At 41.5% G+C, this 72089-nt stretch overlaps 1 protein-coding gene across 2 annotated transcripts; it reads right to left on the bottom strand.

Annotated features, from left to right (window-relative positions):
* Positions 1–43835: 43835 nt before the first annotated feature.
* Positions 43836–61395, bottom strand: LPL (lipoprotein lipase). 2 transcript variants are annotated; one of them, XM_031054213.2, is made up of 11 exons: positions 61099–61395; positions 59245–59337; positions 54043–54206; positions 53727–53906; positions 53014–53125; positions 50874–51107; positions 50392–50634; positions 49172–49292; positions 48160–48342; positions 47042–47146; positions 43836–46005 (listed from the first exon to the last, which is right to left on the bottom strand). In XM_031054213.2, the coding sequence occupies exons 1-11, from the start codon at positions 61169–61171 to the stop codon at positions 45960–45962; spliced, it is 1554 nt and encodes a 517-aa protein (XP_030910073.1). In that variant the 5' UTR covers positions 61172–61395; the 3' UTR covers positions 43836–45959. The 2 variants fall into 2 exon arrangements, with proteins under 2 accessions (XP_030910073.1, XP_030910074.1); XM_031054214.2 differs by lacking the exon at positions 59245–59337.
* Positions 61396–72089: the final 10694 nt, after the last annotated feature.

Raw genomic sequence — 72089 nt, 5'->3', positions numbered from 1 at the left:
GATGATGTTTCTTCTTCTTGAGTGCATAGGGATCTGAGGGTTTTTTTGTTTGGTTTTTTTTTATTTTATTTTTTTAGTAAATAATTTAAGTGGAATTTGTTTGGTTGATTGGTTTGTTCTTATTTATTTATTTATTTTTGTTTGGTTTGGGGGATTTTTGTTTGTTTGTTTTGTTTTGGGGGGTTTTTTGTTTGTTTGGTTTTTTTGGGTGGGTGTTTGTTTCAGCATCTTTCTGTCCTGAATGAGTAGTTGTAAATAGAAACATCTGTCTGTCACATCTTTTTTTTAATCCATAGGCTCTCTCAGTATACTTTTATTTCTTTACTGTTTTGTACCCTGCAGGATGCAGATGGCAAGGTAGAGAGATACGGCTTTAGTAATTCTTCTGCTCTTTTACTTACATAGCTGAAAAGTTAAAGACTAGTCTTGTGAAATAACATGAAGTTTCCAGAAGTCTTGTACTGTCCCATTTACATATGTGAGTGAAAGACCATGATAAACACGCAGCACTAAGATTAGTCACTCTGAGAGTCTAACACTCTTAGCTCACCAGATGATGTTGGTATTGTAATAGGGCAAGGTTGTCAGCAGGATTGAGCATTGCTATGAAATTCTGCAGTCTGGAAGTCCTCTGAAGGAGTGTCTGTTCTGCATAACAAAGCTGTCAATGAAAATTGGTTCTAATGTTACACTCAGAAAACAATTTTTTTCCAGACTCAAAAGATAGCCTAATCACTAGATTTTTTATGCATTGTTCAAGCCAATAATTTCTAAGAGTAAAAGAGGATTTTCCTCAGCCACAGAAGGAATCTTCTAATGTTTCTGGTCTCATCAGAGGATCATATGAAAAACAAGCCCATATCTATTGTTATCATCTGTTTGGAAGCTACAGTAGTTGAAAACAGCCTCTCAGTTCTCCTTAATTTTAGATAGAAGTGAAATACAAGAGGGACATGTCTAAGAATGAAGCGCATTCCATCATTTCTCTTTCTGCCCCAGCTAAAGAAGGAATTGAAACATTCATGAATTTGAAATTAATAAATAGATATCAGGCAAACAATCACAAATGTAAGGCAACCTCTCATTCAGGAGGAAACTTAGCCCTGAGATACTCCATATCTCATCAGATACCATTCACTCTTTTCTCCACTTTTACAAGAGAAAAATATATCAGTCATGTGAAAGATGAGTTGGAAAACCCAGGTGGACCTTGGAATACCTAGATAATTTCATGTGATATGTCTTTCACCTGGAAAAAAAAGAACATTTGCTTAATACCCGCCCATTCCCCATCCCACCACCTCCCAGACCTCCTAAGAAAAGGGAGCAGGGGGTGAATTTTTTGAAATTTAGACTTAATTAAAGGAAAATTAAACCTGGTGTATGGGTTCCAGCTGAAGCCATATACTGTAGCTGCTTTAGCTTGCAAACATTACAAATGCAACAAAAAGACAGCAGCAATATTTCCTTGTTCTACCCAGGATGTAACATCCAGAAAGACACTGTACCTTGATTCCATATCAGCAACAGCTCAACATAGAAACGTAGGATTTGGTATTCCATATCATCCTGCTCCCTCTGGGAAAAAAAAAAACAAACAAACACCAACACAAAACAAAACAAACAAAAAACTCACAAAAACCTTACAGCTGGGATGGAAAGAAACAGAGAGCGGTGTGAAACTGCTTCTAATTGACGGCAAGCATCTTGCTGAAACAAACAAGCCTGATTAAGATGAGCAGAAGAAGAAAACTCTGTGTCTGAAATGCAGTTGCCCAGGTAAAGCCCAGGAAATAAGTAGAGGAAATACAAAAGTTCTGTGTTATCTGCAGTCAGCAGCAATGGAGATGTTTTTACTCCTTTCTGTGCAGATCCTGGGTGACAGAAGGGCAGCATGGGGAGCATAAAGGAAAAACGTATGTCTTGAAATGTGAGTGATCTTGTTGCCTACAATGGAGAGAGGGGAGAAACAGCAATTTTCTGAATTTGTTCTGGGTAAAGAATGATATTTCTATTATTACCGTGTAGGCACAAACAATGATATCTTAAATCTCAATCTCTTGTGCCCAGCTACAGTACTGGCACTGCCTTTTGAACTGGAGACATTTACTGGAACTTTCTCTGTACTTCAGGAAGTTTAGCAACCAGAATTTTGAAACAGAACTGAAATAGTAACACCAGACTTATGTTACCAAATGCCCTCATTTACACTGAAATAAAAACTTTCTCCTGGACTCCCTCTCTTGAATAAAAATAAAAGCTGCAGAAAACAGTATTTACGTCTTGTGGAGAAGAGGTTAAAGCATAGGTATGAGCACACCAAATAGGCATTTTGGCACAGCTTGCAAAAAATTTATTTCCCTATGCTCATGCTCCTCTTGAAGAGTTTCATCCAAAGATGTCTTAACATGTCAGTGCTGCTGTCCTACTCCAGCCTCAAAGAGAATCCTTCTTGAAGGTGCCATAGCTCAGTGGGAAAATCATACCATGCTCTCAAGCTTTCCATGCGAGAGCTACAATTTCAGATGGCAAATACAGAGGAGACAAGAAGAAGATAGAAATAGAATCAGAGAAACAGACCAAACGTTCTTTATGTAAAGGACTCTCCTCTTCTGAAATATTCCACTTTTCCAACACGGAAATCCAAGCCTTTGGATGACTTTTCATCACAGAGAAAGTAATTTAGATTTTCTGGTTTATCTTTCATATTGGCATTTTACACAAATCCCTTAACTATGTGATGAAAATCACTAATTTTTTTTTTTTTCGCTAGAGGCAGCACCGAATTTTATTTTGCAGCTTTTGATCTAACTTGAACATACCTTCAAGGAAATTGAAGTCTTGTTACACTTGCTGACAGAGAAAGGAGCATTTATCCTAAGGAGAGAATGAAATGCCAGCAACATTTCTCCAATTTATATGAAATTTGTTCAGACTTTCACCCCACTACTATTAAAATGGAAATTTCAGATATGATATCTGACATGTAAAAAAACATAAGTGGAGATTGGTGGGATTGGTTTTCTTTCTGCTATTCTGTATTTGCCTGCACAGGGCTGTGTATGGATTTATGTGTGCGCGGATTTACCTTTCCACTAGACAGAATTCAAAAATACAAACAACAGTTCCTAAAGATATTTATGTTGGAATAAAAGAGCTTGTGGTGCAGTTTCTGTTCATGTAACTCAGCAGCTGTCAGCTTTCAGCAAAAAAGATGAATTCCCAGCTCTCTTGAAAACACCTGCTTTTTCAGGCAAAGTGCCTTAGGAGAATCAGGCTTCAATTAAATAACCACAGCATATGGATATGATGTCAAGGTCTGATAATGATCAGATGCACATGAAGACTATACTGTTTGGCCCCGGATCCCAAAGGTCTTTGCTGTACCTAGATCTCATGAATGTGAATGGGAACTATGTATTTAGATATATTTGAGTATCTGGACCTTGAACATGAGGTTTCAAACATACTGTTGTTGAAAGTATTCAGTTAGAGAGACATGGCTGCATTTCTGTGAAGCTTACAGGGCCTGTTGCATCAATTTCATAGTCAATTACAGTGAACTCTTTTTCCTTTGATAAGCTTCATGGTCTATTTAATTCCCATAAATCAAAAAATACTCATTTGAAGCATGGGACTGCTGAACATGATTTGCCATCATTTGCAGTCCTTAGAAGTGACAGTTTGGCTTTTTTTATTGTGAACAGGAGAAAGATAGAACTACAACAGTTCTCTGGCAGCACCTTAGCACAAACAGTCCATCTCTTAGGCATCTCAACAAGCCCTAAGAATTGCATAACCATCAACCCTTTGGATGAGGTAGAGGTAGTAATAGGGCTTTTCGTTATGCTCTCCAAGGACTGAACAACCATTTCTTAAAGTGAGAAAGTACTGAGATCTCTCAAAGAGAGATGTGTCAAGATTGAGCTCCATTTCAGGGGGACCTGAAACAGTTTACCATTCCTTCTCACCTGGACAGAGGGTAAATAGAAGGAGCCAGGACTGCTCCACAGACAGCTTCAGTGACACTATCCTCATTCTGCCAACCCCTCTTGGTGCTGGCAGGAAGGGTTGGACCAAGTCTATCAATAGACTCATCAGGGTTTGGTAGCCTGCCTGCTGGTAGTAGGGCCCATGAGGGGCCCAGCCTGACTGTGCAAGAACAGTATTCATGGCTAGCCAGGGTTAACTGCTTCCATAAAGATATGTGAAACCAGTTGCTAGAAACAGAAACACAATTGCTAAGTGGAAGGCCTGGGATTTAGGCAAAGCTGTACTGCTGCAGTTCAGCAAGTTATATGCTACCCAAGCTGCTGAAAAGGGACTGCTGGCATACCTGGTGTGCACAAAAGGGGGTTAAAATAAGCCAAATGCTAAGAGGACATTGCTCACCCCTTCACTAGTCATGGCCTAGGGCTTGTTGCACTCTTGTTTGTTATCTACAGTTGCATCACTCTAGACCTGAGTTCTTAAGAACACAGATGCTTTCAGGATTTGTCTGAGGGATTCTGGGAAGGGCTTGTGTCACTTCTCCTGGGTGGACAGTACCTCCTATGATGCGGGATAGCAGTGGATAACCTGAAAAGAGCAGGGAAGCTTCTGCAATCTGTGCCCCTGAAAGGATGAAAGACGTGTAAGAGACCCACTGGACTTTAGGGCAGGTACATAGCAAAACAAAAGCAAGCCAACTAAATCACACAAGGTAAAACTTTTGTATGAGTAAACAAAAGAAAACTACTGGACTCAAGAGCAAAAGGAATATTGCAGACTCCAGTGACTGTAATGCCGTAACCAAAAACAACACTGACAGGAAATGCAGTCATGTTTTGACTGTCTATCACATACTAATTCATAAGTTGTCAGTATAGAAGGAGCTACTCTGAACAAAAGGGCTACTTGCAAGCAAAAGCTGACAGCAGAAAGGACAGGCTAGCAGTAAGCAATAGATTTACAGCTGCAAAAGGGCAAGTTATGATATTCTCTTGTTTGCCCTATTTCAACAGACAGAAGCTGGAATACTCTCAACAAGGAAGAAAGCAATTTATCTAACAGTGAAGGGAAAGAAATGTCTCCTCATGCTGCACTTCATTAACCTGTGGATCTGGCTGTTGCAACATATCCCTAAAACAGATTGAAGATTATAAAAGATACAAAATATTCCCAACATGATTACGTGAGAGAGAACAGAGATTATTTATGGAAAAAATAATCCTACTTCTGCCTTGTCATACAAACTGACACCCTAAGAGACAGAAATTTCTTCTCAAATTTAATCATTGTTTATTGTGAAGTTCCTTCCAACTTTGCCTGGAGCAACAGATTTGGTCACAGTCAGAGATGAGACTTCAGGCTAGAGATAATACTAATGCCAGTAATTCAAGGAATGGAATGGGATCTTCATCAGTTTCATTGAGTTTGGTTTCAAGGAGAAGATTTTAAAAAGTAAAAATATTGCTCACAATTTCCTCAGAGCTGAGCATTCCTCCCTAAGAGAACAAACAAAGAAAGTTATCTCAAGTTGGCATTAAGGCAGGCTAGCTTGGGGGTTCGGTTTTTCCTATTAACAGTCATTTTAATTTTGTGGAGGAAAGTAAGAGGATGGGACCCTAATGTTTCCTTAAAAGGCCAAAACACTTAGCTGGTGTTAAAATAAAGATCTTATCTCAGAGTCTACATAAAAAGTTGAAGTAATTTAACTGAGCAAATTTAACCTTCCTAAGCAAGTACCAGTTTTTAATACACTTGCAATGGCTTTCAATCAGCCAAATTCAGTTCACTACATAAAGAAGTTAAATAAACATGATCACAAACCCAACCATGAATTATTTTGGTTTATCTATTATATTAACAACCACAGAATTGAATCCCATCAGATGAATGGAGTCAGCCAAGAGCATATATGTTTGTTGCCTCTCACAGTCTGAAGTAACATATCAGTTTAAACTGCAGTCATGAGCCATTTTAACCACAAAGTCAAAACACATGATTCAGCAAAAAACTTCCTTCAGCATTTCAGAGCTTCTTTTCACTTATCCAGAACTGTGTTTAACAGGTGAATAAAGTGCTCCTATGATATCTTGAGAAACATTGCAAGAATAAGATGGTTATGAATGTTTTCTTCTTCAGAATTACAGGATCATGGAAAAGATGCATCTCTTCGTCTGCTAGCTGTTTTCTTGCTGAGACAGCCTGGGGCAACTTTACTTGCTTTGCTGCAAGGGCAACCAGCTGTCTCACGTCTTGCTGTCCATCAGAGCCCTGCTTGTGGTAATTCCATTGAATCAGCACACAGCTGTATTGCTGAACAAACTGCTAGGGATACACATTCTTACCCATAGCCTTGTTTGGGCAATTAAAACGGGAAGCATCTGTGTTATAACAACAAAAAAAAACAAAAACAAAAAAACAACAACACCCCTGCCCCCACCAAAAAAAAAAAAAAGTACCCTAAAAAAAAAAAACAGCAAACAAACAAAAATGGATAGGGGAAAAGAAAAGGTGACATATGGAGACAGCTGGTAAGTTCATTCAGTAATTCTACAACATGAAATTCAGACAGACCAATGACACTTTGGGTGGAATTAAGTTTAGGCATCTGCTATATAAATTCCTGTCCCTGGACAAATTGTACAGATTTCCATCTTATTCTGGAAAGCAGAACAGATATGTGGGAGGATGCCTTTCATTTCAGCCCAATTGCAAGAGAACTACAGAAAGATATGGGAGCATCCTAGGAAATACAGTCTTCTAGCCTTGGATCTCATGTTGCAGAATAGCTACATCGGTCAGATCAGATAAAGCGTGTCCTATTTTTCCCTGTCTGGAAAGGAAGTCTTGACAAACAGCTCCAGGCAGCCTTTTTGTTTCCCTTGCCTCATCTTTCTTAGGATTCTTCGAACATAACCGCACAAGGAAGATCTGCTGGCCCAGCCTAACCAAGAAGCCTCAGAAACAGCCCTGAGAACCTCTTGGTAGCTCTTTCAGAACCCTTTAGGTAGCTCTGAAGTGCTTCCCCTTCCCTCCTCTGCTCCAGCTCACCTGCAGCTGCAGCAGCAGTTGTGTGGTCAGCTCACTGCCTGCTGCTTGCAGTATCAGTACCCCTGGGCCTTCTGCAGCAGCACTGAGCTGCTAGGGAAAAGGGAGAAAAGAAAGTTCTAATATTTAGAAACAAAACTGCATAGGAGTGAATGACTGTGTGCCACATTTGAGTTATCTTTCATGTGGTAGTAAATATCCATGGGGGAAAAACAACAGTTCTCTGCTTTCTTTGCTCCACCGCTGAGGATTAAAAAGCTATGAAAACATCCTTTCACAGACCAGCATGCAAAGGTTCACTGCTTAAAAGATAAGCTATCATCATTTCTCTGTGCAAGACAATCAGCATCACTGTCATAATGTATCAGCAGGACCTGTACAGATGTTCAGGTCAGGAGCTATGTCCTGCTTTTGTTATTCACTGTTGTCAAACAAATCTCTTTCCTGGAGAAGAAGATATTCGCATGGTGCCACAGTGCCTTTGGGAAACTAATATACTGATATATTAGTATTGTATTACTCTAATAATGAGTAATGGTTTACGCTTCTTGTAATTATAATTAGTAGCAATAACTAACAATAATTGTCACTAATAGCTACTTACCAAGTTGGTTCACCTTGCATTTACATGGAAGGGGTAATTGAACCCACACCTAATCCTGAATTATAAATGTCTAGACCATGGCACAATAAGCCACCGTTTGCTATGTGGAAACTTCTTGGCTGACAAGTGATAAATTGAACCAGAGTTTACAGGGTTAGAAGAATAAGATACACTTGTGGAAGGAATATACAGGTTGCTCATGTGAGGGTAACTAAAACCTTTGGAGCACAGAAGGAATAAGTGGTCTTCAAGAGGTGACTATCTCTGTTCTGTATGGGGAGTTTTTGTTTCTTGTTCCCAAACTACAGTTAACTAAGGATTCCCACAACCCAAAATTACATCCCAGAGTAAAGAAACCTGTGCATAGTACCTCTGTCTGATGGGCAATGCAAAGCACCATACATCAGCAGCTGCACAACCTGGAGTGTGAAAGCAGGCATTTTCAAACTCCGTTGCTTTATGTGCTCCTTATATATGGAGAACAGTACAAACCATTTTCAACAGCTTAAATATTCAACGGTTTAAAATCAAGTTTTCCCTTCAAGCTTTGATGAAGGTTCTTCTGTGTACCATTAGAACAGCTTTTTTATTCTTTCTGCTAAACCCCAAAGACAGTTCCTATGCAAGTGTACTTTCAGCTTCTGAGTTATAGGCATTTTCTCCACAAAGTAGAGCAATGAATCAAAAGTATTTAAACGGAGATGTCTGTAATGCTTCACAGTCCTAATGTGGAGCATTACAGAAGAAGAGATGGAGGAGACAGAAACACGTTCACCAGACTACAAGTAGCTCTGTTTCCTCGCAGTCCCGTCAAAGGCCACGCCCATAAAGCATACCATGAATCTAAATCTAAACTGTACTTTAGCATTTGCACCACAGGAACATGGAGATTTATCTTCAGCAAGTGCAGCAGTTCTAGGTGAGTTTTGACCATCATGGTGAAGCAAACAAAATATTGAAAACTTTCTGGTTATCACTCAGAAATTATCTTTGAGTTTGCAGTTCTTGAGGAGGAAAAGTATAATTTCAATTCACTGACACTTTCATCCACTTTTTTGTTTTGTTTTGTTTTGTTTTTTACATTTACCCACAGGAACCGTAGTAACACCAGACTATTTTGACTAGGAAAGGGAACCTTATTAGACATCTTAGATGCTTTCTGAATTGCAATTCTTCACTATTTTTCCCCTCACTTCTTTAATTAAATGAGCTGCCCTAGACAGTTAGCCAAACTGGAATCTTTACAAGTTGCTTTCAAATATTCTCAAGAGTACAAATAACATCATGTAAGATTTTTATCCTGGAAGTGAAATCAAATACAAATTGATTGCACTTCACTGTAACAGAACTTATAGAAGCAACATGGCAGAAAACTTTGATAAATTAAATTGCAAGCTTTCTTTGAGAATAAAATGGTTTTTATAGCACCTGGCTCAAGTTTTGATGCTGCTTACAGAAAGGACTCCTCCAGTTTGCCTCACCCACAGATAGAAACATATCTCTGTGTAACCTAATATGGTTTGATTTAACTCAGCTAACCTGTGGCTGAGTACAACCAGCAGACTAGCTAAATATTTGCTGTCATTAAAGAGCAAGATTTGGTTTTCTGTAGACACACAGTTCTATGTCAATGTATTCAAGATCACCTTCAAAAGTACCATCTTGCACATGGTTGTCTTGCTGAAACATTGCCCAGATGATCCCTGAAGTCTTGCCTTGTACTACCAATCCATGAAATCGTAATCAGTGAGTCTTATTCACAAGACAGCAGGGACCACTGTCAAGCACATCTGCCTAGCAGTGCCTTCTACTAATGAGAAAGTAAGGAATATGTAACTACAGCACAGCCCTCAGCTATGTTCATTTCAGGACACCATTTCCCATTTACTAAGTGTCCAACTTGCTAGAAGTAAAAAAAATACTTTCTACCTGAAATAGATTTGTGCCTATGACTAGATCACTGAGTTGCCATTTTTAAGCCTGTGAACTACTGGAGATCCAACCGCTGCCTCTGGGACCATCCTTCAGAATTTGTTATTTGTCTTGGAGGCACTCAAAAAGCAGAAATTAAAATACAGTTAGTCTCAAGATTTTCTTTGATAGTTCAGCTAAGTTAGCACATAAACCCTGCCAAACAAGAAGTGGGACTGAACATACTGGCAGAGAAAAAGTTCTCAGGTTGCAAAGAAGCAGAATTACGGTCTTCATGGCCTACCTGCATGAAAAAAAAAAAACCAAAAAAACAACATTCTTTCTCTCCTATGTGCTTTCAGAAAAGCATAGACAGTTATTACTTTCAACCCTATCTATCCCTGCAGCAAGTGACTACACTCCAACCTCAGGCAGCACACAGTTATGCCTGAATCACATATATTTACTCACAAGGAGTTTCAGGTGTTTACAGTGCCATGAGCATTCTCCCTAGTTTGAACTCTGCACAGCAGACCAGCTGGACATCTGGGTTTTGCCCATGTGCTTAATCATTTGCATTATCCGTCACACACATCACTGTCTCAGAAACTTCTCCCACTCAAAACCAAAACTCATCTAAAACACACCCAGGAAAGCAAGCATGACATAACCAAATCTGAACAAGTATCAGTCTGCATTTATTAGGGGAAGACCATGTAGAAAAAATATGTTCACTTTCATGTGAAAGCTGAGTAAAACATGTTCTAAGAAAACTGCTACCACAGTTTCACAGTATATGCTAGGGATCAATTTTATCTCAACAAAATAGGTTGATTTTGCAGGTAACGTTTTCAGCTGACAATTTTCAGACTCAATATGTAAAAAGAGTCTTCAAGAAAGGTTTCATTTGTTTGCTACAGTGGCCATCAACATCAGATCTTCCCATTTTTGTTTTGAATTTGGCTAAAGGGTTTTTAATGCTTCTAACTAGTAACAGTGCAGGCCCCTGTTTTTCTTGAGTGAGAATCTGACCTTCATAATTCTTGAAACAGACCTTCCCAAGGAATTTTGCAGTGTTATCACAAGAATGACAAACAGTACCAGAACAGGGTAAGCAACCATGCTTTCTCCCGCATAACTCCTTGTGAGAGATATCTATTTCTTCCAAGTTCAAACTGATTACTACAATTGGCCCTGAACAACGTGTAGGTTTACCCTGAAGTCTTGGCCAGGACATTTGATCTATTTGGGAAATAGACTTTTTTTTTTTTTTTTCTCTGTCTTTGAGCAGATGAGCAGCATTCTCTCTGTAAACGTTCAATTTCTGGAGCTAGGATTTGTTCCCCTCCCTGTGGACAGTGTTGGGTACTGCACCTATTTTTGAGGGCAGTAATGTGTCTTTTAGTGAGCGACAATCACGAAAGGAAACTCACTTGTTCATCTGTTAGTAAAACCCATCGCTCTGTTAATAGCTTTAAAGGAAACATCTTTTGGTGGTCACAGAAAGGAATTTAAAACTTGGCAGGGAATACAAAATAAGTATATTTAATTTCCAGAAAATAAAATGCATTAAAATTTTTAAGTTCACTGTGTTTTCCACTCATCTCTTTCCTGCTCTTTGTGCCTGCATGCATTGGCATGGACAGCACAATGTTCCATCTTTCCCTGTTTGTCCTTCCTGCATGTCAGGAGCTGTCTGGAGCCAGAAAATGGGGTTCAAGAATGTCACCTGGTCCTTTGGTGCTACCTCAGCTCTTAAAAATTGGAAGAAGGCCCTGATCCAAGCATCTTAGTCTGTACAGCATATATATTGCTAAGGAAACAGTCCTATAATCCTATAAGAATAACTATGGCAAGAAGAACAGAGTTTGGCCCAGTTTCTGTGTCAGTTCGTACATGAATGCTTTGCTCCAGGGAAAAGAGCAAGATGGCAAATCTCTTGACCAGTTATGCCAATTCCCTGCAGTTATCTTAAGGTCAGAATGCTGTGGTTACAATACAAAGTCCCAACAGCAAACTGCTAGACACACTCCCAACCCCCATTAATGGTGCAGGCTCTTCTGATGACTACAGATCTCTCTGGGGAAAGATAAGGAGAGACAGATCACTTTGAATTGACCTGATCAACTAGTCCTCTGTAAGCAGGAAAGGGTACTATCACAGGCAAAAGACACCCTGCAAACAGAGGATGAAGAAGTATAGATGCTGTATGCTGCTGCAGGGATAAAGGGTATAAGCACAACTTCTACTTGCAGTATCTGAAAAAGGAACAAGACCCACCTGAAGTCAGGCCTGGCAAGGATTCTCTTTCCTGAAAAATCTTGCATGTGGTGAAGGAAGGAGCAGAAAAAGAGAATCTCAAGCAGTTTATTTATCTTGTTAAATAAAATTTGTGCTGTTCCTTCATGGTAGTGCCTGTTCAAAAGGGTTAGGGTTAGGGTTAGGGTTAGGGGTTAGGGTTAGGGTTCAAAAGGTTGTTACACAGTCACTTCAACCCCATGGAAATCCTTATCACCACTGAAAGAGATAGCCCCATCACACACTGCAACCCATTGCAATTCAGTTATGCTTTCCTTGTGCTAGCTGAAGTATATATATAACTTTATAACAGCTCAAGTCTGACAGTTTTAAAATATTTTTTAAGGATATTTTCCAGCCAACCTGTTCTTAAATTTGTCTGACTGTTGAGTTGCGTGAACATTTATGCCAATGCAAGCAGAGGATTTGGCACTGGAAAGTTAGGCTGGGATGAGAATTAGACCTTTTATGTATGTAGGCATACAAAAGTTCAAGGTGACCAGAAAAACACTATTTTTTAATTTTTTTTTATTTCAGAAAGTTATAGAATAGATTCCTAAAATCAAGTATATTGGAAAAGACCTTTAAGATCACCAAGTTTGATCATAGCCCCAGGACTGCCAAGTCCACCACTAAATCATATCACTGAGAGCCTTATCTGCATGGGTTTTGAACACTTTCAGGGGTGGCAATTCCACCGCTTCCTTGGAAAGCCTGTTCCATTGCCTGACTAGAAAAGAAAAGATCTTGTTAATATGCAGTCTTGAAACCAGATCATGTCCCAGAGGTCCTAGATGTAAGTTAAGTTCTTCACAAAACCATTTCCCTGTTCTTTATAAAACCACTTCCTTTTTATTTCCCTTTCTCTTCCCTCTAGTGAGCATAATAACACAACAACTTAAAATACAAGTTGAGTCTTCAACAGTTAGATGGTGTTACAACACAAAACTGAGTAATACAACTTAGAGCTTTGTAGTCTTTAGGACTGTGATTCTAGAAGCTTAAGCATCTGGATGCCAGATTTCTGCAACTTTAAAGATAAACACTGAACTACAGAGAAGAGGTAAAATTGCAGTAAAGAGAGCTATTATGAATGTAAGCTTAGTGGAAGAGATTATCAGGAATTAACATAATTCAGAAAACTTACTTCTACCCCTCCTGGCAGTATGTTTATGTAAGTAGACAATCAGTCTGCACTGCTATCTGTCAAACTGCCAGGATAAGGCAGCTGAAAATGGCTGCTAAGAGAAATAAAATTTACTGGAAATCCTTCTTTCTCCCTTGGTTAATTGCAGACACTGGTTCTCTTCTTCAATATGATAACAAGACTTTGAAAACTGATTCTCCCAAACTCTTAAGCAAAAATTTGAACACATGATTCCAAGTTTCCTTATTCAACAGAGTTTGTGAGCAGATGTTGCTGGCAGTGGGAGCCTCTGTATGTTCTCAGTGAAAAGCCCATGAAGTGTTTTTAAGGATAGGTACGGATTAACAGACTGTGACTCCAGAGTACAGATAAAAGAGTCTCTGCATTTGGTAAAATCCTTCTTTTAAATATGTTCTGTCCCACAGTTTTCTCTTTGGTCCTGTCCTATTTTCAGCTGGGATAGAGTTAATTTTCTTCCCAGTAGCTGGTACAGCACTGTGTTTTGGCTTTAGTCTAAGAATTAAACCATGACAGGGTCACCTCTATGTTTTAGGTGCAGCAGAAAGTGATCATACATATTTATGTCTGTCATTCATCACTTGCCCCAAAACTTCAGCTTAACCCTTTGCTAAAGTACTAGTCTAGCTTAGACTTTCGAGAAAGCTTCACCTATCAGTGCATCCCAAAGCAGACATCTGCAGATCCTTGACTCCTCAAAGACAACCAGCTCTCAATCCACTTACCAATAGAGTGTTACACTCAGTTTCTTAATAGAAGAGTATTTGATACAGTCAGAAAACACTACAAATGCCAAAAAAACATTAGCTTCTCAAATATAGAGAGTATCTGTCAATGAATCTATGGATCTTCCTTCCCTTTTCATTGATGGCATATGTTCTGTATAAAACCTGCAGGACTATGCTTTGCCACATGGATATAAGCACACTGGACTTTGCAGGTTTTGGGTAGACTATTTCGTGGACTTCACAGTATAACTATCATATCTAATAAACAGGCTCTGGACTCCTTATAGCTACGGGAGAATACCAGGTTTAATTCACCTCAAAATATTTCCAAACCCTACCAGCAGACAGCTTGGGATCATCAGACTCAGTAATGTCATTAAATTAAGGCTTGGCTATCTAAATTGCTGGTGACACAGAAAGGTGCAGATCAATGACAGCCTTAGCCATCGTAATGCAGGTATCAATTACTTACTAGGTCCATAGGGTTTTCTTGACCCATCCTGGAGAGTGATTCAGCAATTCAGGGAAGCTGAGATTCACCAAGAGATTTTTTTTTTTGTTATGAAACAGACACATCCAAAGATTGCCCACTAATTTTCCAGATATTTCTAGATGCATGCAATTGAGTTATTCTGGGCTGCCCTTGTGTACACATATGAGGAAATAATGAGGTTTACAGCACCTTTAATTGCCAAAATTTGTTTAGGTATTCTATAATCCCATTATGAGAAGCTGACATGCTCTGAATGCTACCAGACTTATGTTGAGAGCAACAACTGCTTCTATACAGGTTTCCCCCCCAGTGCTCATGTCTCTTTCTGGAAAACAGTTCAAGGACTGTAATATAAAGCACATAAGAACTGACAAGCTGGATCACACCAGAAGCCCCACTTAGTCTTGAATCTCAGCAATATACAAAACCGAAGAAGGCGTGTTACACCAGAACAGACCTACAATGATACTACACAGAATATTATCATAGACATTAAGAGATTTGTGGCTCTGGAAACTTCATAAGCCATGAGCATTTTTCTACATGTTAGCCACCCTCCACCTGGACAGGACAAATTTTCTTCCATGAATTTGTCTCCTCTTGAATTCATGCAAAATCAACCACATAATAACATCTCAGAGCAAGGACTCCCACAGCTTACCTACATATTATGTGAGGAGCCATGTCCTTTCCTTTGTTTTGAACTTGTTGTCTTTTCTCATTTGGGGTTCCCTATTTCTTTTACTGTGACAAGCAGTAATTTCTTTATATACTTTCCCCATTTCTTTCAGGATAGGCCTCTATCCTATTCTTGTCAGCCAACTCTTTCCCAGCTTAGAGCATCCTTGTCTGCTTAAGCATTCCTGCTTTCCTTCATGCCTTCAAAACTCCTGCATTATGTACATACTAAGTGCCAAGGGGACCTTGGTACCAGTCGGAGACCCTGAAAGCTGCTGCTCACAAATAGTAACAGATCAGAAAACTATAAAACCAAATCTAGCATTGTACAAAAATGCTTAACAAAATAACCAGAGGAAACAAACTCTATACACTCCTATAACCTTTTTCAGGTTTCCTTTGCATTTCAACCAGGCTTACTTTCAGAGAAATCTGTGGGCTGGGCTGCAAATCAGAAAAGACACTAATGTTCTGCTGCTTTATGTAAAATTCTGGTCATTGTAGTAAAATATCACCTGTGTACAGCTGAGCAGCAGTAGAATTTGCTGTCAGAAGCCTGAGCCATCCCACATTTCTCTCTTGTAAACTATGTCTGTGGGATTTGAAGCACCTCAGAAAAAGCAAAATAATTATTTCATTATCTCATTAATCATAAAATGCCCTTATGACTGGACTGACAGTTACTATGAGAAATGTCAGCCTCAAATGACAGACACAGAGAAGAAGCTTGTAATGGAAAAGCTGCCTCATCTGTAACTAGAACATCATGAATTATAGGCAATAATTGGCCCTACAAGCAGAGAATAATGTCATTGTTATTCTTCCTATGTGTCACTTTAGATCTTGGCATTAGATGATGGCTTGCTAAGATGCTCGCATCTACAATTTTCTGGCTTCTGTCCATGTGACCACATTATCCTCTGGCTATCTGAAATGGAGGCTGCAAATAGCCTCTTCTTTTGACCACTATCTGGAGTGCAATTTCCGTGTACAAAACTGGCATGCTTTGAATATGACTAGGCTTACTATGAAGTCAACAATAATTTCTGTGCTCTATGGTTTCCGAGCTTTAAAAGGATGATGACCTTAATTTTCAGGGTAGATTTTTATCTACTGAGAACAGTAGACTAGAAGAAAAGAAAATGTGATCCATTTATACAAAATTTTCCTAGTATAAAAGCAACATAGAAACAGTTCAGATTACGAAGATGAAGAAAGTGAAAGTGAATAAGTGTTTCAATTAAAGTTGTATGTACATGATATACAACATAAAGGATTTCTGTTACGTGAAGCCTTCTCAATCTATTGTTCCAACCCTGACCTTGCTCCAAACTCTGTAAACTTGAACAACTCAGATATAAGTTACAAGTTCTTACAGGGAATCAGTTAGCTACTGGAAGACGGATAAAGCATGACATGGCAGCATATTATGTTTTCGATAATAAGTTTTTGTTTGATTAAAAGATGCAGATGCGATACAGGAACTGCTGAGTGAACTCACAAGGTCTGTTTACACTGGCATTTGCATTACATGAGTGTATATTTCCTCTTGCCTTAAACTCTACACTCTGATAGGTGCTACAGTGACTTCAGTGTAGATAAGAAACACCAGAAAATGTCTGCTTCTGGCAGATTTAGAGAGCAAATGGCAAGACCAGCAGTGTCAGCATCAATCAGTTCTGCAGAAATTGCTATACACTCCTGATAATAATCAAGAATTTGCCTACAGAAGTCACAGAGACGTTGCTCTGCTGTCCAATACTGGACTTTGAGCTGATGTCGTCCTCACTTTGAAACAAACTTTTCTAACTCTTTGTGCATGCCTCTCAAATTAGTATAATTTCTCTTTGGTGGAGCTCCTCATTAAACTGGATCAGGACAACCTATTCAAATACAATTGTTCTTCCTGAGAAGAATCTGTAAGCACAGATGGTAGCAGGATCCATTTGGATTTGTCTGCAAAAAGTATGGGACTTAAAAGTGTAATCTGACCAGGATAACTGAAAGGTAATTTAGCGTAAACTCTAAAACTTGGGACTCAGATATTACTTACAAAATATTTTCTGTGATGCTTACTTGCTCAGTGGGTAGCAACTTCATACCTCTGTCCCTCTCACCACCTCTTGTTTGGCCTGGCCTGAATCACTTTAATTCTAGGTTGCCTGTTTAATTCTAGGTAGTCTGTTCCAGTTCTGCTAGTTTGGAAGCACTTTGGAAATGGACATTATCCCTTACTGAAGTAGGGTATGTCTATCATCTTCCTTAAGCATCTAATGAAAGTGATCTGAGTCATGATGCTTTCCCCAGAAGTGCCAGGTACAGAGTAGTTAGTGTGAACCAAAATTCTTTCCTTGAACCTCCTGCAGGAAATTTAATTTTCCCTCCCAACATGATGGGGAACATTTTCACACTCTCTAGTCTCATCAGACCACAGATAATAAATTAAGATAATATACGAAGCCATCTTCCCCACTCATCTGATAGTGTAACTCCTTTTTCCTGACAGGCAATAATACCCATTTTCACAAAATGTAGTCAATATTTCTTGACAACCCAAGTAAGCACAGCCAAGGTTTTCCTATCTCCTGAACTAGTCCACATGGTATATGTCTTCAGACTGAGTAGTGCTTTTGTCAGAAGTGAAGCAGCTGAAATCCAAGGAGGTCTGCACACAGAGAACTGAGATTGTAATGTTAAAGTAGATGAGGCAATTCAAAAGCAGTACCACAGTTAGGAAAGACTGACTTCCTTTAACATCCAATACATCACATGAAAGGTGGGGAATCAAAACTGCATTTGTCTAACTTCCTTTATTTTTTATTTTAATGCTTTTCCCCACAGGAAAACAAAACAAAAAACCAACCAACCCACCAAACAAAAATAGAGACTAAATCTGATGAAAAGTAATAAATCACAAGAAAAATGTGCTGGTTCAAAGTCCATAGATTTATGACTTAATTAAGAAGTACTAAATGAAAGCAAAGATTTCTGACTACCATTAAGTGAATTTCATTAAAACCAAAGCAAGAGAGAGCTGAATTGCACTGTGCAAGAGACATCATTTCCAAGGTCTCTGGGCTAGCTGAAAGCTAAGGCAGTTAATAGGTCTTTGCTGGGAGAAAGAGAAAATTTCATCAGCCAAGTGGGGTAGTTAAAGCAATCTAACAAGAGAGCATGGCAGGACAAGCATTATTATGGTACCTCATCTGCTCCACATCGCGACTTGTCTCACGCAGCTTACAAAACAGTGGCTTAAATCCACAGCACATCTTGCAATTTTCATAATTTGGGAAGGTATGGTTAAGATTACAGTAATTTATTAAGCTTTGGATACTGAATTTAGCACTGAGATGTAAGTACAAGAGAAACTCCTCAGTTTTTAAGCAATAAATATGATTGGTGTGCAGTCCTAGAAAAGAGAGAAAAAGATATTAAACTTGTGATTGTATTGCCTCATATCTGAACAGTGTCTGAAGTGTTACAGACACTGTCTAAATTAGGTCTGCAACAATTTAATATTTTTTCATTCTGGGAGAATTTGTGGTATGCTAAGAAGGTGGGAGTTGAACGATCTAATTCCCTTAGGCTCCTTTGGAAGCTAAGACTGTCAAATCTGAATGCTGAAGAAACTCCCATGATAGCACCGATATCTATATAGTTAAAAGAAGAATAATTCCTCCCATCTCTGAAGTTCTTGAAATTTGAGATTACATAGATGTAAACTGGCAAAATTAATCCATTTCACAAATAAAAAAGGCATTCTTTAAATTCTTCGCTGGTACAACCAAGTTATAAACATGATCTGAATCAGAGAAGGAGGTTGTCCTGCCCCAGAATGAACAGTCTTCAAAGTAAAGAACCAAGAAAAATGCCAAATACAAGCCTGCTTCTGAATATTAATGAAAAAGTCCACTTGGAGAAAAATTATTCATGAGGGGCTTGGGCATGATATGAAGAAACTGGAACACATACTCACCCCATGAGTTAAATGTAGCCAATGAAGGGCGAATTGTCCAAATTCAGCATCAGAGGGGTTTCCCTGTCTGACCTTTTTATCCCTGTTTTTCCCACCTAAAAGCATCCCTCCTAGGGCAACAGACTAGCAGATAAAAGATGTGTCTTTTACAATGACTATCTTCCCATTATCCTGCTTTGCCACTGATACTGGAAAAGGCTAAGAGTATGCTGCTTCAGTGTCCTTTTTCGCAAGTGCTGTGGTAAACTAACCATGGACACAAGCCTTCTTTAAAGAACACACACACATTACTGACACTGGTAATAGTCTACCTTTTTTTGAAAGAACACACACACATTACTGACACTGGTAATAGTCTACCTTTTTTTAACACCTTCCTGCGGGCTCTCATCTCTTTGTAAAGCTGGCTGGCTTCTCTTGCTCAGTGTAAGCTGCTTGGCTTCTCTTTTGATGATCTCTCAGAGCCTGCTCATACCCTACTGTTCACCTTGTGGAATACATCAGAAGTCATTGCAGGCTTTCAGAACCTCTGCAAACTTTACTACAGCACGACTGAGGATAGTCAGATGAGAACATTTGTCCTGTCTGCAATGATTAACATCTGCAATAACTGCCACATTTTTCTTCTCAGCACTCCTAAGCACTCCCTTTTGATGAGATGCCTCCCAAACTAGGTTGTAGGAATAACACAACAATGTTTTCCATGCTAATCAGTGTTGTCTCCTTGTATATGGAATTCTGGCCCTGTCCAGCTGTCCCTTTGTGCCTAACACTCAAACTGGCTGTCTTCTGGAGAGGGAAATGGCCTTTGTTTTGGACTGCCTATAGAAAACCATGCAGCAGCAACATGGGCAAGGTTCTTAAACACATCAGTCAACATTATAACAACAACTCTAAATTTAAAAATGTGGTTGGTGATAACTCTGATTCCCTTCAATCCTGAGAACCTTTGTTCCAGATGGGATCTGGAAATATGTATAAAGAGGTGTCAAAAATGCGCACACAGACATACATATACGTATTGATGACATGCCAAAGGGAGCTGCCTAAAAACCTTAAATGTGCTGTGGATCTGTTTCAGCCTTTCATAATCCAACACAGCTATCCCTGCAAAGCTCTGGATTCACATTTATAATCCAACTCTCCTTCTCTCCTATCCTTTCCTTTGAACTTGTCTAGTGCTGTCAACCACTATGCCCAAATGCTGCCAGAGCAGACGTCTGCTTGCAGCCTAAGTGAAGGCAGCAGGCATGGCTTGCCAGGGGCAGAAAATCCTGCTTTCTCCTCTCTCACCCTGCAGCAGAGTATCTGTCCAGCTGTTTTCAAGAACAGAAGTGATAGCAGGTAAAGAAGTGTCCTGTGGTCTATTTCTGTGCTGCACAAATGGGGCAGAGAGGAGGCTATTCTGTGGGCTATGGTTTTCCATTGATGTAAAATTCTGTTTGTGACAAACGGGCACAACATGGGCAGGGATTCATTGTAACTCAAAAGAACCATTTTGCTGTGGGTACGCCAGCTCTGAGAACCAAGTAGTCACCAAGGAAGAAATAACCCCTTGAGGCTGCCCACAGCTTCAGGAATAGCTGGAACTACATGCTGTAGGCAGGTAGCACAAATGTCCAGTACCAGTCACCCTGTGGAGAGTTTGTGTGAACAACAATAAGGAGGTCAGGTCTGTAAGCTGGAAGTGCTTGCTAATACAGATGAGTAGTCTGGGGGGGGGGGGGGGCGGAAACCAAGTCCTTCATTGGTGCCAAGTCTCCCTGCTCTTGGGAGTCAGATAGCAGGCTTCACTCAGGCTTTCAATGCAGAGACCACTGGATGTTTTTTAAAATGTCCTTTTAACTCTCCTTTCTATTTGTGAAGACAAAAAGTCAAGGAAAAGTCTAAATCAGATTCATGTGACACATTGGGGTAGTTTAAACAGTCACTTGGGAAAAAAAACTAAGACATACGGATTAGTTTTTTCTAATTTGGACAAAATACTCAACAACCTAGCACCGGTTTTTGACAGTCTGTGGAAATGAATCAAGCTCTCTGAAGTTCTGGGAAAAATTGGAGCTAGTTAATATGTGCTCATAATTGTTTTGGTTTGTGGATTGACTTGCCTTTTTTTCTGTTACTAATTTTGTTTTCTGCAAACATTCAGAAGGTAGTGTGCCCTGCCTGCTCTTCTGAAAGCTGTCTTATACAGTAAGGATTGCCCATAGAAAGCCATCTAGTGAGTCTTTCTTATGTACAGCCTAAGACATAGACTCCTGTCTTCTGAAAAGCTCCTTAGAATTTTTGTGTCTATATTTTTAAACTGCAGACTCTGAGTGTTCTCCAGAAGCACAATTGAGTTCTCGCTTCTGATTATTAAGACTTCCGAAGTTCTCACACAGGCAAAACATATGAGAACTGTAATAATTCCTATTAATGAATGGAAGTGTTTGAATTAGCACAGAGTCAAACTGACCTTTTTAACATGTGAGGAAATCTGCAACCAAGGAGAAACCTCCTGCTTTGTCTTTGCTAATTTTCATATAGAAAGTCATAGCTGTGGGTACAATTAATAAAGCCAAGTTGTACAAGAGAAATCACAGTTTCTGCTGCAGATAGAGAACAGTCAGTACACTATAATCAAAAGTACAAAAGGTGAACAGAAATTCTGTTACGGAAAGTAATGATGGTAATGCAACGGCTGCATTTAAAAGATCAAAGATACAATTTTATATAAAAATTTTTATATAAAATAATTTTTGGAAGTTGTTTACAAAAAAGTGGTGAGTTGCATGAAAGAAACCAAGCTATTTCTCTCACAGAGATAAATTATAAATATTCTGTATTTTTCCATATTCGACTTACTAATCAAGCAACAGTTATTTTCTAATCTCACTGGCATTATTTCTCATAATTAAAGAGATTTTTCATAACTCTGTCAGGACACAACTGAACTGATAAAAAATATTTACTCCATGATTCTCTACACCCATCACCTAGCAGTAGCTCAGAGAGGTCCTTGGGCCAGGAAGATCCAACAGCCTGGAAGATGCTCTCCTCATCATCAATTTCATCCCACCTCCACCCAACAGAGAGGATGGCATGATTCTGCCTTAGAGGATATCTGGCCATGGAAGACTTTCAGGGGTGCTCTGGGACCAAGGTCTCACAGCCAGAGCAACAGCCTTCAGCCACCTGTTCCTCGTGACTGCTGAGAGCTCTGCTCCTGTCTACACGGAAAGGTGCAGCAGAGATAACTACTTTTATCTAACTTTGTAGGTTTGTCAGCATTATGAATTACTCTTTCACAGAGGCAACACCCAAACTCCTTCTCATGGATCCAATTGTGACATAGTAATTCATATATGCGCATAATCTGTCCTGACCTAAGCCACTACATTAATAAAAGTGGTGTCAGAAATGGCAACTAAAGGACTGTATGGCTGCAGTGCAGTCTCACAAATGTCTGTGGGGCCAAGATCAACTACAGTTGCTTGTGTGTAGTCTTGCATAGCTGGGGCAGGGAGGGAAGGATTGCTTGGGTTAGGTGTCAAGCAAGAAGAGCATATAGTAATTCTACTCAAATGGGCATATATAAAATAGCACTAACCCTTACTATGGGCAGTGTGCCTCGTCTCTGCTGATCTCCCCACAAAGAGGGCTAGCTTTTTTGCAGTGGTCTTCTGCCAGGCTGGGAATGGGGCAAACGCGCACAAGAACAATCAAACATGCAAACAAGCACATCACCAGGTATGTCAGAAACTGGAACCACATGTCCCTTTTAAACAGCAAGTTACATAAAGACTGCTGTAGACTGGGAGTAGAGGAAAACCTACTAACTTGGTTATTACAATACTGCAAAGCAGGGGGCAGGAAGTTTCTTGGTCCCTGATATTAGAAGGATGTGGACCTGTTGGAGCAAGTCCAAAGAAAGGCCATGAGGATGCTTCAGCCCTAGTGAAGGGCTACAGCACTTCTCCTAGGATCAGCATAATTACTTTAAACTAGAAAAGGGTAGATTTAGATTAGATATTTGGAAGAAATTCTTTGCTGGGAGGTGGTGAGGCACCGGCACAGATTGTCCAGAGTTGTTGCTGTCCCATTCCTCTAAGTGTTCAAAGCCAGGTTGGACAGGGCTTTGAGCACCCTGGTCTAGTGGAAAGTGTCCCTGCCCATGAGAGGGCAGTTGGAATTAGATGAAATTTTAAGGTTACTTCTAACCCAAATCATTCTATGATTCTGTGAAAAGGTTTTGGAAGAGTGTGGTGCTCCAGGTCACCTGCAGAACATAAGCAACATTGTGCTGTGGACAAACACTGCACAAGACATGGACAGCAAAGACAAATGGATCATCAGAATTTTATTAATTGCAAGATCTGTCATCAAGTGGAATCAGTTTTAGGAATCTGCATAAGAAATACATTTTCATTCTTACTGAAGTGACTGACCAAATTGCGGCAATGGCACTGTTGACAAACAGATAAGAAACATAAGCTTTTTCTTCAAATGATGGGATCTGGGAAACACAAATCGTAAGGCATGACCAGTTCATGATACCAGTGTACTGAGCCATCATGAAAAAAAGCTTATGTGTGGAGACCTGGGCAATAACAAGTCTTTGACCAAGTAAGAAAGGAATTAGCACATGCATCAGACTGGACTCCATTAGAAACAGTCCAAATGTCTTAAACATACCATAACATACTTAGAGGTCCAGTGGAGTTTGTGGAGGAAAGCACCAGGAGACATTAGAGGTAGATCTCTTGGAAAACCTGAACTGACGCTACCACAGATCTGTGGAAACAAACAGCATTGCAACAGGAAGGAAATATTACTCACACATGAAGGTATCAGGGCTTTTTCTGAAGTGGTGGGCTTAAAGTCCCAACTGCTACTGGCTCTTGTATTGCCATTGGACCCTGAAAAGAGAAAGGCCCTCTACTTATAGTGTGGCAAGCACTATCTGTAGTAAACGGACAGCCCTGATTACCCAGCTGGCATAAATAAGCAACAGGGATACCTGAGCCTGGCAGAAGAGCTGATTGCATAGTCCAAAGAAGCCCCAAATAATGGCAAACTGTCCACAAAAGATAGCTTGTTGGATGTCCTAGAATCATAGAATAGTTAGGGTTGAAAAGGACCTTAAGATCATCCAGTTCCAACCCCCCTGCCATGGGCAGGGACACCTCACACTAAACCATATCACACAAGGCTTCATCCAGCCTGGCCTTGAACACTGCCAGGGATGGAGCATTCACAACCCATTCCAGCACCTCACCACCGTAACAGGAAAGAATTTCTTCCTTATATCCAGTCTAAACCTCTGCTGTTTAAGTTTCAACCCGTTACCCCTTGTCCTATCACTACAGTCCCTGATGAAGAGTCCCTCACCAGCATCCCTGTAGGCCCCCTTCAGATACTGGAAGGCTGCTATGAGGTCTCCATGCAGCCTTCTCTTCTCCAGGCTGAACAGCCCCAACTTTCTCAGCCTGTCTTCACACAGGAGGTGCTCCAGTCCCTGATCATCCTTGTGGCCTCCTCTGGACTTGTTCCAACAGTTCCATGTCCTTTTTATGTTGAGGACACCAGAACTGCACACAATACTCCAAGTGAGGTCTCACAAGAGCAGAATAGAGGGGCAGGATCACCTCCTTTGACCTGCTGGTCAAACTCCTTTTGGTGCAGCCCAGGATATGGTTGGCTTTCTGGGCTGTAAGCGCACACTGAAGCCAGCTCATGTTCATTTCCTCATCGACCAACACCCCCAAGTCCTTCTCTGCAGGGCTGTTCTGAATCTCTTCTCTGCCCAACCTGTAGCTGTGCCTGGGATTGCTCTGACCCAGGTGTAGGACCTTGCACTTGGCATGGTTAAACTTCATGAGGTTGGCATCAGCCCACCTCACAAGTGTGTCAAGGTCCCTCTGGATGGCATTCCTTCCCTCCAGGGTATCAACAGAACCACATAGCTTGGTGTCATCGGCAAACTTGCTGAGGGCACACTCAATCCCACTGTCCATGTCACCGACAAAGATGTTGAACAAGACCAGTCCCAACACCGATCCCTGAGGGACACCACTCGTTACTGGTCTCCAGCCAGACACTGAGCCATTGACCACAACTCTTTGCGTGTGGCCATCCAGCCAGTTCTTTATCCACCGAGTGGTCCACCTATCAAATTGATGTCTCTCCAATTTAGAGACAAGGATGTCATGTGGGACAGTGTTTAATGCTTTGCAGAAGTCCAGGTAGATGACATCAGATGCTCCACCCCTGTTCACGTATGATTCTTTACAAATTGTTGACAGTCAGAGGACATGAAAAGCTGCCTTTTAGAGTCCCTTCTAGCATGTGTTAAAGATGGATGAATCTGAATTGAGCTATTTTTGAGAAGTCCAAGCTATTTATATTGCACTATAGAAGAAATGACCCAGATTATGCTTGCATTTGGCTCACACTTGCGAAAACAGAGGAATTAGCAAAAACAAAGAAAGCTTGTCTGACAGTTAAATTGTGTTAAAAAAAAACAAACGAACACAGCACGAGAACTGGAAAAATGCAATATGCTCCTACAACAGATAAATGTCCATATTCCCAAGGAAAGTGCCACCAGAGAGCATATCAATAATCATCAAATGGCCCAAGCTGTTCAAGTCACCATTCAACAAAAAAATGGACTGTCAACAGAAAGGGCAACTGTTTATAACTCAATAGGCCCATGAAACTTAGTAACATTTAGGAGAAGATGACACCTATCTCTGGGCTGGTGCAGAGGAGTGAACTTCTAGAGATGCCATTACACAAACAACAATAAACAGTGAAATCTGTGTATTAGTTAAAAAGAAAGTTAAAAAATTAAAGACGCTGAAGCACAAAAGACTATTTTTCGAACTCATGATTTGGAGATGCAAAACAAATAGAACTCATTAGTACTGTTATGGGACATCATTGTGTCCTAACCATAGTGAAAAATTTCTGAAGGCTAACTGAAATCTTACCCAGGAGCCTATGCCACTACCAGAAGTAAAATGTTCAGTAAAAGAAAAAAAGAAAAAAAAAGTGTTGTTATAGGACCCATGAAAGAATTTAATCTAGCAGCCCCGTTTCAGAAATAAAGCAATGAAGTTATGGACAACTAGAACATGGACTTAAGTGGTTGTACCAAATTCTCTCTTATCTCCAGGTCTCAAGGAAAATAAAGCAACATTTTTAATTATCAATAATTACATATGAAATCAGAAAGGACTGTAAGATGTCCTAAGACATAACAAAAACACTGACCATACAGAAAAACAGAAAGTAAAACTGTTCCAACTAAAAAGTAGATGGACACAAAGTAATTTGGCAGTATAAGTATTAAAAAACTTATCTCACAGCTGAAGATGTCAAGGTACAGACTATAAGGATTATCTGTTCAGGTCTCACAAACAGCCCTAGGATGGTCCTTAGGCTGCTATCTGAACTGTCTTTTCATTACTTGCTTCATATTCCTTGTGGTGAATTTTTTATGAAACTATAACACAAAATAAGCCTAGATAGGGCAGGATTTGGAACTACATCTTGTCTTAACTTGCAGATTTATCACAACTTAACTGGCAAAGCCACAATAAATAAGGGATATCAAGTTTACACTGACCTTTTGAGGCTTTTGTGTTTAACAAAGCAGCTAGCAGGAAGACAGACTGTTCTAGCTTTTGTATTTATTATTGTTATATTTGCCTTGGATACTATTTAAATATTCCTTCATAAATACTTGGAAAGGTTGCTTAGATCATACAAACCATTGTAGCTTCTGATCATTAGCTGTCTTTAACTTCCTCAGGCCACTTTCTTCCACAAAATCTTTGCATATACAAAAAATATGATTGGAAAGTAGGTTCTATATACATCTCTGTGTATATATATATATGTATCTGACACACTATAATTCAGTATTACAAAATACACCCCCCCAAAAAGTACCAGTTTCTTTGTAAAATCTAATTTTTCACTTATTTTCTGGGTATGGTTTACGAATATCCGAAATGTGATCTGTATCCTGCTGCAGTTACATTCTTTGACTTTGGACCTTTGCACTGTGTAGGTTTATGTACTTAGGTTTCTCCTGAGCCAGAAGCTGACCGCAATCTCTAAGTGTGGGTGCATTTGTGTTACTCTTCTGTGGGATTTAGCCTGGAGGCAGAGAGCTGTTTGCCCTTAACTATTGCAGGTATTTGCTTTGTTTGCCTCTCTGTTCTCACATGTAAAATGACACCAACAATTCTTTACACATGTTTCTGAAGAAATCTCATTCTCTTGGGATGAAAAACATTGAGTGAATGCAAGGCGGCACCATGCTTAAACCTGTCTATGGAGAACGCCAAAGCATAACATGCTTTTATTGGAGCTGCAAGCTTCAGATGACTGTAAATGGAGCTGTGTGCCTATCTCTGGCCAATTTTGAAGAGCCCAGCATAAGAGTTCTGTGTAAATCAGTGTGTCGTAATACAAACTCCTTCTGAACATATCTCTTCTCTTCCCAGGAAGGCATTTGTGGCCTTATTTCTCAATGTAAGTGCCTTCATGTGGGTTTGGTTTGGAAATTAAACAACTTAATCCTATGGCTTTTGCCATTGAGATTTATGGACAGTTATTGCTAAGACAAGAAACATTAATTCTTTACAGCTGGTGCATTAGGCTATGGGTCTTTGCAATGTTCCTACTGTGATCAGTTTGAAGTAAAAGGAACAAAGTTAAATCTTATTTATAAAGTCATGCAGCCTTTCCGTTGTGCTTCCTGCTTCTTGAAAAAGATCTTGCAGTATTCAAGAGTATTCAAAGAATATGTAACAAAAATATTGCTAAAACTGAGTTCCTCTAAAGCAAAACTAATGAAAAAATAGTAACAAGACTTGAGGACACAGTGGCTCCATACAACTAAACTCAATGTTCTTGCAAGTGCCCTTCTGTGTGACCTTGACCAGAGCCTAATCCTCTTGCTGTGCCTTCATTTCATTTTCTCTCTCACATTTAGATGCTGATCCCTGCAGGGGAGGGATACACAACATCTAGCACAATAGGGTCATGATCACTGTGAAGGATTCTCACTATTTTTTGCAATAATAGTGATTCTTCCTTTCCAGAAGCAGAACTGTGTTAAATTGTGTTTAGATTAAGCTAAAAGCTCTGGGGTTTCTCTTTTGCCATTGACTGTCCTTGGAAAGCCCTGACGCCTTTATGGTGTGCAGCTAGTACTCTTTCAGTTTTATTGCTCATGCAAAGGCAGTGGAATTCATAAGTGGATTTATTCTACTGTCAGCCTATTCTTGTAAAGAAAATGAAGCCCTGGCTCTCACAGAGCATGGAAAGATGTGTACATTATTACTTCACTCCTCTAGAGGGAACTCTTACTGTGTTTTAAATCCCTCCATGCACTTCTGTAAATGCTGCAGGCTGGACAAGATGAGGAAAGTACTACAATCGCTTTTGCCAGAATGAAAAATGGCAAAATCCCACTCACTGGAAACCAAGGGTACTTCTCTTCAGAATACAATGACTTCCAGTTTTGCCAGAGCTCCTTTCTTAGCCTGGCCTGGTCTTTCCATCCCTAAGAAAAATGCAGTACTCAGTGGTAAGTATCTCCCAGAGAGGTGGATTTAGATCTCACATCCTGCTGCTGTGTGTACTCCATCAGTTCTCCATGCAGGCCGGTAAAGCTTGAACTCTGCTGTTTGACATCAGACAACAGAAAACTTTGTCTTGAGGGCTTAATACAAGAGATTGCCTTGAGGGATGCGGGGAGCACTGGGGAGAAGCGTGGAGAACAGCAAGTATACTGTAAACACTTCTAGCGCACACCATCCCTCTGTGAAGCCACCTTGCTAGATGCAAAGGCTGAGGCCCTTTTTCCCTGAGGATCCTCCACTAGTTCCCATAAGCTCACCTGTGGTGGGAGCCACTACTTAACTCAGTGGTGTCATTTTCAGGCCTGAGTAGGTTTCAAGGTCCATGTGTGGCAAATAGAGAGACGAGGACTTCTCTGTGGGAAGGACAACTTCTGCATTCAGGGGAATGTGGAGAACTGTCTTTCTGGGTATCATGGGGCCTTTGTTTTGGGCCAAGCTAGTCACATACACATCACAGTGGATGAGTACAGCTCTGTCACAGGACCTTAGGGGACCAACTGGGTTATAGGGAAGGCTCCTTCCCACTCCCCTTTCAGTTCTGTGTTTTTTCTGAAAACCAGTGTCAATGTGCCAGCTTCCCTGATTACCCTTATATGGAAAAGTAATAAATCACCACTTCTGTTCATATTGCTTTGGTGCAGTGCCAGTCTTCCTACACTCCCCAGATGTCTTTATAGGGAACAAGCCGTGGCAGAGTGCAGATGCAAAACCAGTGGTGTAACCTTTGACTAGCTTACTACTGGGAAAAGGGACAACCATAAATATAGAACAACTTTGATCTGAGTCAGCATCATCATCAGAAGCAAACTGGAAATTGTAATAAGAAAGATGGAAAAGAGTGGATAGCTAAGCTTGTTGGCACTGCATACCTTGTCTGCATTTTGCAGAATTCTCCAGTCTACCAGTTTGGCCCTCTGGTATGAACACTTCCAAAATTCTCCAAGAAACAAAACATGTTCCTGCTTGTAATTGAAGTTCTGAGCAATATAAAGTCCCCCCCCTTGACTGGGTAGGCCAGGTGGTGCAGAAGACCTGTGTGTGGTGGAATCAGAAGTAAGAGAAATGATAAAAACACAGCTTTTTGTTCTTTTTGGGTCTTCTAGATGAGCAAAGATTTGCTATAGGCACAGATTTCTGATTTACCAGCTGTTCTTTATGAGGGAAAGTCAACAAAACAGACAAGAAAAATACAACACATCAAAGAGAAATTACCCATATTCCTTGTTTGTAGGCATCTGTATGTAAGGACTGCTTCTTGTTAGTGCTGCCAAGGGGCCTAGGTATGTGAAAGATTCAATCGTAATAACAAAAGTCATCACAGGAACTAATTTGATTCCACAAACCCTTCAAAAGGATAAAGTGAGTGATCAAGGGGTGGGTATGGACTATGCTAAGTACATTTGTACCATGCCTAAAGCCTCAATTCTTCCACCTCCTGATTCCCAACTTCTGTCTCGTTTTCTGCTGTATGGCTCCCCTGAAGAATTCATATATGCTAAGGTCTTTCTTAGTGCTGAACCTAACACTACCCTGCACTGTTCCATTGCTCTGAGAGGAGTCACAACAGATAAATGGCAGAGGAGTTTGCAAGGAGCAAAAATGGATTAATGGAACAGAAGTGTATAGATACCTGCTGGTTCAGAGAAGAAGCTGCTTTGATGACTTCCCTTTTTCTGCCTCAAACTGGTTCTCTTCATACTACCTATACAAGTGAAGATAAGAGATGAACCTAGAACCAATCCCTAGCTGATGTAGATTCAGTACTTTTTCATATAGAATGGTTTCACTGACACCTTATATTGTGACCTGTATCCTCAGGACTTCAAAAGTAATTGCATTGTTATTTCAACTGTGTTTATTCTAGGCAGCCATTCTTTTCTCTAGCAGGAAGGCTCTTTCTGCAGATCACCATGACAATGCCATGCTGCTATGTACACTGAATGATGTATGTCTTACCCAGGGGCAAGAGAGATTTGAGCATTCAAGTCCTGTGGAGACAAAGCTGAAGGACTCTCATGTATGTGCAGTACAGCACAACTCATTCCGGACATTCAGCCAGATTAGACCAAATCATGCTCACAACAACTACCTTTTCAGAGAGAAGCCTGGGAGCTGCATCACATGTGTACAACATGATCAACCAGAGAATTTGAGCCTAGAAGTGAAATGGGACTGAGCCAGCTGAGCAGTTGAACATACACACTGTTAAACAGGCAGTAGCGTGCACTCACTTTTTTATGTCAGAGGGCAGCTTGCTCTGCTTTTTACAATTGCCGTTTCTCTGTAAAGCCTTTAGAAGCAGATGGCATGGTAAAGTACATGTTTTGCAGCAGTGCACAAAGCAGTCATACATGCTACTTCTGGTTTGTGCAATCTTCCTTGTCCTGCACATGTTTTCATTGATGTTTGCATTGATTGCTTAGATTCACAGCTCACCCCTCTTTATAGTCCTTAAATGAAGGTTGCTAACTGTGGAAGCTGGCTGTGCTCCTTGCTTCCTCAAGAGGGACACAAAGGGTGGAAAGTCCCATCACCCTGCTGTGTGGGCAACCCCACAGCACAAGTCAGAGTGAGGGAGATTAATTTTCACCTAACTTTTATTCCTCTGACACCACACCACATCCATCGTCAGAGCACCTGCATTCTCTGGCACAGTGGAGGAAGAAACCTGAAACACAGAAAAACCTGTGGAAGCAAAACAAAATAGGAAAATGCTGACTTGTGAATCCCAGGTAGCCATGTGGCCTGCAACTGGGCATGTGGCCTGCTATGGTACTTAAGTATTATCCCTCACTTTTCCTACACCTTCATGGGGCCCAGCACCTCTGCCTGCTGGGACTAGAGGGGAAGAGATCTTTCCCATGGTAGCATCTGTTACTTTGCACTGAGAAGTCTATATGTGCAGCTTTCGGAACATAATGACTTCAGGCTTCCAGAAATAAGTTGTCTTTGCCTCAGGAGCAATATTCCCCCAGCATGGAACAAATGAGAAATGTTTTCTCAGGAGCTGAGAAACTATTAAACCAAAACCCACTGAGTGTGAAGACATTCCTAAACTGTTAATTAGCTTCTGTACGTCACCTTACCGTTCTGGGATCTGGGATCCTTTTAATGATTATTTACCTATTGAGGCACTCAGGCTCTGTCTACACTGCAATTCAGAGTGGGTCTCACAGGGTAGTGAGATCCACTCAGTCTAGGTACACTTATCCCCAGTGCAGGACAAAAACAGAGAAAACCAGCAAAGACCCATTGCAAAGCCTCAGCTTAAAGTCTAACTCATTCAACATGTTAACAAAAGAACAGTCAAGGACTGTGTACCTTGGGCTTCAGAATAAACACTTAAGCAATAGCTGGTATCATTTAACACACTGCACCTTCATACAGTTGGTGTACTTTAAATACAAAAAATTTACTACAGTGCTTCTGTGCTAGGGTTCTCAGTTTATCCAGAGGCCTTCACTTTATAAACTGAAAACCTCACTGTCCCTATTGAATATTTTTAATTTCTGCTAAGGCAAAAAGTGTTAAACTTGTTAGAATAGGAAATCAAATATATTATTTGTGTATCAAACATCTGGGAAGTTTTACATTTTGGGGTTTTCAAAACACAAAGAAAAACTAAAAGGGTCCATCTCCAGCCTTTTCCTAAGTCCAGGGAGCAGGGAGAATCTTACACATTTACAGTCATTCCTAATCAACTCCTTGAGGTAATCCTAAAAACTAAGACATTTAAATAATCTTTGTTAAAATGTTTCTAGAATTGTTCTAATTTGAAAGGCAATAACCAGTAAATAAGACTAACAACTAGAATGTATGAGAATAGCTAGACCAGGTTATAATTGTTCCATTTGGGAAAATTTCTCTGACAGTAGCTAGCAGCAAATACCAGCAGAATGGCGCAAACGTAGCCAATTTCTCCAAGATGCTTTCCCAGTCATCTGATGCCCAGGAATTTCCACTACTAACATTCCAGTACTAACACAGCTGTGTTGCTGTGCCTGATAGCCCTAGATAGACCTTCTTGAATATATTTGATCACTTTTGAACCAGATCCTCTTTTGGTATCTAAAATTCCTGCGTCAAGGTGTTCCACATTTAAGATACATGCTTTGTGAAATACATCCTTTATGTTGTCTTGAGAGTTTGGGTATATCACAGATACATTGCTGTCACTATCTAGACTGGAGATCTGAGGAGGGAAACCTCACAGAAGTGTCCTCAGCACACCAATGTAAACCCCAGGCTGCTGCTTGGGTGAACCTCCTAGGTTTTTTGGACACATAGCATAGATTTTGTGTATTGTTAGACGTCAAGTAGGATAAGAATAATAATTTTCCCTTTTTTGAGAATTCCCTGTGAGGTTTTCCAGAAAAAAAAAGCACCTATGTAGCAGCAACGCTGGGAATGCCCATGTGTACAAAGGCACACATAAAATGCTTGCAGAGCCCTTTCTCTCCCTTGTGTTGCTGCTGGGGCAGTCCAAGGAAAATGGGGCTCATCTTGTCCTGAAAGATGCCTGTAACCACCTAGTCTTTAGGTCCAAAGTCTCACTGCAGGGTTATTGGCCTGTAATAGTAGGGCAAGAAGCGGAAAGAAAGGGAAAGAAGACCCACTGTCTAACGATAAGAAAGCCAAAGCACCTGTCCCAAGGTTAAGCTTAAGGTTCATGTGGAAATTGCCACAAGATACTATAGAAATGATCCTCCTCACAGCAGGATCCAACTTTTCAGACCAATAGATGCCACACTGATGGCTCCTTGAAGTGATGGAGTGGCCAGGGATCAGAAATGGAAAAGTTGATCAAATGAGGATGTTGTTTTGTTCCCTTTTCTTTTCTAGTACTAAACTTGCTCTTAAAACTGTTTTTTCCATCATATCTTTTTACAGTGATCCTAATTTTTAACACACCTGGATCTAAGGTGACTGGGAAATTCTTTTCTACCCTTAATTATGTTTAAAATGCCCAGCAGGAAAGAGGATGATGAGAGGATTTGTATTAGCACTGGGAGACTTGGTTCCAATTGCTGAACCATCCGTGGTCTCTGTAGGTGAGTCATTTAATCTACCCCACTATCTCTGTTCTGCATTTCTTAAATAGACTCTAATGAGAATAAAACTCATTAATGTTTTTTTGGATAGGCAAGCTGTAGGAAGGTGTGGGCCCACAAGTGCCTAGATAACAAAGTCAAAAAATAGAAAGAAAGTAATATTCCAGTTCAAACCTATGCTCACCAGCAGTGTCTTGGGGAAGCGGGCGGAAGACAGTATCTAAGCTCCACCTAACACTGTTTTTGAGACTGTGTCCATAGCCAAAGCAATCCTGTTAGTCATGTTACTTCTAAAGAAAAGTGCTCAAAACAGCTTAACATCTTCGTTGGAACCAGGCCTTTTGTTCACCCCTGCACAAACAGCAGTCACATGCAAATAGCCATCCTGCCGCTCCAGCAGGAATTTGCCCGAAAGTAACCTTTCTCCCCTGAAGCAGGGGCATTGTTTAATTCCCTTCTCATGTTAGTCTCATGGTGGGCTGCTTTACGTGGCTGTCAGGCAGCAGCTATCCAAGTGAAAAGCTAAGCAGGGAAAGGAGCTTAGAGGAGTCAGTATGCAAATATGTATATAAACCATGTATAAATATATATATATATATGTATATGTAGTGATTTTAGAGAGGGGTGGTAGTGGAGGCTGCTGATCTCAGATATTTCAAGTCTTGGTTTCCCCTGAAAGCAAAGGAAGGTTTCATTTCCATGGTGGAAGTTACTGGCATGGGCTCTTTGACATATATTTGTGTATGTTCCTCTCTACTCCTCCCTGTTTTCCCTCACATGCCTCATTATGGGAAAGCTTCTGAAAGAAGAGGAGCAGCCAGCCTGAAGCTGTAAAATGGTTAGATTGTGATCACAAAGGAGAGAGAGAGGTCAGGAAGGCACTGGAAAGAGCTGTGCCCCTGAGCATTCATGTGTAGGCTAGGGGTGGGGGACAAAATATATTTGGGAAGGCGAGTAATGTGACAAGGATGTAGTGAGTAACTTCTCACTGCCCACTCATGCCATTTGCATGCCATTTCTTCCTAGTCTATATTGGTTTTGGACTGCTTCCTCTTCTAAAGTAAATGGTTCCCTCCTCTGCCTGCTGATGCTGCCTGCTCCATGCCTACCCACACCAGAAGGGGAAGGGCACATCTACAGACACTGTAGATTTCATAGACAGTGCTGGGGTCTGGTTCATCATTGTCACTGTTAAAAAGAGCAACTGGGATTCTAAGTGCTCTTTCAGGTCTCTGACAGCTCTAGGCCCTTCCTTCAAGATTCCCACCCCCCCCCCCCCCCAACCCTTCTAGCTAAGACCTCTCCTCCTCTCACCAACTTATCTCCTCACCATGGGGGCCTCTGAGGGAGACAAACAAGTCTCCTGGGAACTGATAACATGTAAGAGCCCTTTTCAACATGTGGTTAGAGGGAGACATGAAGCTCTGTGAAAATACTCCAGGCTCAGGGCCTCTTTTCTTCTTGTGAAAACATACAAAGGAGGTGTCTTTTAGGGAGCAGTAGTCAAGAGCTGGTCTCTCCAGGAGAAGCAAAGGCTTCTAAACCTGTCCCCCTGATCCTGTAACTTACCAGAAAAGCACAAAGGGTCTACCAGAATAGCTGGGGCAACCCAGTAGCTGGTGTGGTCAACATGAAGAGGTTGTGCATGACTGATGGAAGTTTTCTTTGGCAAGAGCTGGAAGGAAATTAAGAAATGTGTATATATGCATATATGCACTGCACAGTACATTGTAGTACTTTAAACAGAGGTGTGATTGACAAGTCTAGCAAAAGAGACTAGCATTCCATTCTTCACTTATCAGCAGGACCTCAAACATCCACAGGGAGGGTATAATAACAGACCACTGGCCCTCCTGCAAGGCTGCCCTTGTATGCATATCCCTGGGAGTGTACTTGGTAGTTCTGTAAAAGGCCATTTTTACCTTCGGCTTTATTATTCTGAGGTACTTTTCAGTCAAAGAAGAAGAACCTCTGAGCCTGGTAATACTGCCTGTCTGTTGTAATTCGTCAACACAGAGAGAGGAAAGGATGAGATTCCTGAGTTTACTGTTACATTGTCTATTCCTTGATGGAAAATCAGGTGTGCTCATGCTGCCTGGGGAAGAAAAGGAAGATCTGGGGTCAGTAAAATTCCAAGACAATATGCTTGGTAAGAAATGCAGTAATAAATTGAGGAGCCCAGACCAAGCTGTGCTATTACCAAGTAAGAAGGACATAGTTAGCTAACTGCCACAACTTCACAGGGTTGGGAGGGTGAGTATGCATGGTATCCCAGCACTGCACAGCAGAGACTAGTTTATCTTCAGCATTCAGTCTTCAGAGTACTGAGTTACTAGGAAAGCTTTTTTCTCCCCTCTCTCTTTTCCTCATTGGTTTTTAACTTTAACAAATGTGAAAGGTGCTGATAAATACTGCAAGTGAACGATACAGAATTTACTCCCTCATGCTCCCCACCTCCCACCCCGTTTGTGAATTTATTTGTCTCAGTATTCTTAAAGAGCAAAGATCTTTCTTACAGTACATTGTTCTTTCACACAGCAATGATTGAAGCCCAAATATTGTCCAGTGTCTTCTCCTCCTCTGCATCAACCCTTGTTTCTTCCAGTTGTTCAGGGTTTTACATTGGACCTTTATTTCCAGAAAAGTTATTCCTGGATTTGTAGTCTGTGGTTAATTAAGCAGAGGTAGGAGGAACACGGCCATGTTTCTTGTGAGCCTGCTTGTACTAAGGGGCTATGTGCCCAGCTACTCTTCTTTATAGCACTTCAAATGTCTGTCCAAGGTGACAGCAATATTGATAAGTTTTCTCTTACAGGAGAAGATGGCACAGAATCAGTTATTAAATCAATGTAAGTGCTTTGGTAAAGGCAACAGAAATATTGTTGACAGAAGGTGCACTGTGATGTGCTCTCCTGTGTCAGTCCTTAACAAGATGTGATTTACTCTTGACCCCAGATCCAGACTGTTCTCCTCTAAGTTTGCATCCACTGTCTGATTTCTGGCATAGCTGCTGTCACATTGCAGATGGTTTTCTTTAAGACAGTGAGCTGTGTGATGCTTCCCCCAAAGAAGCAGCACTTGAAATGACTATTTTGAGTGCTTCAACAGTGATTAAAGTGTTCCCACTGGTCAAGATGTTTCACGGGCTCATGACGTACATTTATCAAGACATAGGAGTAAGGGGTCTTACTGTTTCTGTTTTAATGTGACAGTCCTTCTCTACTTAGTTTTATTGATTCTTTCAATGTTACAATGTAGTAACATAGAAAGGACTTGTATCATAAGAAAAAATGTTTAGGAAACTGATTGCTGTACTTTTATTAAACTCAAATGCACCACTGACCAAGCTTGATCTGTAGGGAGCAATTAATCCTCTCTTCCTGCAGTCAAACTGGTTTTAGTATAGTTACAGGGATTTATCCAATCTCTGTTACAAATCTTCAGGAACCTCTTCCACAAATAGTTGAATTTATTTCCAGTCACCATCAGTTTGTGTAACATAAGAAAGTCTAGTCTGGCAGAGTGGCAGAACAGACCAGAAGTTAATGCCATGTTTACCCTGTGGTTATCCTTTCCTTCAGTCGAATATAAAGTGGTCTACGTAATTTAATGATGAAAGTATTTCCCTTCAAGGATTTAATATTCTTTGTCTCATCCCTAGAAACATTAAATATTTGACTCAAACTCAACTATATAAAATATACATGTGGGGTATTTTTTTGACTAGCATAAGACAAGCATATGGAAGTTAATCCTCCCAGCAACACACATACAAGAACTTGTAGGGAGAGATTTGCTCCCACTTAACAACACTGCATGTACATCAGCAATTAATACTACAGAAAACAAGACACAGATTGAAGAGGATATTCTTTACAGGATATGGAACCAGAGTCCTCAGGGTGCCATCAAGGAAAGAGATGCATGGAGGAAAGTCCAAAGAGGAGAATATCATTATTTTTTAAATGAACATACAGTGCAATCAACAGAAGATGGTTTCACAGGTAGGTCCTCTTATTCTGGTATGTTAGGTGATCCACTCAGGAAAGACTTGGAAACACCTATCTTGTTAACTAAATATGATGCATTTTTTTCCCCTGTTTGTGATGGTTTTTAGACCAAAAGCTGGGATTAAAGAGAACCTAATAGGAAAGGCAAAAAAATGTTTCAGTTCTTAGATAAGTAGCTGATGAAGGCTCATCTCCTATCTGGCCAAGAAGTGGATAATTCTGCAAAGAATAATGCACAAATTCACTAGGCTCCTATGAGGCCATGGAACAGGGAACACGGGGTGTTGGTAGGGGGAAGGATGTTGAATTCTGCAAACTTGGTCAAAAGAGAAATGAAAGCAGAAATGGAAAACAGGATTCAGCAGCAAACTAGAATAAATTTGTGGAGAAAGTCATAGAGGCTTAGTCATACCTACCCAAAGATGTCCAAGCATCTGGTCCAAGACTGGTAATGAAATACAAGTTCTCCTCTCTGGTTATTTAAAATCTACTATTCAGAGCTCTTTGCCAACTTAGCTGCACTTTTCAGGAAGAAAATGCTCCCATGGAACCACAGTTATTGCTACCACTAAGATGCACAAGAAAGTCTTGAAGGCAATGGGAAAAATACCTTCACAGGTAACAAGGGGCCAACATGGGGATCCCATCAGAGAATGGCTGAAAACAAATTAATGGTCAGGGACCATCTCAGAGGATGAGATACAGAAAAGGTAACACTGAGAAACTGAAATGTTTCAAAGAGGGTTGCTGGAGCACCGACAAAAAGCCCAAAATAAACCTTGTATAAAAGGTTTGCCCTCTTGCACTTTTGTGATGCCTCCAAGTTGGAGTCTGTCCAGAGAAGGGTAACGAAGCTGGTGAAGGGTGTGGAGCACAAGTCTGAGGGGGAATGGCTGAGGGAACTGGGAGAGTTGAGTCTGAAGAGAATGCTCAGGGGGGACATTATTGCTGTCTACAACTGCCTGAAAGGAGGCTGTAGTGAGGTGGGGTTCAATCTCATCTCCAAAGTAAAAAGCAATACAACAAGAGGAAATGGCCTCAGGCTGCACCACAGGAGGTTTATGGTGGATATTAGGAATAATTTCTTCACAGAGAGGGTGCTCAGGCATTGGAACAGGCTGCCCAGGGCAGTGGTGGAATCACTGTCCCTGGAAGTGTTCAGAAACTGTGTAGAAGAAGCCCTCAGTGATATGGTTTAGTGGTGGACTTGACAGTCTTGGGGATAACTGTTGGACTTGATCTTAAAGGTTTTTTCCAACATAGATTCTATGATTCTATGAATTGAAGAGGGGGAAAAGTAACACCCAATTTTGAATGTGATTGGTTACTTAAGCCTTCCATTTAAAAATATCCAGCCACAAAAACACCTTTACTTTTATGATCTAAATTTAAATCTACATGCACTAAGCACGGGAGTAAATTTACTGTCAAAAGAATGTTCCCCATAACTTTCCTGATTTCTCCTCAAGGATTTTAAACTTACTGATATTAAAAGATAAACAAAGAACTATAAATAAACACAGCTCTATAAATAAAAAAAAAACCAAAACCAACAACAAAAACCCCAAGTATCTTCCATTTCTTGAATTGCCATTGTGTAGGCATTTGCTTGCTCCATCACTGGTCTTTGCTCAGGATGTAAAGAGAAAATTGATGCTTGAAGTGGTCTTTCTGCTGCACTGAGCCTAGCCTGTGTCACCTGTCTAAGACCTGTGAAATAAAATCAGGCTGATTAAGATCTACTTTTTACCCTTGTACTGAAAAACCTTGCAAGCAAAGGGCAAAATTTTGCCAAGAGAAACAGGAAATTCTGGTTTAATTTTGTGTCTGGGTTATAAATACATTAAAAAAGGGGGAAAAATTAGTCATACATAAATAATAGCTCAATTACATTCAAGAATATGTGGGTGGGTGTTCTGGGTGGTATAATTTAGTAAGGCAAACTTCTTCCTTGCTTTTCCTCTTCCTCTTCATTTATTCTTGCTGTGCTTCTACATTGTAACCTTTATTTATATCTTGTTCTTCATTCTGTAATGTGGGTGATCTTTCTATATTGGGTCTTTACACACTTTTCTTTAGGATCGGTTTGTTATGAACTAAACATTTTTAACAGTTATCAACACAGTGTAAAGCACTTCAAGTGTACACCTAGACTCAGGTACACACTTTGATTTTCTTGATTTTCCATACATGTTCTCCTGACATCAAGCAAACACTTAACAGCTTTACTGTGCTAGTCTCGGTATGGCTGACTTCACTATAGTACAGTACTGTGCAACCTGCTGCAACACCAAAGATCCCCTCATCCTCCTTGTCTCTTCTTAGACTTTTCTGCACCTTCTTTTTGCTTTTTGGCTTGGTTTGATTTTGGTTTTACAAAGCCATGCTGGCATGTAACATAATACCCCAAAATTTAGACTTCTGTCAAGCTGCCTGGCTGTTGAACCTCCCTCATACAGATCAAGAAACCACCTGCTGTAGCTATGCTATTTCCCATTTTGCACCTTGGCAGCAGTGGAGAATTTATGACAATGCCTAGCTTCAGAGCAAGACCCAACAGGAGTCTGCTCCCACCACATAAGACATGCCACACAGTACAGTGAGCTGAAGTTACTTGAGAGCACCCCTGAGATGGCTCTCATTGGCCATCAGAATGTCTGGCCTGCCAGCAAGAAGGGCAAAGCAAACAAAGGGTTTTGCATGGGATTGTTTTAGTCTTATACTCTCCTGTGGAAGCCCTTAGATGTTAAGTCAGTTATTATGTACCATGTCTTTCTCTCTCTTTCTCTCTTTTTATTTCTAATTATAATTGGGTGCTATTTACATCACTGCAATTAAGCTGTTTGTTCTGGTATCCCATAGATAAGCAAGTCTGTACTGGCCAAGAGGTGCTGGTGCTGGGAATATTTGTGAGAAGTTATCCAGAGCTGGTACTTAACCTAGTGCTTGAGCAGATCATGACCTGACATTGTATTACTCTGTTTGGTAGTGATGAGTAAGGAACAAAGGCAAGAAGGCTTTAGCTGTGCTTTCATTTTAAAAGTGGGGTACCATGCCAGCTCCTATGAAAGCACTCAAGAGCCCACACTGGCAACAAAAAGACTTTTCCCAGCCTGCAAGCGGTTTTTATTAGGCCTCACATTGTGAGGGGAGAGCTGGCTTTTTCACCAGGAGCACAAGACTGGTAGCCCTCTCCTCATATCCAGAGTCAGCCACAAGAAATGTTTTTAAACCTGCAAGGGTTAAAAGATACTTATACAGCAGCAGACTCTCAGGCTGTGGGAGGAAACCCCAAAAGCTCCTGAATGCAGCATGGCACATGAAGGAAGCAAGTGCCTCACCAAAGCTGAGGACCTGGCAAGAAAACCTTTTGAAGTCTTATTTTGAATGCTTCTTTTGAAAAAGTGTGGCTATTCTTAGCATCTTTTCAACTGTTCTAGCAGGAGAATCTGTTCCTACTGCTTCTAATTTCCATGGAGCGCCTGTTCATATGAAGAACTGAAGCTGGCAGTGGCAGTCCTCTCTGTCTGGGAGTGTCCTTGTTTCACCACTTGGAAGATTGCAGGTTTACAGCTAATTGTGGGTAAAAAAGCCTTTGGTAGGTGGAGCCATGCGAGACATGTCCTCACTTCCTGGCGCTTCTGAGGATAGACACATGGCCAGCCAGGCTTTTCCACTGCTCACCAAGTGGTTCGACATGGTGGGGTGATGAACAGTAACAGAGACTTCCCAGAGCCATTGGCGAGGAGCAAGACCAACGATATCAGGTTACTTCCCACAGGAAGGGGCTACAATGAAGAACAAGGTGTTTATCTGACATGAATGGTTGGGTGTTTACATCATTGGACATATGCTGCACCCACACAGTAACACCTGCTACACCCAAAGTGGTCCCTGGTTAGCATCTGCTTTTCTGATGTGAATGCATTGTTCTGGCTGAGCTAACTTGAAATGATTTAGGGAAGCATCCTGAGCATTGTGAGCAGAGATAGCACCACACACGGATATAAAGCATTGTTGAGACAAGCTCTACATGGGATGTTCTGCCAAGCAGTTCCCTTCCCTTCCTCTTCTCATTTCCTTGTTCTCCTTCAGTCACCGGAGAATGCTAATCCCTTTTTTTTGTTTATGTGTTAACTGGTGACTTTCCAGACCTGCTACAAAGCACATTTGACTAGAAGATTTTTCTGGAAAGAGGCAGCAAGAGAAGCTGAAAGTTTCTTTCCTGAACAACGACTCTGTGGCAGTTAGATTTCTACCCTTGCACCTGAGAATTCTAATAATTCTAATACATGTGGATTGACAGGGTCAGAATATGGACAGCCCTGCACTGACAGCTGTAAACAAAAAGGAAAATACTACAGGTCCTTTAAATTCTCCCTTTTACTGAAAATTTGTTTGTAAAAGCTGCTTTTGACCAGCTTTAGAAACATTTGCAATGTCTTGCTCATCCAAAGCAGCAAACTTGTGACATTTTGCTCACAACACATGAAAAATAAAGCAATCACACAACTGTATCTGAAAGGAGAAAAGCAGTTTCTATAGCTAGTCATCACAGTTTGTGAAGCAAAAAAATGATTGGTACACAGATGTGGTATTTATACAGGCCTTCATGATTTCAAGGCTCATGGAAATCAACCACCCACACCACAGGCATGGCAAGAGTAGTTTTCAGAGTTGAATCAACTATTTTCCCAGCTTTTGCACAGGAACTTATCTTGGACTTCAGATGATAAGCTAATATTTAAAGCATGTGCCCCCTGATGTGAAACCAGGTGGCACATTTCAGGCACATATGAAAAATATTGTGCCTCAACAGGGGAATCAAGTCAGCTAACTACTGAACTACTAATTGAGTATGGAGACATCTTCAGCCAGCACATTCACTGCTAGTTCCAAAAATTTCTCAGAATGAAATATGTAAGAATAAAATCTAGGTACTCAAGTCAGTACTACCTTGCCTTGCAGGTACATTGGCTGAGGTCTTTTTTTTTCACCCTTTCTTTCCAGCCAAGCACGGCCCTTCCTGCTTGTTCAAGACATTAGTTGGCCACAGGACAGTGTATCTCCCCTGTAGTCGTCTCAGAGACAGCTGACAGGGAGAGCAGGGACACATTTCCTGATGTGGCTGGGCATTGCAGGGCAAGACGGAAAAGTAATTGAGCCAGGAGTGGCTCTGAAGGCTCCTGTTGGAGACCTGGGTTCTTGTCCTTGCTCCAAAAACTATCTCTGCTTTACCTAAAAATGTGTTTGATGCAGTGAAGATGCTATGGCTTTAAAAGACTAGTAATATCATGATGCTTTTAGGAAATATGGTCACAGGCCTTGTCTTGTACAACTGTAGGAGTCCTTCCAGTCTCTCAAACCAGCTACTGACACAGGGAAGGCAGCAGTGTCCTTAGAACACCTGCAGTCAGCATTTCCATGCATTCCCATTCTGCAGATTGGGTTCCTCTCCTGGATTTCCCCCTCCCATTCATTGGCCCAGGGTACTCCTTACCTTTTTTATTCCCTCATCCCTCTGCTTTCCTCCATTCATCCTTTGTCTTTGTGCTCACCTGTTTTCCTTATGCTTTCACAAGGAGTGAAGCCTTGCTCCTGACAAAGATCAGTCCTTTTGACCAAGTGTTGGAAGCAGTCTCCTAATACTGTCCCCCATGTGTATGTCACTATAACTCTCCTTGATTCTAGCACTCCTTTTCCAAGAGCCTTTGTAGAGCCTTGCTGTGCATCACACAGAGCAAACTGTTGTGACAGCCACTCCTGTGCCCAGCTGTGTGTCAAAGTGGTTTTTCCCATTATTACTGCCTTAAGTGGGAGCAGGGGATCAGCGTTTGCCTCCTGTACCCACAGAGTCAAACCATCGGTGTTTTGCTACAGCAAGGAGCAGAACCTTAGTTCTGACATTTGCCAAAAAAGGAGGAAATGAACCTTTACAAGTACAGGCTGTTCTAAAAAGGGCACAAAACATGGAAACCACAAACTGCAGCTGACCAGCTATTGCTTCAGTGACAGTGATACTTGCAGGCACACAGTGATTCCTTGATACAGAACTTCCACATTTCCCAAAAATAAATGGAAAAAATGCCCTTTTTTCTAAAAAAAAAAAAAAACAACAAAAAACCAAACAAAAACCAACAAACAAAAAAAACACCTTTCCTCATCTTTTCACCCTAGAATCTAAATAAAAGGCTGCCCCCTTCATTCACATGAAAGATAGAGAGCAGATGAGCAGATTCAACTTTGGCATGAGTTTCAGAATTTTATTAAATCCATAGGTTTCCATTCCATACAAAACTGAGGAGCTTTCTTTTTTCTTTGTGATTTTTTTTTCTAAAGTGTATCAACCACATAGGAAATCATGCAGCGTTAAGTGGTTTGTTGATAAAAATCTCTGAAAGCTATATACAGTTAATACCACACAACTGTAATAATGTAGAGACTTGTCAGCAACTTTAGCAATATATACAAACTACCTTTACACACATAAATATCTTATTTACAGCTAATAAATAACATCCAAAGCTAACTCATGTGTCCTTATGCACAAGAACCTTCACTGTTTTGTATCGAAGTTCTGTATGTGTTTTTGCTGGCTTTTGTTTGTTTAAGAGCACACCAGTTCAGGCACTTTATTTCTGTAAAACTTAACCCTTTAGAGAAAATTGCAACAAAATGTGAAGTTCTATAGGGAATAAATCATCATATTTATTTTTAGAGGTCTCAAACGCAGTGGCTAATACTCAACCTCACTCTTACTGACTCGTCACATCCCTGCTGTAGTTTAAGGGTTAGAAAATCCAATGTGGGCAATTTCAAAGTTATTAATATTCCAACATATTGCACTGCTTAAGACTTTTATCCCCAAATGTATTAGCAGCCACAGCTGGAGTTTAAAAAAAAAAAAAACCTAAATGCATACATGTTTGTTTTGCTTTCAAGATGAGATGATATTGGAGAAATTGCCACCTTCAGTGTCTTGCATATGCAGGAACAGACTACAAAAACCAGCATCAGTAGCTCATATTACTCTTCTACAAGCGTCTACCTTCAAACCCTTCTGCCTCCCCAGTACTCTGTTTATCTTCCAGAAAGCTAAAAGACGGCTACTGAACCTCTCAGAGCACTAGAAAAGTTATGTTACTTAAAAAGGGGGAAGCAGAATGCCTTCCATATATCTATTTTTGGCAACTTGCAGCATGTCTAATTCAAGTGTTTTTCATTCTTGTGCATCACACCATCAGGCTCTTCTTAACTGTCACAGCTCCTGCTCCTTGATGAATTTCACCTCACGTCAGAAAACCAAACAGCTCCTAGGATTTAGTGCTGTGTCACAGCCAAGTAACAAAGCAAGGTGGGTCAATGGCAGTCACGACTCCAGTACAGGGAAGCATGAACATGCTTGTCACCTGTCAACTGGATTCATTTGACCTGCATAGAGCAGCCACTCAGCTGCGTGACTGACATTTGCAGTCAAAGAGCAGAGAAACCAACAGTTTAGGCATACAAGATGCTAGCAAGTGGTGGTGGTGGTGAAGGGTTTCCTGCAGTTTCTGGTAGCTCAATTCCTTTGCAGTTCTGTATTCATACAGTATTGGAGGCTAGATGTTTTCTTTTTTTGAGTAATGAAAGAACAGATGAGAAGTTGAATATCTGCACAGGACACTGGTATTGCTCTCTTCCCCTACAGCTGCTATTTATTTCAGGGTAAGCTGCACAGAAGTATATAGCTTAAACCATACCTATTGCTAAGGAGCACTGTCATCTACCCCAGTAAAACGCATTCATAGCTACAGACTAGAAAATTCATCCCCATATTAAGTCAGTTCCTGACTCCTTTTAGTAACACACATAAAGGTGTTTTTTTCACATGAAAAACCTACTCATTTGCTAAACACACACTTGAAGACAATGAACTGCAGCCACTGAACTGTCTGAAAACTCAGTTGGCCAAGCCAGGAAAAAAATAAATGTCCAGTTTCAGAAGACGCCTGAAAAGAAAGAAAAGCCAGATACAGAGCTTTGCTTCTTTCCAATAAATACTAGAAAACTGCTATAGAGGATATGATGTCAAGAAACCTTGTCACAAGGCACCATGATTAAGCAAAATTATTCCTTCCCTAAACTAAAGCCTTTGGCAAGTTGCTTTGCAGATTTCATTTTAACTATTTGGATAATGTATCTTTATGGTTAGTAACTTTGTATGCTGAGACTTCCTTACAAGAAATCTCCTAAGATAGCTAGGAATAGCAGGCAAAAAGCCAGCAGCGGATAAATATTTCTATATATTTGGTTCTGAACATCCAGTCCACAAGGATGAACAGACTCTCCTCCTCCCCAGCGTGGAAAATCTTCATTCTTGTCACTTAAGCAGATTCATGAGAAGAATTTTCTTTAGATGCCTGCTTGGCACTGTAGGGGAAAAAAAAAAAAAAGAAGAAGAAGGTGAAGAGGAACATGTAAAATACTTGCTCCTTTTTGTCTTATTTTTGAGATTTTAAATTAAAAAGAAGAGCCTAATTAACAGGATAATAAATTATACAATTGAGCTTTTCCTGGCTACTGCTTTATTCTACACATCAGACACACATTGCTCTCAAGGCCTTCCAGGTCATTGCCCTGAAGTGAAGGTCAGTACCTTTTTATGCAGAAACAGATCATAGTGTAGAAGTGCCCCCATGAGACCTTTCACACACAGCAGTTGCACTAAAATAAATATAACCAATCCTCCAGCTTAAACTTCAGTGGATAAAGTCCAAAAAAAAGTTGGCCCCACACTTCAAAGTTTACTCTGGGTCAGAAAAATTACTGATCAAAAAAATTTAAGTGCACCAAGGTCTATTAAGTGCAGGCCCCATCTCTGATCCAAATCACAGATGCAAATCTCAGGAAGTCACTGATCTGACAGTAGCCAGCAGAAAGCAGTGTGCCAGAAGAGCACCTGTGCATGGCTGCTCAGTTTCTGTGCCAGCCTCCACGTCTACTGCTGGCCAGTGAAGAGGGAGGGATTCTGGACTGACTCACTATGGATGTTTGGGCATTCTTCAATCACGGGTAAGTGTGTGGCATCTTTAGATAGAGGCATACTTTCCTCTCTGTATTTTTGCCTTGTCTGTACACCCTCTCTAACATTTTATACTTGGCCACCATGTGAATGTGAGAGTTAGTAACTTGTACTTGCTTTTCAGACATGGTAGAAGCCACATCAGGAGATGGTTAGCAGCAAACCAAATTAGAGGACTCTAAACTGCTAAAGATACCATAAGCAAACCTCAGATTAGTCCGAGTTGTGATGCTTCTGAAGCCTTCAGAAAACTAGTGCACAATTCAACTAAATGAGGAAGTCATTAGATCCTCCACTCAAGCTATCCACTCAAGATAGCTTGAGTGAAGCTTGAGCTATCACCCAAGCTTCCCCCAGCCCAAAGCTAGTAGTCATCACACATACCCTCCTCTCTTCCGTTTGACGGGCTGCTCCAAGCATTTCACAAATATTGCTGCCTGTCCTCCCATACCAAGTTGTGAGGTGCCATCTCGAGAACAAAACACCACCCTGTGGAAAAAATATGGGACAATCACATGGCTGAGCCAAGTACCTCTTTTTAACCATAGGAACAAGACTGGTACTTGGAAACTGTCTTTATGTGGGACATTTTTGTATTTATATTTTACAAGTCTGTGAGCAATTCTCTTTAAAAGAGAATTCTATGGCAAAAGAAATACTGCAAGAAAAAGCTAGCAAATGCATTACACATGGACCTCAACCTGTAGCTATAACTTTCACTGTCCTTTCATAAAATCCTCGTATAGTTCAGAAACCACAAGCTCTATATCTCAAGGTCTCTTGGATCATTATTTACACCAGTCCCTGTGTGACTTTTTGTCAGGTGAATTATCTTGGAAGAAGGCCTCACTCCCTCAAATGTTTGCAAACTGAGTAGGTTGCCAATTCCAGCAAACCTGAGCAGCTGCTTTTCTATTTATCAGTACTTTCCCTATCCCTATATTTGTTCAACTCTGATAACTCTTCTTTGATCAAGTGACTGCCTTATTTATTCAAAGGAGGAGCACATTATTCACAGTACTGTACACAAGACATGCATACTCTGTTCTGTGTCCATTTTCTGCTAACAGATCTCATATCTAGTGAATATGAGTATGTAAAAAATTCAAGTTAAAGTAGTTCATTCAGACTTTTCTGTTTTAGCATTCACAAATTAGTGGTGTCCTGCAACAGTCATGTCTTTCATGTCCTCACCCACATTTCAGATATTCAACTTCTAAGGAAATCCATCTTTAAGCAAAGGTTTCCTGTGCAAATGTACTTTTTGAAGGGTTTCTAGAAATCTCCTTCTAAGCACACTCCTCACAAGTAAACCTATGTAAGCATCCAGCAAGAGAAAGGAGAACTGCAAATACAATCAGAGATGATGGCTCACCGAGATCTCTCCTGCATATATTATAACTGATTACCTAATTGACAGCATTTCCTGTGAAACACAAGGAATCGGGAAACACTGTCAATTAAAACTAATATAATAGCTTATAACAATCAAAATAAGTTACTTTTTCTGAGTTTCTCCTGACTTCACTCTGACTCTTTGGATGTCAAATGTAAAAGAGGACCACCAGTTTGACCAGCTGAAGAAGGTATCTTTCTCCCACTGCAGCTGCAGCATAAGCAGGTCACCAATGTCCACTTCTGTGTAAATCAGGAAGGAAGATGTCTTGTTTGAGGAGACTTCAGGCCTGTAGGGGGAGGAATAATGAAAAACAGAACAAAGAAAACACACACACACAAAACCACACAAAAAAAGAAGTGTTAGACGAAGAATATTAAGAAAAAACAGAACCATGACTTCATTTCAGGCAAGAGAACAATCTTCTCCATAGTTCTGATGGATAGAATAAGGAAAAAAAAAACACTAAAATGTTGTAGCTTTGTAGGAAAAGCATTCTGCAGCAAGGCTGGTTAAGTCCTGGGACAGATTGCCAGGCAAAGGGTGACTTTTCCATTGCTGGTGGCTCTCAGAGAGGCCAGAGAAGCACCAGCCAGGAACAGTTTAGGTTCCACAGATTACAGAACAAGACTTCAGTGCCTTCCAGCCCCATTCACTGCCAGCCCATGTGCAGGGTTATAAGCACAGACTTCTGCTTATTTGCAGTTATGGAAGCAAATCCAATGTGTCTCTCAGCTTCTACACTGAGGTCTTCAGGCCCATCAGAAAATTAACTTCAGGTTGCAGTCTGCTTTTTATGAGCTTTAACACAGCTGGAACATGGCATAAAGACACCAAAAAACAAAGACAATAAGAAATCTGCCACACCAGAAAAATTATTAGGCTTAGCCACAGGCCAGGCTTTACATTTCCTTATTTCAGATCTCTTACCAACAGCTCCCACAGAGCTTAGCACACTATCTTCAGCATTGACTGTATTCCCTTGATCAAGGACAAGGGCATTTTCTGGGACCCTGAAAGATATCTGTAGCTGGAGCTAGAATGATTTTTTCAGCTGAGGCTTTAGCAGATTTAAATAGACTCAATAATACATTGGAGTTGTTTCTATAGTTACTCACAGTGTGACAGCAATGTTCTCACTCTCATCTAGAGTGCCATAGAGAGAGATCAGGAATGGCTGGTTTGTCTTGGTCATATTAGTCTTTCCAAAGAAATGGATCTTGACCTGGTAATGAAAGACTGGAAGAACACAAGAGGCCATTAAGAAAGAATGCAACCTCCAAAGAGGTTACTGGTGACATAATCACCAAAAAACCCCCATGCAAATCCTAGGCTGCAATATGCCAACATCACCAAACTGAGGAGTTTTGTTCCCTGCAGGCATCCAGGGAACTATTGTTGTGAGAAGGTAAAGAACATTTTCAGTTCTTGCAACTAAAGTTTGCATTTAAGTTTTCTGCCACTATAGTAACCCAGAGTCTGCAGTATCTCCTTCAAAGCTCTAATGAATGTGCGAGACTTGCCATCTCTGACTTGAAAACAAGAGAGCTGTGCTTTTCTCGTACAGGAGCCTCAGTAAAAAAAAAAAAATCATCCCACTGACGCTGCAGATTAAACACCAAATGCCAACAAAACACTGGTCTTGCAGCTGTTCTAACACTGCAGGAATGTGTCCTCTGGTTGCTGGTCCGTCACGGAATGCACACAGTGAGCATACCATGTGGCACAAAGCTAGGGAGGGGAAACAAAAAAATACCAGGAAGTACGAAAACCCAACTCAGAAGCTATTTTCCTAGCAGAAAGCCTTCCAGCTTTTTCTTGCTGTGTCCTTCTCAGACCGCTGTGATAACAGGAATCAAGAAATGCTGTAGTATTTTAACAAGGGCTGTTGCCAGTCCTCTTGCAAAGGCACTATGAAGGCCTGATAGTTACACATCTCTAAAGAAGCTGCTCATCATGCTGAGCTCTGCTGATTAATTTCCCAGCAGTAGGAAAAAAAATCATTTACATGAAAAAATACTGAAAAAGAAAAAAACCAACCCTGGACAACTACTCAGTTGTTCCAAGTGATCTGGCCACAGAGGATCTTAATTTTGCTATTTGTTACAAAATACTGTCTGTAATGCATTCAACCCCCCACCTCCATACCTTAGGTAAGATGGCACTGTTCTCCTGAGGCTGCACTTTAGCTTGTACTTAATGCCAAGCTGCAGGTAAATTCCACCTCTTCTCACTACAGGCACCAAAGCAGCAATAGTCACCCACAGCACACACTCACCCAGACACACAGCAGGGCAAAGGTACTGGTCTTGCTCAATAATAAGCAAGTAGGACTTACCTTTATAGGGCATCTGAGCACGGGTCTTCAAGTACATTTTGGTATTTCTCTTTGTTCTCACTCTGTTGACCTTGTAACCCAAATTGTTGCAGCGGTTCTTCCGGCAGCTCAGGCACAGACCCTTCTCAAAAGCCTCCTTTGTGTTGCAGCGATAGGCCAAGCTAGGCTTTTCTTCATAGAGAAGGGAGTCAATGAAGAGGTGTATGGATCGTTCATGGGAGCATTTCACCAGCTGATCCATATCTTGAAAGGAGAAAAATGTGTAATACATATGCACATATGCATATAACGATATAGACCCTTTAGTACCACTGTCGGCAGGCACAATACACTATGCCAAAGTTGGGCTTTATAAGGTGACTTTTAAAACCACTTAAAAGAACAAGTTTCTGTGCCTCTCAAAGATCTTTGCTTATCAGAAACTACAGGCTACATAGGATCTCCCTTTGGATGTTGTGCTCTTTGTTCCAGAACAGCCTCACCTGCCAATCCTTTCTCAGCAATCAAACGGAGTGCTTCTCCGAAGTTGCAACCTGGCTGGAAACCTCCACCATTAGGATAAATATCAATGTGTCCAACAGGCTTCTGGATTCCAATGCTGCGGTCTGGAGAGCCTCGAGTGTAGGTGTGTAGGACATCCACAAAGTCAGCATCATCCGGGGAGAGGCGGGTGACAGCATCAGCATACTCAAACGTAGGACCAGCTGGATCTAGCCCTTTGAGGCAAACAACAAAGAAAAGCTGAGATTGTCTGCCAAAGACACTGACAATGATAGCAAATGCTAAACTCAGCTACCGCATTGGGCTGGATTATCACATATGGTGTTGGTGCCAACTTTAGACATTACTGTGCGATTTTCTTAGTACCATTCATTTATATAGCAGGATCAAATAAAATACCTTGAAATGCTGTCACTGTTTAAAAAAATAAGGTATAAGTAAACATATGTAAGGAAGCCCAGGTAACTTCCTCACAGCTGTAGCATTTCCAATGGATGTAAGTAACAAGCTAGGAAATACTCTCTCGATGTCTTCCTATTGTCAAGAATTGTAAAATTTCTATCTGAAGCGTGGAAAATGTCTTGCTGCTAACCTCCTGGTAGGAGAACAAGTGGGAAACATAAACAAGAGCTTGCCTGCCTACATGCCTAAGGGGAAGAAGATTATTATGGTAAACTGTCAAGCTGCAGCAACACTGACATCAAAAACACCCAGAACTATTCTGCCAGTGAACAAGTACTATCTCTCCAAACCAGACAACTACTGAGAGATGGCTGAAGGCACTGCTGAATGCACATGTCTGTCCCGCAGCTTTCAGCTGGGGATAGGCAGCTAGGCTGCCGACTCCTGCTTCGCCTTTCTCATTCTGACCTTCTTCCCCCTCTGCTGTGAGGACATCAGGAACCGCATCCCATTGCTTCCTGTGCTCAAAGATGATGCTGCTTTCCTAGGAATGGCTCATCCTGGGCACTAAGGTCAACCGTGGGTGCATAATGCATGACTACTGGTATTTCAGTGTTTTGGCAGCCTCAGCAAAAGCAACAAAGATGCAGCCAAGAGAAAGAAAGGTAAAGGGACTCTTGCTTTGGCCTTCTGATTTTAATCTGCCATCTCTCAGGAGTCAGCCTTTCTTGATGCAACTGCTGTCTAGCCCACCTCATGTATTCTTGTGGATCTGGGATCACAGCCAGGCTCATGGGAAAGGACAGCGGCTGCCATGAGGAAGGCAGCTAGGCTCCCATCTGAACAGTGCTCCCAACCTCTCTCAGCAGCTACGACATTACAGATGAGTCATTTTCTTAGCCTCATTTGCTAATGCTGGCATTTCCTCTGTCACAGGGATCACTGCTAGGGGCTCAGCTCTGCAGGTGCTGGGCTGTAAACCAAGCCTAGAGTAGCCATGCACGCTGTGTTGTCTAGCAACACTTCTCAGCCTCTAAAAAAAATCACCTAAGCGGACACCCAAGCATGCATAGGAATAGGACAAGCATTTGTATACTTTCTTCTCTTTCCCAAAGCTCTCCCAGTATTACTTTCGGCCTAGAATATTTCTTGAGCCTCCTACGATTAATTTTTTTTTATTAAATCACAGTTAATTTCTTCTGATTGTCTGTTCAGTCTCCCTTTGAGCCTGTATAAATGTTGCACATCTGCAGCATTCCATGGGTAAAAGCTCTGCAGGTGCTACACCCACTACAGGAGGATCTACCTTATGTTCTTTACAAACAGCTCCTACCAGCTGCAAGGGATGACCACGTAGATGAAGACAAACAGCTGAAGTTCTTGTGCTGCAAGAGATACTGTGACCTTCTCCATGTTATTGATCTGGCCAGACTTGATCACATCCTCCACACCTAAACTCTTTTCCTGGCCAATAAATATCTGCCTACTCACTCATTTCTTGTGCAGAAGCAGATCAAGGCTTCTCACCCACTACCTTTCTTATTCTTTTCTGAACCTTTTCCATTTCCACTACAAAAATGTCATCCCTGACAATTCAATAAAGTAGGAACACATCCCCTAACTATTGCCAACAAGCATCAGTTACTCTGTTGATTTTACAGAAGAACGTAGCATTTCAGCACAGAAGAGACAGGACTCTACAACCACAGGTTTTCTTACCAGTAATTCTGTTCACCTTCTTCTTGGTCAGGCTCCCAGCAATCCCAGCAGCATGAGCACCTAGACTGTACCCCAGCAAGTGGACATTGTTGAGAGGATAATCGAATTGCTCCTGCAGAAGACAGTGATTTGTTTAAAGTCTGAAGTCAAATGGGAAAAACACCAGAAGACACAGAGGAAAATGTTTTGTAAACACTCGGATTTCTCTTTGAACCATGAATAAGAGAAATACAATTAAAGTAGCTTGAGTGACCTAGGATGGCACAAAAATAATTAACTTAAGGCAAAATTCTAACCAGAGAGGAATGCAGAATGAAGGACAGAACACAGGGCTATGTGTTTTATTAAAGGTTTTCAGCCATCCACTCCTATTTCACCTCCTGGATCTCCTATTATCCCCAAAGGCAGGGCAGACTTCTGTTTCCCAAGGCCAGCTACTGCAAAATATACAGACACTTATCTTTCACAGCTACCTCTCACAGAGCCTTCTGAAATATTGTACTCACAAAGCTCCAGATGAGCACAAGGTGAATTTCTGGAATGCATGCCTTGTGTAATAAATAAACATTAAAGCTGGGATTTTACCACACCAGCAAAAACAGTCTACCACAACTTAACTCCATCTACCCAACACAACATGATTAACACAGCTGCACCATTGCCATTTTGCCTTCTAGGACATTATATACAAGATACATGACTATGTATCCTACCTCCATCCAGTCAATAAACGTAGCAACATCCTTTCCCACCAGCTTAGTGTATGCAGCTGACACTGGGTAGTGCTGCTGAGCTCGGACTAGCCAGTCCACCACAATGACGTTTGAATCAGGTTCTCTCTTGTACAGGGCATCCACCAGCTTTGGGACCCAACTTTCATACATTCCTGTCACCTGTTGGCATTTTTTTAATTAAAAAAAAAAGAGAAATCTCAACATTTTCTTTAATGCATAGGCTCCTCAGCTGACATGTCTAGTACAGTTTATCAGAAGTGTTGTTAAAAGGGAGGTTCCTCCTCTTTCTTCTTACCGTCCACCCATGGATCACCACAAAGGTTTTACTGGTATGGTTGAAGTTGCACTGTGCCAGGCTGTTGACTTGCCCAGGAATCAGGTAGCAGACATCCTCACTGGGCTCTGTAGGCGTCCGTAAGGAAAACTTGCTCTCAATTCCCACAAAATTGTTCTCAGCTTCTGTTATGCAAGAGTACAGGAAACAAAGCAGCGTTTTAGAAGTATTAGGACAAATGGTTCAGAAGTCACAGGTACAATGCTGGAGATGTCAGGAGCAGTTCAAGAAACAGGACACATGTTCTTTATTTTCTACAGCATTCTTTTTGCACCACAGCAGCCACATAAAGAGGAAATCAAAGGGAAAAAATCAAAGAGGAAATCGTTTCTCCTCCAACGTCCTGCTAAAACAGCAGGAATCTGGACAGCTGTCAAAGGGGTATCAATTCTTTTTACTAGTCAGAATTCCCCTCATTACATTATTAACAGGAAATCCCTTAATTACTACAGTGGTGCAGAAAACTGCAGAGAACAGTCATAGACATTATATGCAGGAAAGTGGCAAGTTCCTACCATACTATTACATATTTTTGTAGTGCGTCTCCCACATCACTTCATCAATAATCACTGCCTCTTTATAGCACCCCATAGCTGCAGTGCATTAAAAATAAGCTGCAAAGTCACCACTGTTTTACAAAATGCTAGTTTTAACTTCTTACCAACAGAAAAACAGCAGGTGAGGTCAGACACCCATTAAGGAAACTGAAATAGCAAAGCAAAAGCTTTTATTTTGAAGGCAGCATTTTTTTTTCTGCTCATGTGATAAGCAGCACTGCAGGAAAAAAATCTTCCTCTGCCTCAATTTTGAATCGGGGGGGGGGGGGGGGGGGGGGGGGTGTCCATGTGTGTGAAGTTTATGTACTGGTTGGCAGTAATAAAGCATGAGATGGCTTAAAAGTGTCATTTCTTAGAGAACTCCCTCCAGCTTCTAAAGGTAAGTTTTCCTCTTATTCCAGTCAAGGCAGAGAAGTGACTTTAGGCTTCATGCTCTCTACTTCCTCGTCTGGGTAGAAATTTAAATGCCTTCTCTCTTTACATTTAATTCAACATTTAAGTACCTTTATATCCAGTAGACTTTATAATTAATTGTGGACTTAAAACTCCAATGGGTTTTGAAAACTAGGCTTTACTTTGGCAGCTTGCATTTAGCAAATGTCAATTGCATATTTTCCAATTGCAGCTGAACACAGGCCAACTCTGTGCTGCTCAGTGTTGTGTTTCCTGGTATCACAACCTCCAAGGTTTCACAGACTCTTAAACACATTAATGAATAGCTCCAAGCCACCATATGAAATGCAAAGGGGCACAGTGAGGACCTCATGCTGAGCACACAACCCAGATTTCTACTCCCCTTCTTCTTCCCATTGAAAAAGAGGTTGTCTAACATAACTGATAGATTTGTATTTCTCTATTAAATTGTGCTGTATCACTTAGAGGTGATAAAAAATGAACTATTGATTTTTTTCCCTAAAACTTTGTTTTTCTGGTCTTCTCATTCAAGCTACCATATTCATGCGGACACTGACTTAACCCAGCCTCACTCAGGCCTCAGGTATCTGCATAAATTCTGGGAGGTTCTTGCTGTGCTTGGAGGGCCACAGAAATCAGGATCTAACCTGTGGCAGGAGGTGTAAAACCAGCACACAGGCTGGCAACAAGCATCAGAAGAGACAGCTGCCATCCGCAATCAACAGCTTAACACTGCCTGCGCTCATCAGGACTTCTCACCTGCCAAAAGCAAAGCATGCACAGGGAAGTAATGAGAACTGTTCACCGAACAGAGGCAGTGCTCAGCTTTAGGTTCTGACCTTGACTGTGTGAGGATGGCTAGCTAATCCAGAATAATTACACTGAGGGCCCCCCTTCCTGTATCCTGGCCCCTTTCCTTTAAGGAAGGGATGAAGTTTATGAAAAACACTTTTCTCCAAACCAGCAGAAACATTCACATTATGAGGCATGTAAGACTTCACCAACTGAAAACAGAAGTCTACCAAACTAATCAAATGCTATCTTCCTCAGAAGTTGCTCTTTCCTTAACTTTTTGCACATTCAAAACTTCATTTTCCTCAATGAGAGAGTACAAAACCCTTTTCTGAAACAAGTCTTCAGACTTGCACTTTTTAGTAAGAAAAAAAGTTCCAAAAGCTGGTTGGTTAAATATCAACTGTAACTTTTCACTCAGCAGTGAATCATAAAACCTTGGAAGGTCCAAGAACAGCTTTCAACTGTAAGGCATACAATGCAAGGACTTTCAATTATTCCTGTCTAGCACAGGAAGGCTAACAAGAATAGTCCACCTGCTCACTAGTTAATAGTGCTTCCTCTCATACTTAGATATCATTTCCCTTCTGAATTAAGCTTATCTCTTAATCATTCAAAGTCTAAGTTAAATTGAGATCCCGACTTGTATTGTGTTTTCAATTACAAAGGCATTCTGGAATTTGCATAGACGTTCAGACTGCATGTTTTCTGGAAATAAGCTTGTAGTAAACTAAGAATTCTAAGTGTATCATACTTAGAGGTGTACTTAAACAAGTTCAGCAGACTTACAGAGATGGCAGTACACTGGCACCTACCACTGAAGATGCACAAAGTGCTTCACAAATATTTGTGTGCTTCCACCTAAAAATCTTTGGATGAAATTTAAGGACGTAAGAGCACCGAGATGCAGTCACCATCAGGAAAGTAGCAGATGTATAACAGCAGCCCATAAGTCAGGGAAACAGCAGAAAGCCACTCTGCTCCTTTCGCTGTTATATGAGGAATTAGAAAGTCATAAGACATTATTGTTAGCATCTCTTATGCTCACAAACCATGTCATGCTGTCCAATATCTGCGTATGCTCAGTTCCAAGCAGCAAAACACCCTCTGGAAGAGGGAAGCATGTATGGTGGAGTTTGTTACAGACTTCTTAATGATGTGCTTATTAGGAAGCTAGCCTCAAAATTTGCCCAAGTTTGGCTTTGAAAGTTCTGTATAGTTAAAAGCATAATATAACTTGTCTATACCTCATGTTGTGCCATACACATACCTCAGTACCACTTCACCTCCCACTTTTTGCAAATTAAGTTTTAGAAGCAGAGCTACAAATTAGTACGTACATACCACACATACTGACAGAATCATAGAATGGGTATGTACCGTGCTTTAAAACTGCAGCAGAGAAGCTACAAAGCATATCACTTCAGAAAGCTAACATTTCCCACTTCTACTTTTGTACCTTCAAGTATCTCAGTCTATTTAAAAAATATGATTCAGGACCAAACTTTGTCATACATTGCTTTTGTTACAGACCTCTTCCTTGTAGATTTAAAGTGATAAGTCTCCTTGAATCATATCCTAACTGACAGTTGGGTCTCATTCTTACAGCCCTACACAAAGCCAAAGAAATGCAGAGACAGTCAATATACACACTCACCACTCATTAGTTATAGCTTTAAGATTCAAGCTTGGCTTTAAGCCAAATCAAACAAACCAGGGAAAACCCAGAAATTGGATGTCTTCTGCATGTTTCTGAAAGATGGACAGAAATTTACCTGAACTCGCATCAGGCTTTACATAAAGAAGCTATAGAAATTGGACATGAAGAAATGTATGTGCATCCATACTAAAACACTGAAGTAGTTTCTGCTGACAAGAACGCAAGCCCATTTCTAAACAAGGCCTTGAATAGAAGCCAACCTGGAGGCAAAGAACATATAGACAAACAAATCCATGCTTTTGCTAAAAATCATATTTTCCTCAGCTTAGCTCAGCAGAGGTATGAAGGCAAGTGCTGTGTTGCAAAAGCATCCAGGCGCACAGTGCAAATACAAGGCACTGCTACAAAATACAGTTTTCTAGCCAGTACTAAGTGCTTACCATTAACAAGGTGACCTACAAAAGGTATTATTTAAGGAACAGTAAAAGGAAGCAGAAGAATCAAACCACCAATTTCAGACCTGAGCTGGCTTTTCTAACAGCGTACAGACTGCATTGCTAAAGTCCATTATTTCCATGCTCTGCAGACTTTCTGATGCTTTTCTTACACTTACATTTTAATACTTTAAAAAAGTTGTCCTGTACATCAAGTTATAAAGAATGTTGTAGAATTGGAAGAAAGTACAAAAACCCTAGAAACTGGGAAGGGGCAGTAGTTTCATTTTCCTATTCTAACTTTGTGACGCTTTGGAGTTGCAATTTGTGAAACTCCATTCAGTCAGGGACTCCTATCAATTCTGGAGGCATTGCACTAACTTTAAGCATTCTGACACAGTACTAATCTAGTATATACACTAATCAAGAGAATTCAGCTTCAAGCTTCATTTACAGGAAGCTCAAAAGATGACCTCACAGCTGATTTTGATGAAGAAAACTGTTTATCACTGGTCAGCTGGGTGAAGAATTGGAGCTTTGAGGAAGTAACAGCATCTGGAATACTAATCATAAGTTAAACTGTCTGGATCAGATACAGGATACCAAATACGATAACAATACACTTGCCAGAATCAGTGCACCTGAACTATGGTTTTAAAAATGGAATCTTTGATAAACAAGGATTTCCTAGTGTTATGCACACAGAAATGGAAATACTATTAGCTAGTTGCAAATATCATCAGATATTATACTGCCAGACTGTAAAGTCAAGCCTACACAGACATGCACACACACAAGCACAGCAGCAATCATCTGTACATGACATCAAACATTTACATAACCAGCTGAAGTTAACTGAAATAACTCTTCCCTCAGATGATAACCAGCATTGGGAACACCCATCAATTAGTGATATTGAATTCCTAAATCAGTTCTGAAGCAATCTCGTGGTCAGCTGTAAGTAAAGTGGCTGTATCAAAAAAACTATTGTCATCTAATATGATTTGATTTATAAACTGAAAGCTGGCTACTGTGTACTGCAATCACATGAAACCTATCCCACAAATCAGATAATTGTTTAACTTTGCTGTAAAGAATTACAACATTACAACAAGTTTATTTATGTATTCCTTAATGACAGAGCCCTGAGAGTACATTCTTCACTTCCTAGGCAGCACTGATGTAAAGAGCAACACCTCTGAAAAGCAGCTGGTCCCAAGTTCAGATGCTGAGTGGAGACCTCTCAACTCAAGTCCTGCAGCTGGCAAAACAAGGGCAAACTCCTGGTCTCACACTGGGTGCTCACCCCTCTCCAAGTAGATCCTTACTCTGCTGCAGCTGGGAGGCTTGTAATTCAATCCAGCAGAGCTCTTGCTATCCACCAGTCCCTCTGGGATATCTGGAATTAGCCCAGACAATAAAAGGCAATCACTGTCAGACTTTGTAGTAGTATGGAAGAAAGGATGCAGGAGAAAGCCATAGTATGCAAGTACTTCCTGCACAGGAGAGATTCCAGTAAACTTATAGGAGTGTTAGTGCCCATGCTATTCACCAGCACACTTTTGATGCCTGACAGCCTCACCTCTGTGCCTTCTCAGAAGAGCATTGTTTCTGGAAAGGCCATGCCACAGCTGCCCTGTTAGGTCTGTCCCAAACACAACCATGGCAAAAGCCAGCAGCTCACATCATACAATAATGTTAATCTGCTGTAACTCCTGACTTTGGATTTGCAGTGGTAAAAATAGAGATCAGAATGTATTCCTAGTAATGTTTTTATCTTTTCCTGAAACACCAATATTATCTTCACCTAGAATATCTTTTTCTATGTTGTTTGTTAAATACTTGGGATTCCTGGAAGCCTGGATCATGCGTTTTCCATGGTTTCAAAATACACTTTTACTGTGGTGTGAAGGAAATAGTGTGTGGCTGAAGGCTTGGCTAGCTTCTGGATGATCGCACAACCTGTTTTCATATAACCTGTTCCTAATAAGAAGAATTATAATCATTACTAAGCCTGTGGCATATCAACTTCTACAGCTATGAAAGTTTGCTTTGGGAAGTTATTTTACTTCACAAAACTTGGATTCATTGATGAAAACTGCTCTGATTGCATCTGACAGCAAAAGAGTGGATTCAAAGAGAGAATACATTCCTTTGGCTGTGCCCTAGCATCCCATAGTCTTAGTTTTAAATACTTATCTTCAGTGCCCTTATAGCACAAAGGAAAAAACAAAGGCATCAGCAGTGAAAAAAGGAGCAGTTCCGTATTCCACTGTAGTACCACACGGTAGGTTTAAGAGATACAGCCACGCTTTCTTCTAAGGCTGCAGACTTTTAAAGATAAACATTATGTGTGGGAGATTAGTGTAAGAAAGTAAGACTGTGGGAAGGCACTGCTAACATAAGTTTGAGGAGTAATGAGCTCCTAAAACTAGAAGTTTTCTTATTAAAGCTGCAATTATTTGTTATTAACCAAAAGAGAATTAGTGAAGCTGTAGTAGTTAAAACATTCACACATCTCATTTCTTCTAGCCTGGAGGATGCCTATGCACAAACGCAGGTACAAAGGTGTAGTTTATGTATAGACACTTGAGAAAGTATACCCTTTGTTCACTTATTCCCTAAATGATTCTGCTGCATTAGAACATTAACTACAGGCCAAACTCGTTATCATGACACAGATGAAACTCAGCCTTGCCTTAGACAATTCAGGCCAAGAACCGTGGGAAGATGGGATGCAGGGCTCCCGTGCGACATGCAAGTCCCTGGCCCTGTAGGGAGCCGAGGAACCCTGCCGTGATGCTACCTCTGTGCCAATCCACCTCCAGCAAGGGGACTCTTGGAAGCCAGCTTGCTCCTAAGGAGAAAAACACATCCCGAACTTCCACCGCCCGTGCACCAGCTCGGCAGGGAAACAGGCTCTGGGTCAGTCTCTACAGGATGTAGGTCCCCTCAGTATCGCCCTCCAGCATCTCCCTAGGCCACCATGTCCCGATCCACTATGTCCCGCAGCATCCCCAGAAGCTGCGAGAGCCCTGCACATCCAGGTTGCAAACTCCCCTTTCCCGCCATGCCGGTGGCACTTCCCCTGAACACACACCTCCCCACAGCGCAACAGGCTCACCGAGCAGCCCCAGCCCCTCCCGCTCCGGGGACTCACCGGCAGCAGAGCCGAGAGCGAGCAGCCAGCGCAGGCAGAAGCAGACGGTGGCCAGGAGCACTTTCGTCCCCATCACGCCGCCTCTCTCTGTGCGCTCCGCCAGAGCAGAAAAGTTTCGTGAGAAAGAAAGAAGAGAAAAACAAAAAACCCCAAACAATCAAAACTAAGTTTTGCTTAAAAAAAAAAACAAACCGAAACAAACAACTAAAAGACGATGCCGCCACAGCGTTACACACAAGACGCCGTCACCCCAACAACGACCACCCCACACACCCTAGCCCTTCCTCCGCCGCGGCCCTTAAGTGCCCGCCAATATGCAAATATGTAAATGACCCCATGCACCCATTGGGTGAGTGCTGCGGGGCGGGGCGGGCGCTCCCCGGCACGGGAAGGGCTGTGGGGCCTGAGCTGCTCCCTCGGGGAGCTACGGACCCCGTTGTCGCCCCGCACGGCCCAGCAGAGACCCCTCAGCAAAGGGTCAGCTACCCTCCCGATGCCTCTGCCCCTTCTGTCTGCCCAGCGCTGCCCTCTCCCTCCGCGCTCTGCCTATCCAGGCGGCCCGGCAGCCGCTATCTGCTTGGTCCTCCGTGCCTTTGGCAATCATGGTCTGCTGTGCCCCGGGTTGAGTCTTCCCTTCCCATGCATGCTTTTGCACCAAGAACCAACTGCTGTCTGCGTTTCCAGCTCAGTAGCTATAAGAACCTTCTGCTGCTCCCTTGCAAAACCTCTGCTTTGTCTGCACTCAGAGGGATACAAGTTTGGAGTGTGAATTAATTCACTGAAGATGGCATCTGTACTCTGAAGAAATGCAAAGTTGTGTCCTTGAGCTTTCCAACTCTCTCTTCCATACCGTCACCAATACAGTTTGCAAACAGTTTTGCATCCATGGCCACTGGGTGAAAGATCAGTTATGTAAGGACATGTAATAGATAAATATTAAATTAATAAAAGGACCAGTTTTCATTTCACTGTGCAGTGTGTCGTCAAAGGTCCAGCTTCATAAAGAACCTTGTGGCTCTTACAGGGCACGAAGACTCCCTTTTTTGCAACACATGTTTTGCAACACAAAGCACCCTTTGAGGGTGACTGACTTTTCTCAGGCCAGGCACCTTAGGAAACTAAAATATACCTGGTTCACATTAGTGAGGCTATTCAATAGGAGGTTGCTCGGATGTAGTAGAACTGGGTCACCTTCGCAATGCTAGATTCCATTAAAAGAGCAGTAAGATCTGTAAGTGAGGATACATCTCTCCCAGGACACAACTTGAAGTTCCTCCATCACCAGCCCCTATTTATATCCAAAAAGCATTGGAAGAACTTAATGAGGGTGCAAAACAATGGCGCTGAGACTTTTTTCCCAACTGAGGCAACCGAGGTCAGGAAGGGAGGCTAAAGCAGTGGGCTGTGGGAGAGAGTGGGAGTCAGAGGCAGGAGATAGGAGAGGAGAATGCTGGTGGTAAGGACAAAGACCAGCTTTCCTCATCAGAAGAGGGTGGTGGTATGAGCACTGAAAAGCATGGTGTGTGCTGCAGCCAGCTAAGAATCAAGCATATCCTCTGACTGGTGTTCAAGACTCTCTCACCAAAACAATAGCAAGAATTTTCTCACGTAGGGCTCGTTTGTTGGTTGGGGTTTTTTTCAGAAGTGCAAACTGAACAATGCATTTTCTCTTGATGTAATTTGGTTGAACATCAAAAGTGTAATTCCCCCCTGAGAAATCAGCCTGCCTCTAGGTTTAGACATCCTTCCCAGAAAATTCCAGTCTCTGCAGGTAGCAGATAGAAAATTAAAATAACAAACAACTTAAGGCTAGTTGCTGTAACAGAGATTGTCAGGCCAGCACCTTAACCACAGGTCATGCTACCAACCCAGAGCAAAACAGAGCATGAAGACTCCATCTATGGGTGCCAGGCTGGATGAAGCCTTGGATGATATGGTTTAGTGTGAGGTGTCCCTGCCCATGGCAGGGGGGTTGGAACTAGATGATCTTAACGTCCTTTCCAACCCTAACTATTCTATTATACAACCACAAAACCTTATGTTACAGCATGACTGTTGGAAGACAGCTAGTGTAGTTTCAACTGCTGGTAGGACCAGACTAAGTAAAAAAGAGTAGAAAAGATAAGTGTCAGTGCTTGGCAGGCCAGGCTTTGGATGGATTGCTGGCCCCCACTAACCTCTGCAAATGCACAGGCTGCAATCAGACTTTCAGACTGTTCCCGATACAGATCATTAATCCCATCTACAGCAAGGAAACAACTCAAAATAAAATCTAATTCGTTACACAGAAAATGCTCGTTTGCAAAACATTTTGTTTCTTCTCATGTCCGTGCCTCATTTTAAGACATAATCTGGAAGAGTTATTCAAAGTCTCCATCTAAAACAAAAAAGAAAAATTACAAAGCAAACAGTAAAAGAAAACTTTCAAGTGATGAAAGAGCAGCAGGGGGAGAGGATGGTATAATTCTGGTTTCTCAGCTTTTGAACAAGTTGCCTAATCTGTTGTAAACTCAGCTGCAAAGTAATCTGAAATAGATGGGACTTCACAAAGGCAGAACGCGTCCCTGAACACTAAACAATGTGCAGTTGCACCAGGCTGACACAGCACATTTTCCAGTGTTTAGAAACTTTCTCTCCTTTAGAGATAATCATGATCGGATGGAGAAGCTTCGTGGCGTCAATTCAATGTTGCTTCAGTGCAATCATGAACTGGACTTGAGTTTCATTTCCTATGTAAAATACATAATCCTATACGGAAAGAAAAGCTCCATCTGTAAGACAGAGCTTGATTCATAGTACTCGGGGATTCCAAAGTGGGTGGAAGGTAACAGAGTGAGAGCTAAAATGCATTATTTCTAACAAGGAGGAGGGGGAAGCCTGAAGGAATGGAGACAGGAGTTGCATAACTAGGCTGGTACTTGCACCCACAGACCATGCTGAAGGTTAAAGTTAAAACAAGCCCACAAGCATCTTCAGCACAACGTGGGCAGCATTGGTTTGTGTAGCACAGCTGAGCTAAACCCCAAGTGAAGTCACTGGTCTCACACAATAGCAAACAAGAGGAGAATCAACCCCAAAATTTCATATGCACAGCAGTGCTCCAAAGAGAATTTGAAACACAGGGTAAAAGCAGAGGAGGGCTAGAGATGGAGAGGGAGACTAAGTAACTGAAAATTCCTGTGCTGCTTTAGTGTTGTTCATATAAAATATCTGATAACTGAGGATGAGAGGTCTTCCAGGAGGAGAGCTCATGCAACAAAGTATCTGCTTGGAAATAAGCAAAAGCGATGCTCTGCTCTTCTTTCTGACTAGGAAAAGCAAGTAAGTAAGAATTATTTTTTTTCCCCCTATAAATATTGAAAGTCCTCCTCAAGAAGAGAAAAAATGAAATTACTTACAAAAAGTCAGAGCAAACTTTTGGGTGACTTCTGTAGGAAGAAGTTTAAACAAACAAAAAGGAACCTTTTTCTCCTAATTTCAGTTTGTTAAAAAATACCTGTGGAAAGGGTTTTTTAAAAATATCTTTTTGTGAAAACCAGAAATTTTTAATGAAACCCCATTTGGGGATAAAACTTCCTGTGTCCATAATGACTAATTGGGCTACAGTAGCAGCTTCATATGTAGTGGAAGTCCTCTTGTCCTGGGCTGAGCCTCCTTGATTTACTCTGAGGAAGGAGAAAAAACCTCTGAGCAAGGATCATTAAAGCATCCAGGCACTTGAGGGTGACCTGTAGCAAGCCTGTGCCAGCAACACTGATCTACAAGCCCTTTTTGTGACACAATATTGCCTGCTGTTGCTGACAGTGAACATGGGGCACTGGTACATGTCAGTAGGGGCAGGCAGGCAGGTGATAGTTACGGTTTCAGGCCAGTCTGCATGTCACGATTATACTGAACCTCCCTAATGTGCAGCAGTGGGAAAGATGACAGCATGAACCACCTGGGTGTCTGCTTAGGAGCACAATCCATGCGGCTTTATGGGTTTTGGTACCTGGAAGAGCTCATGTGAAGGCACAGATATATGGGGAGCTGTGAAGTAGCTGCAGCTCTGACTGCAACAGGCAGAGCACCTGATCCTCCTGCTCACTTCTCTGTTTTGCAGAAAGGCTCCATCAGTCTTCAGTGTGACACAGGATACAGCAGGAGGGGGTCCTCATTGTGTAAAACAGCTTTTAGCTGTCTTGCCTTGATTATCCTTTGCTGTGGTATGATTTGATGTTCTATTCCCAGGTTATCTTATCTTGCAGACAAGGTCATCTCTCCGATTAGCACGCGGATTCATTCCTCTTCATCCTGCTCTCTTTCTTCCAATGCAAAATGTAAGGTGCCTTCTTCTCCTCCAGATAGAGTCACAGGCTAGGGCAGGATGCCCTGCTCTAGTAGTGGGCTGCAGATCTGGCTTCTGAGTGAGCCTGCACTACAGTTTTCTCAGCTGTGCTTTAATTAATTATCACGCTGCCAGTAGCGCCTGCCAAAGTCAGCTAGCTGTCTCGCCAGACACATCTTTCAAAATGTAATGCCATGGGAGAGACATTCCCACACCCCTTTTAGGGTGGTGGGTAGGGGAGGATAGTCCATCTCCCTACTCATTGGTCATGCGGCTGGTGTGCTGATCGAGTATGGTTCCCCTCACTTTCCCTCATGTGGGTCCCAAGCCCTGCCTGCAGTAGGTTAAAGATGTTGTTGGTTAAAACTTTTTGCAAAGTTACGAAAATGTGCAAGGGCAGCAGGGAGAAGGAGAGAGATCTCTTGCTTGACTGAAAGTGAGCAGGAGTTCCAGGAGTGCCTATAGAGGCAGGAGCAAGCCTCTGCATCTGCGGGGAGACTTCAGAACCCCCTGCTCTCTTTTGTTTTTCTGCAGCTCACTAAACTCATCCCTCTAACCATGGGAGCAGAGCTTTCTCACTCAGGTCCCAGCCTGGCAGCCTACATCCCTGCGCACGAGGGGGAGAGGGAGTAGGATGAGAGAGCAATGCACGGCATCACCAGTGTGGGAAAACAAATGTGTCATTTCCGTCTCGAGAAACGAACCAGGGAAGAGAAGCTTCTTCTCTGGCCTCTGGGCTCTCCAGTGAGGGAGAAGATAATCGCACGCTTTCTGCTTTTCCTTTATTTTCCTCTGCAAGGCTGACAGATGGTGTGTGGTGCAGCCAAAGTTGGATTCCAGCTTGTATCTCCTTCGGTTGCTTGCAACTTACTGAGAACAGATTCCTCCTTGGGCTGACATTTCTGTCTCATCCCAAAGGGGTTTGTTTTAATTTTCATTTAAAGTTTAGGCTGAGTTACCATTGCTGCTCTGGGATTTTGCAACTGGTCAGTAAAAAATCCCTCCTGGCCCATCGCTCCTGCTGTGGCATCCAACCCAGATGCTCTTGGAGTGAGGGGTGTACTCCCAAAAGTCAGTTCAGCCTGCCTGCAGTCAGAACACACTAGTGCAGTGTCTTCAGGAACTACAGAGGGATCCTGCCATGATTTTGTGCTCCTGACTTCCATGTGCATCGATTCTGGGGTCTCACGGAGATTTAAAACATTTCAAGCAAAGCTCTTACATGGTTAGTGATCTGTCTTCAGGAAACCGGGCAAGTTTGAATATGCAAAGTAAAATTCACTTGTCTGTTCTGATCTATCTGTCATGTGTAAATAACCAATAAATAACATTTATTTATCCATTCCTTTCATCATGTTACTTCCCTATCTCAACAAGTATACTGACACTTTGGAGGAACATGTACAGTTGAATTCTCTGTCCCAGGGATACTCCTACCAAAATTAAGACATGGCAACAGAGAACACACATACAAACAAGAGGGGAGAGGGAGGGCAGGGGTGGCAGCAACAAGATCCCACTATTCATCAATTGACCTTAGTCACCATGCAAACTATGGGAGAAGCCTGAAAAATGACCGACCTGATTCCTCGGTCATGGAAGTATTCAGATCCCATAGACAGGATTTTCCAAGTTGGAATATGACATTTTCCCTGAGGGCATTGCGTTCAGAGAGAGCCTCTGAGGGATGTACATCACCTTGGCCTCCAAAACACCAAATGATGCCAGCACTGTTACCTGCTTATGGCAGCCACAAATCTCAGGAAGCATTTTTTCTGGTTTTAAAGTCCTAAGTGCTCAGTCTGGCACTTTTAATGTGAAAAGCATGTGCCCATCATTGGAGACATTTCCTCATGGCACACCAGAGAAGAGGCATGTTCCAGCTCCTGCTGGAACGCAGGGGGGGTACCAGCCCCAGGTGTCAAGGACAGCCCCAGAATCAGAAAGTACAGACTGTCCAGAGCAAGGTCCTTTCCACCAGCCAGAGCACACACTGAGCACATGGAACTTTGTCTGATTTGATAGCCCCTGGCACCATTTCCCTCCTGACTCGCTCCTCCTGAACCCCAGTCCTTCCCTGGGGCTGTAGCAGACACCAGTGAGCCCTGATGCTGTTGACAAGAAGCTGGTGGCAGCAGCTCATGTCCTCAGCAGGTCCTAAGGCCACATGTAAGCACTTTACACTGAGAGTCTGGAGCCAAGACACCAAAGACTGAAATGCCCTGCCCCAAGGCTGTGTACAAAGTCAGGAGTAGAGACACAGAACCCACACCCCCTTCACCAGGGCAGGCTCCCCACCTGCTGACCTTCCAAAGGGGTATAAAACCAGAGTAATGAAAAACAGCAAAAGTGTTTGCTGCCTCCATCTCCTCTGGGCATCAACAATATCAGCTTCCATCAGTGCCTTCACCACCTCCACATTCACATCTCCCAGTGTGTCCTTTAAGTCTATTCAGGAATTTCTGTTTTCATGTCTAGTAAAGAAAATGTAGTCGTGTGTGTTTATACTCAGGTCTGCAGTTACGTAGATGGTAGGACGCCAAACAAAAATGGCTATTCTTATAAAACCTTCCTGTTTACTTACTATGGCAGCTACCTCAGTAAATGTTCCTGTGTTTAAAGTTATAAAAAGGCCATTCAAGACATCACTAGAAGGCTTAGAAAATCTCTGAGGATCAGACTCCAGGCATGAACTAGGTAATGGTTGCATTAGGATAGCCTGTTTTTCAGAGGCAGCTGATAACATTGTAACTAACCAAACTATGACATAAATTTGCCCCAGGAAACAAGGAAAATAGCTCTGTGGGTTGTTTCAAATTACTTATCCTGTGGGAATTTTAAGAATTCCTGTTAAATAATTAGGGACATGTGAATTTGATTTCCAATTAGTCTGATGTCATGAGAACTCTGGGTATGCAGCTTTTTAAAAGAATATTCATTCTCTTCTTGTTGAGTGAACCTCTTACTCAAGTTTTCTAGGGTCATGATGTTCAAAGTAAATCCTTAAGTCTTATTTCATATTGGAGTAAGAACTAGGATTTCCAGGCTCTCACATGTAGAAACATAAAAAAGACTTTCTGACAAACATAAGAAGTTCTTTAACTCAAAACTCTTGGGAAAATAAAATCAGTCGGGAATGTTCTAGTATATACAGCATTGAGGACTCACACAGCTGTGGTGGTTGTGGATGCAGTGAAAACTCTCTCCAGCAACCAAAAAAGCCCCAGGAACATGTTTGCTTTGCTGGTGGCAGTGGACCCCTTCACCAGCTGCCTGTCAGCCTCCTGGCCCACAGGATGGGCTAAGATTTCACTGAGCAAGGGAGACCACCTCTGGCTGGGTGTCACCTCTGACAGCCTGTCCTTGCTGCACCAAGGCCTTCACTGCTGGAGCTAGACTTTTTGTCTAAAGGGAAAACAATTATTGACTCTCCATTGCTGTCATACGTTTTCTTCCAAGCACTGGGGCTTTACTGAGGCCATTTGATGCAAACTTGACAAGATTTGTTTCACATAAAATGTCCACAGGCCACCAAAGGGTCTTGGTGCTCAGCCTTGTCACTTGTCTTTTGATGGATACCTCAGCTTGCCTTCAGCCCAGGACCAAACTGCCCTTTCCCATCTAGCAGCTGTAGTACAGATGGTTATGCAAAAGGCAGTTTCTATCTCTTCCTCATGCTCAGATTGCTCTTAAGCAAGGTGTCTTTTTATGAGGACATCTGCATTTACCAGTCATGGGCTACTTGGCTGTGTGATGCTTATGCACCCTGGAAGACAAAATGCAGGACTCTTCAGCAGCAGTTGTGACCTAGATATGATCTTGAGGTCAGGTCTTAGAAATGCCACCCAAACCAACTTAAAGTGCCACTGCAGGAAAACTGAAGAGATGCTGCCCATCCCCACAGGAGAGATAGGCTGTGCACGAACGCAGCGCACGCCTACCTGTTCTACCACGTGGAGAAGTAGGCATGCATCCAATTCCATACATATGTTTTAAAGCAGTGGTTTTCTACATATGTTGTGGTTGAGGTATAGGGTTGAACTGACAGGCCTGAGAAGAAGCTGTAGAAAACACATGCAGCAGAGAGAATGAACACTACTCAGAGTCTGTCTTAAAAAGTGCTAAGTTTTCTTTGTTTTGTTTCAAAAGACAAATGCTGGGATATTTTTTTATTTGCCTTCTGGTCTTCAAGGTTTAGCATTCTTGTTGTCAGACTCTTGTCTGTGGCCATGAAGGCTAAACATTTACTCTTTTGAAATGCAGGTTGTGGTAAGTAATTACAGGACTGCAAGAGGAGTCTTACATAAACTACCTGCTTCCAGGAGACTTGCCCTCATTCCTCAGAGCTTCAGCCCCTTTTAGGGCTAGTTAGTACTTCAGAAGCTGTACCTGGTTTTCTGTGGCTTGTTAATCTCCAACCAGATTTACTGAATAATTCTTTTATCATTTATTTATGATTGCCAGCAAGCTATTGGAAAGCCACCCTTTTGTTGTTTTGGCTCCTGTAATTCTTTTTCTTAGCCTGAAGAGAACAAAGTTTTGTAAAAGAAAGAATTAGCATCAAAGGAGCTTCCACCTGTGGACATGGGAAAAACATTTCCTACATAATGCTTGTCCTTTCACCATTCTAAAAAGAATTTTTCCTTGTGCTTCAGGGACATTACAGCACCCAGATTAGAGGGGGAGAGCCAGCCTGTGAGATACTTCACAGGCAATTGAAGAGGACAGTCACTGCCCTGTTTGATTCTGGCTGTCATCATTATTCCTTCCCAAGATAAAGCAGAGACAGACAACAGAGCAAACAAAGCTAATGGATTAAGGCAAATTTGGAACTGATTAGGCATAGTAAAGGAAGGAGACGGTGCCCCGTGGTTAATTCATGATGAAACAGCTGCAGGCTTCTCCTTCGGGGCAGAAGTGGAGCTCAGCAAACTGTTTTCAACTTAAATAGCTCTTGGCTCTGAAAAGTTATGTTACGACTCAATCACAGTATTTTCAATTTTGTGCTGAATTAACGAAGTTGCTCAGGATGAAAAAAAATACAATGTCACCCAAACTTTTTGTTTTGACACTTCTTAAAACTTTCTGGTTTGGAACCTCCTTTCAAATTTGTTTTCAAAAAATAGAAAAAGAAATAACCACCCAGCTCTTGAGATCAAATTTAAATATTGAACTTTTTTTGGTTTAATGAATAGTTACTGATCACTCATGGTTTTAATGTGTTTAACACTGATTTGCTTGGCCTCAGGTATTTCAGCTGTATGTTTTTGTCTTTCACTGAATCTCCTCCTGCATCCAACTACTTTCCATTCAAATACCCCACATAAATCTGCAGCGACCAGTTCAGCTGCTCTGTGCCCTGTGCAGGTGTCAGTCTCTGAGGAGCTAGGCAGCTATAGACTCGACCCAGCTTGCAGGGAAAGGCACGTACCTCCTTTCCTTTTGCTGGAACAGTAATAGCCAGAAAAGTATATTACAAGCATGCCAGTTTCCCTGATCCTGGTGTAAAAATACCACTCTTAATGGTAACCCATATGGTAACTGCCATACTTCTTGATCTGCGTTCCTGGGATCTCTGCAGAAGATCACTTGCACTTGTTGCAGAAAGACTCAGTATCACAAATGCTCATTCATCAGGCATGCTCCCAGATATCCGGGACTTGCTGCAGACAGGACACACTCGGGCTGCTGCTTTTGGACATGGCCACACTGGCAGGTCTCTATGTACAGATTTATGCATGTAGGTGCATGATTCATGCTCTGAATGAATGCTGCAGGACCAAGCCCTTGCAACTTGCCTTGCAGTGCATTAGAACAAAAAACAGTCAGCTGTCAAATTTACTATAAAGTGAGATAAGAAAAGGTCTGTATGTACACAATACATTTAGTATATTTACCTAGATATTTTAAAATTATGCCTCTGAGCTTCTAATTTCCTTTCCCTTTCCAATTTTAATTTTTATGAAGAAAAAAACAACAAAACCAACCCACAAACAAAAAAACAAAACAAGACAAAACCAAAAACAACCCACCAAATAAAACCATAGCATTTTAAATAATACTTTCCCCTGAAACTTAAATCTTTTTATCCCAAAAAAAGCAATTTCCAGGACTTTCTAATAGCAGCATAAATAAAATATCTGGAAACTGAATCTGAAAATGCAACTACACAAAAAGCATAAACAATTTTTCATAATTTGGCATCTGTATAATTGTTGGATTTGCTATGTCTAGAAAGGTGTTTTTCTTCTGAAATAACACACTGGATACAGTAAATCAGCTCTAATCAACTGCTAGTAACTGCAATAGCCAGCAGTGAAGTCTAAGGTTTCCTTAGCATGAAACATGACCTCTACTAGATGGCCTTTTTCCTGTTCAGATGACTCTCCTTCTGCAAAGAAGGTTTTATAAGTGTGAAAACAAAATCCGGTATCTCCCCAAGAGAAGAGTCACTGCTTATCCCAGTGGAGTTTGTAAAGGAACTGGCTCATTCCTCTCAGCCCAGCTTCTTGGTAGATTTTGGTCCTGCTGAAGCATGAGGCTGGAAGCATTGATTGACTTGAGCAGGGGCAGTATTAGTTTCCTACTGGGGGCCTGCTGAAATATGTCATTGTGTGTATCTGTGCCTAGTTACTGCTTCTGCTGTGCTCTCTGTTGAGCAGTG

Source organism: Melopsittacus undulatus, chromosome Z (assembly GCF_012275295.1).
Source record: "Melopsittacus undulatus isolate bMelUnd1 chromosome Z, bMelUnd1.mat.Z, whole genome shotgun sequence".
NCBI classification, from domain to species: Eukaryota; Metazoa; Chordata; class Aves; order Psittaciformes; family Psittaculidae; genus Melopsittacus; species Melopsittacus undulatus.
This window is presented reverse-complemented; position numbering and strand designations above follow the sequence as displayed.

Bases quoted from the DNA above. Each gene is read 5' to 3' on its own strand.
- LPL (XM_031054213.2), bottom strand. From the start codon at position 61,171: ATGGGGACGAAAGTGCTCCTGGCCACCGTCTGCTTCTGCCTGCGCTGG. The intron at 54,207-59,244 runs GTGAGCACCCAG...CTTGCATAACAG, and splicing joins AAGGATCTACTTGGAGAGGG to AAGCTGAGAACAATTTTGTG. The intron at 53,907-54,042 runs GTAAGAAGAAAG...AAATGCCAACAG, and splicing joins TGGTGATCCATGGGTGGACG to GTGACAGGAATGTATGAAAG.